Source organism: Apium graveolens, chromosome 9, assembly GCF_009905375.1.
Source record: "Apium graveolens cultivar Ventura chromosome 9, ASM990537v1, whole genome shotgun sequence".
In the NCBI taxonomy this organism is placed as follows: Eukaryota; Viridiplantae; Streptophyta; class Magnoliopsida; order Apiales; family Apiaceae; genus Apium; species Apium graveolens.
Window position 1 is genome coordinate 230791578 of NC_133655.1, and position 72089 is coordinate 230863666.

Sequence of the window (72089 nt, forward strand, 5' to 3'; positions counted from 1 at the left end):
ATTAATGAGGTAATTCAACAGAAATTTGTCCTAGCAAAGAAAACAGAAATGTCAGCCATTCATCACTATCAAGTCAAGAAAATCTCAGTGAATGACATGAGCATGAATTATCTGGAAAGAGGGCAATCATCCTGCATCAAGTCCCCAAAGGCTGAAATAATTCTGAAACCAAGGGTAAACTACTCAAAGTCATCTCTGAAGAACCCTTTGGACACTGTGTTTGAGACACCTAGGCCTGATGAGAAGAAGCTTCTGTCTAGGTCAATTGCTTTCTATAAAGATCCAACTGAGTCAGTGTTGAAAAGAAGAATTGCTAAAATATTCAGAAATGGTAAAGAGATTTGTGTGGTGGCTGGACATCCTCAATTTGCACAAGCAAAGAAAGAAGAGAAGGCCAGATTGAAGAAGGAAAAGAAGCAAGCTGCTATAGAGGCTAAAAAGGATAAACAAAAGAAACAGAAAATTGTCATTTTGACCAAACTGAAATCTTCACAACAAGTTTCTGCACAACCATCTGAAAACATTGAACCTCAAGATCAAGAAATGCAAACTGCACCCCCACAGACAAAGAAGCCAAGGTACAAGCAAAGAAGCAAAAGAAAGTTGGACTTCAGTGATGAGGAGATGGAAGGGTACTTTCCTAAAGAGTCTATATCTGCAACAAATCAAACATCCATGCCCTTTGTGGCACATGAAGAATTCAAGATAGATCCAACCAAGAACTTTCATGGTGAACCTATCATTCCAAAGGATGAGCCAATAGACTGGGAAAATCTACCAATGCCTGAACTCAATCTTCCTCTGTTCATGAAGCCCAAGAAGTCAAAGACAAGAGCAGTCAAGAAAGTGAAGCCACCCAAGCCTCCAACTAAAGCTGAAACCAAGGTCAACAAGGGAGACATATTGTACATCTGTGACATCAAAGAATTTTCTGATCTAAACCTCTACCTAGATGAACTAGATGAAGTGAGAGGGATTGATGCCTACAGGAACCTACCTGAAAGGCTAGTGTTCAAGTACAAAGGAGGAAAGGAGATGACATGGTCACTTCACAGGATTCTTCTAGAAAGCCAATTTGTACTGATAAAGGTTTATTCATCCTTCAAAAAGAACTTTGGATTCAATGTGACAGCAAGTAGACTTGTTCTAAAGAAGATTAAAGAACTAAGGAGCACTAGAGCCAAAGATGCACTTCCAAAGACTCTAACTATTCCTTTCACTGGAAGTAGAGTGCATCTAAGGCCCTACTGGCTGATGGAGTTCAGAGATGAAAAAGGAGTAAGGAGGTTTTTCAGATTAGAAGACCAATTGAGTATTTCTAGCAATGAAACTCTTTTGGAAATGCAAGAAATGTTAGATCTCTCAGAATCTGATGAACTGGAATTCCACGGACAGCTCCAGAATCAAATAGAAGAAAACAACAGAAGGCTTGGGAAGAAATCCAGATCTTCAAGAAAATAAATTAATCTGCTCAGGCTAGAGGAGCACCTTGAAATGACTGTGAGCAAAATTTCAATTGAAGTATTTTTTCAACATTGTCTATTGTCTTTTGAACTTGTATCTTCAGGATGTTTTGTTATCATCAAGTTTCTCTTAATTTATGCCTACAATTCCAGTAGACATAAATTGGGGGAGATTGTTGTGGATATGTTGTGAACTTGATGATTTGTTCAACAAAACACCTTAGTTAATTTTGTTTAGCAAATAATGTAGCACTCGACGGATATGGAAACTAATCCCGACGGATAACACTATATAGTCCCGATGGATAATGTTTTCTATTATCCATCGAGTGAGTAGCTTATGTAATAGTAAGTTTTGTAGCACATTTCTGCATATACCTTTGTTCAAGATTCTGTAATAGTTCACAAGGTATGCTGGTGTCAACTAGATATGCAGAATAGGTTGATTAATTGTACATAAGTGATGTCTTGTAATTCTGCATAAGTGAAGTGAAGTCAAGTACCAAGTGAGTTATCAACGGATGATTAACAAAGCTTCGACGGATGACTAAAACAGCTACCAACGGATAACAAATGTAGCTATCAACGGATAACAAATATAGCTATCAACGGATGTCCAACGTAGCTGTCAACGGATAATCAAAAAGTTGTCGACGGATAATATTGTACTCAACGGATAAGGGATTCAAATATCAGTCGACAGTGACATTGCAGTCATATGCACCAAATGTATGCAACAGAGGTATGGGAGCCCATTGACAGGGTTTTAAGGACAAAAGAAACATTGCCATTTCCGGTATTAAAGTGGAAACGTTGAATACTACTGGAACAGAGCAATGAAGCAACACTGTATAAGACTTAATGAACTTTGTCTTACTTCATTTTGTCTTATTTCATTTAGTCTTATTACTGTGTAACCTTGATGTTATATAAATCAAGGAGTAGCAAATAGAAACAACTAAGAGAGTAGAAACTAAGAAGAGAGAAATCTTTGTAAGCTGCATTTCTAGCATTTCTCCTTGTTTTCTTAGTTGTTCATTTTGTAAGCAGCTGTGAGCTTTCTAGCACACAGAGGTCCTTCGATATATTATAAATATATCTCTGGTGGAAACATTCAATCCACCAGAAAGTTTTTAAAAGCATTCATTTTTAATTACTTGTGTTTTTGATTCACTTAATTTTTATTCCGCATTGTGCTAGTCAAAACACTTATATTTATATATTCGAGTAGAACATTTTTATTTAAAGAAAAAGGTTCAAGAATTCCATTCAACCCCCCTACTGTAATTCTTGTTTCATTGTTAAGGGACTAACAATAAGTCGTTGAGTGGCAATCTCGCAAGATCCCCCCCCCCCCGTTTCGCTGTAAGGAATACATCTCCTGATGATTTGGTCAGCTCCTTGTCGAAAAAGAAACGGCTCATCCCACATATACCACTTCACTTCATGTAGAAACTTCTTATTTTGAGCATAAGATAAGTCAGGAGGCATGATATTACTCACAAGGTAGTTCACAATGTCTGCAAACCACGGTTCTTCTTCTTGCACTCCAAACAGCTGCTCGTCGGAAAAAGACTCATTTATCAATGTCTTATCCAATGAAGTAGCATTGGGATTCTCTAAACGCGAGAGGTGATCAGCGACTTGATTTTCAGTTCCCTTTCTGTCCTTGATCTCTATCTCAAATTCTTGGAGCAAAAGAACCCATCTAATCAATCTAGGCTTCGAGTCCTTCTTTGAGACGAGATATCGAATTACGGCATGATCAGTGAAAACTGTAACCTTAGTCCCAAGTAGATAAGATCGAAATTTCTCAAAACCATAGACAATCACCAAAAGTTCTTTCTCCGTAGTAGTATAATTTAGTTGGGCACCATTTAGGGTTTTACTAGCGTAGTAGACCACATGAAATATATTGTTCTTCCTCTGCCCAAGAACTGTTCCAACTGCATAGTCAATTACATCACACATCATCTCAAAAGGTTCTTTCCAATCAGGTGCAGTTATGACCGGTGCCGTGATTAAACTCTTCTTCAATGTCTCAAAAGCTGCAAGGCACTCATCATTAAACTTGAAAGGAACATCTTTTTCTAACACACTACACAAAGGCTTTGAAATCTTAGAGAAGTCTTTGATGAAACGCCTATAGAATCCCGCATGACCAAGAAAACTGCGAATTCCCTTAACAAAAATAGGTGGAGGAAGATTCTCAATGACCCCCACCTTGGCCTTATCCACCTCAAGACCCTTACTAGAAACTTTGTGCCCGAGAATAATGCCTTGTCGCACCATAAAGTGACATTTCTCTCAATTGAGAACCAGATTGGTCTCAACACACCTCTTAAGAACGTGTCCAAGATTTTGCAAGCAATCATCAAAAGAATCGCCAAAGACTGAGAAGTCATCCATGAACACCTCCATATTATGGCCAATCATGTCAGAAAAGATAGCCATCATACATCTCCGGAATGTGGCTGGTGCACCACACAGACCAAAAGAAACTCGTCTGAAGGCGAACGTACCAAATGGACAAGTGAAGGTAGTTTTCTCCTGATAATCTGGAGCGATACAAATTTGATTGTAACCCGAATAGCCATCCAGAAGACAGTAGTACTCATGCCTAGCCAACCTATCTAGCATCTGATCAATGAAGGGCAAAGGGAAGTGATCATTCCTAGTGGCTTTGTTCAGCTTCTTATAGGCCATGCAAACTCTCCTCCCCGTGACGGTCCTTGTAGGAATAAGTTTATTCTTCTCATTTGCTACCATAATAATACCACCTTTCTTCGGCACACATTGAACCGGGCTTAGCCATGAACTGTCAGAAATAAGGTAGATGATCCCTGCATCTAGCCACTTAAGAATTTCCTTCTTCACTACTTCCTTCATGATAGGATTAAGCCTTCTTTGCTTCTCGACCGTAGGCTTGCTACCTTCCTCTAGCAGAATTTTATGCATGCAATAAGAAGGGTTGATTCCCTTGATATCTGCTATAGTCCATCCAATTGCTGATTTGAACTCTCTCAGAATCCTCAAAAGCTTTTCCTCGTCACTACCTGAAAGGTTAGATGCAATAATAACAGGCAGAGTAGATGCATCACCTAAAAACGCATACCTCAAATTCTTAGGTAAAGGCTTAAGCTCAAGAGTGAGAGCATGCGCAATAGAAGGCTTGAGGCATTTTGGAGCTTTGTTCAATTCCTCCATTCCAAGAGATTCAAAAGGCATATCAATCTTTATTTTCCAGGGAGAAGCATTCAAATATTGCAATTGTTCTTCACCTTCGTCATCTTCAATGTCTGAATTTCCCAATAAGGCTTTCTCTCAGGCATCAGACCTTAGCAATTGATCAAGTTCTGAAGTAACCACATAATCGACCAACTCCACCTTTAAGCACTCCTCATTATCAGTAAGAAATTTCATAGCATTGAACACATTAAAAGTTATATCCTGATCCAGTACTCACATCGTAAGCTCACCCTTCTGCACATCTATCAAAGTTCGTCCAGTTGCCAAGAAAGGTCTTCCCAAGATAATGGGAATCTTCTTATCTTCCTCGAAATCCAGAATAACGAAATCAGCAGGGAAGATGAGTTTATCAACCTTGACCAAGACATCCTCCACTATACCTCGCGGATATGTAATAGAACGGTCGGCCAACTGCAAGGTCATATAAGTCAGTTTTAGATCAGGCAAGTCCAACTGCTTGAAGATTGACAAGGGCATCAAATTGATGTTAGCTCCCAAGTCACATAAGCATCTGTCAAAAGTCACTTTTCCAATAGTGCACGGAATAGTAAAGCTTCCTAGATCTTTAAGCTTCGGAGGCAACTTCTGCTACAGCACAACACTGCATTCCTCCGTGAGAGCGACTGTCTCTAAATCATCTAGCTTCACCTTCTGAGACAGAATACCTTTTATAAACTTTGCATAACTAGGCATCTGCTCAAGAGCCACGGCGAAAGGTATGTTGATATAAAGTTTCTTGAACACCTCCAGAAACTTCTCGAATTGCTTGTCCAGCTTTTTCTTCTGTAGCCGCTTGGGAAAAGGCGGTGGAGGATAGATCTATTTCTCCCCTGTATTACCCTCAGGCGGAGTGTACTCAACAGTAGTCTTCCTTAATTCCACTTCTTTATCCTATTGCTCTACTTCTTTCTCAGCCTCAGCTTCTTCAGTCAACTCTTGAGTTTATTCGGGATTCGCAACCTTTCCAGACCTTAGAGTGATTGCCTTTACCTGTTCTTTAGCTTCTTTCCAACCTGGCACTTCAGTGTCACTAGGTAGTGTATCAGGCTGACGATTAAGCAAAGCATTGGCAATTTGCCCAATTTGATTTTCCAAGGTCTTGATGGAAACAGCTTGACTCTTGCACATAAGCTTCAACTCCTCTAATTCAGATTTTTCATTAGCTTATTACAGCTAGAGTTGCTTTCTAGGTGCATACTGTGGTTGCTGAAAACCAGGGGGTTATACTGCTTAGCTGGGTATTGCTGATAAGGCTGTTGAACCGTATTCTAAGCATTGCTCCAACTGAAATTGGGATGATTGCGGTTGTTGGGATGATAGGTGGCTGGCACTGGTTGCTGCGATCGCTGGAAGTTGCTCACGAACTAAGCTAATTCACTAGAAATTGCACACTAATCAGTCTCATGGGTACCAGCACAAAGTTCACATACACTGGTGATTTGATTAACTCCATAAGTAGCCAAAGAGTCCACCTTCATCATCAAAGCCTTAAGTTGGGAAGCTATAACCGTTGCTGCATCTAACTCCAGAATTCCTGCTACTTTTCCCTGAGTCAGTCTCTGGGAAGGATTCTGATATTCATTCACAACATCAGTTCGATCAGTTCATAAGCTTCATCGTAGCTTTTAGCCCATAGGGCTCCTCCTGATGCTGCATCAAGCATGGGTCTAGACGTAGTACCCAATCCATTGTAGAAACAGTTGATAATCATCCAATCAGGCATGCCATAGTGTGGGCACTTCCTTAACATCTCCTTATATCGATCCCTAGCCTCACACAGAGATTCTCCAGTTTGTTGAGCAAACTGAGTAAGAGCATTCCTGATTGCTGCAGTCTTCGCCATAGGGAAGAATTTATTGAGAAACTTTTGAGCAAGATCTTCCCATTTAGTGATAGACCATGGTGGTAGAGAATATAACCAACACTTAGCTTTGTCCCTAAGAGAGAATGGGAAGAGTTGCAGCTTGATACCATCCTCAGTCACACCGTTAAACTTGAAAGTATCGCAGATCTCGATAAAATCCCTGATGTGCATGTTGGGGTCTTCAGTAGGAGAACCCTCATACTGAACTGAGTTCTGTATCATCTGAATCGTGCCTGCTTTGATATCAAAAGTGTTAGCCGAGATGGCTGGTCTGATGATGCTTGACTGAATGTCATTGATCTTAGGATGAGAATAGTCCATCAAAGCCTTAGGATTTTCTGCTTGATCTCCCATCACTACAACCACTGGTTCTTCAACTTTTTCTTTTTCTTCTACCTTCTCTTCTTCTTCAAAGACTTCTCTTCGAACTACCACAAGTTCTTCCTCGGCTTTATCCAGTGTTCTCTTATGAGTACGCGAACGCGTATGCATATACACTCGCTAGAGCACCTGAAATAAAATAAGGAATAGATAAGTAACAATGTCCGAGTCAATGAACTTTAACGACCACTGATGAAAAGCATATAAACTATCAATTAACACTGTAGTCCCCGGCAGCGGCGCCAAAAACTTGTTAGTCGCTAAACACGCGCTAATAATACACCCAAGTATACGAGTTTGCAAGTAGTATAGAATCTTTTCTAGTTCGTTCCCACAGAGACTGTATCGGTTAACTAATTAATTCACGTACTTAAGCAACAATGTATGGTTATTATTCAATGCTAAGACAATAACAAATTGAGTTTATTTATAACTAAGAATTAAACTAACAATTATAATTAAGAGAATAAGATTAACTGAATTAATATATATGACAGACATGGGATTTTAACTTCATTAGATACTTCATTCAATAGCCTTATTGTTCTCAACCTTAACATGTAATGGCGATGACACTAATCAGACAACACGAAACTGATAAACGCCAACTTTCGTTGCACTAGTACCATACTACCAGACATCCACAAAAGAGATAGAAGCTGAATAGACACCAATTATATTGAGACCCTATATGTCTATAGAATTTGACAACATAACGGTTTAAGCACAAGTTATCTATCTTGATTACATAGGGCAAGTAAAATGGTTAAAATTACCTATGAATCATGCATATCAAATACATGAACCTATGCTAGCATGGCAAGTTCTAAATCCTTAAATTCACTTTCGCTTCATTAAGAATTAACACACTATCTTATAAGTTCGCAACGCTCATAAGACGAATACGCACAACCAATACTAGGATATCATACAATCACCAGATGCTAAGGCATTAAACAATTTAACTATAGAAATCCGCTAGAACCCCGCGATAATGATTAGCCCATAATCGGACTCATCATCAATGTAGGTTCCGATGAAAGCATGGTATATCAAACGTAGTCTTTATAATGAATAATTAAAACCAAGTACAAACAAGAGTATAGGTTCAACAAAACAAGAAACAAGCATCCAAGATTATAACTTAAAACAGAGATTCACAAGAATAAACTAGATTGTCTTCGCCTTTGTTAAATTGTGCTATAGGTCTCTTATCGTCTTCTCCTTGTGCTCTGGTTAGTCTCCTTCTTAAAAAACGATCTTGAGTTATCAATATATAGCAGTCCAATCAACCCAAGAGTCCAAAAAATAGAATTGCAATAGAATCAGGATTTTATTATCCCGACACAGCGCGGTCGTGCGCTTCATCACCACGGGCGCGCTAGCTTGCTGTACTTCGGCGCGGGCGCGCGCTTGATCAGCGCGGGCGCGCTGGGCTTTTGCCAGAAACACCTTCTTTTCTTTTCATTTATCTTGCAGCTTCCAGCCGGCTTTTAACGAGCTTTTATTCCAACACCACCTAGACACCATATTAGCACCAAAACAATGTTAATTCACCTGATTCATAGATTAATGCCTAAAATGCAAAAACACTAGAAAACACTTAAAAACTTGAGTACAAATGCATCAATCCAAAGCTTATTAGAGCATTATAGAGTGTCATAAATGCCACTCAACAGCCAGTCAGGATAAAGTTTCAGTAAGCCAATTTTGCCCTGGGTGTCAATTAGAAATCTGCGGGCAAACCTTTTCAGTGGACCTAATACCCTTTGTGTTAGGAGAATTTGATGTGATTCTTGGAATGGATTGGTTGTCCCAGCATAAAGCAAACATTGATTGTAAGAAAAAGAAAATTTTGATGTATACAGAAGATAATGTCAGGATAACTTACCAAGGACAGAAACAGGAAAAGAAATTTCTCTCGATTCTGAAAGCAAGAAAACTGTTGAGATAAGGATGTGAGGCGTACTTAGCCCATATTGTGGACATTGAGAAAAAGACACCTAGTTTGGATGAGATTCCAATAGTTAGTGAATTTTCTGATGTTTTTCCAGACGAGTTGCCAGGATTACCACCCGATCGTGAGATTGAGTTCTCCATCGACCTAATTCCAGGAGCAGAACCAGTTTCAAAGGCTCCTTATCGCATGGCCCCAGTAGAAATGAAGGAACTAGCTAAACAACTTCAGGAACTTTTGGATAAAGGGGCAATTAGACCAAGTGTATCCCCGTGGGCGCACCAGTGTTATTTGTGAAAAAGAAAGATGGAAGTATGATATTGTGTATTGATTATCGGGAACTAAATAAGTTAATCATTAAGAATAAGTATCCCCTACCCAGGGTTGATGACTTGTTTGATTAACTTAAAGGAGCATGTTGTTTCTCAAAGATTGACTTAAGATCGGGTTATTACCAACTGAAAATTAAGCCTGAAGATATACCGAAGACTACATTTAGAAACATGTATGGCCATTACGAGTTCTTAGTGATATCATTTGGATTGACTAATGCACTAACAGCTTTTATGGATTTAATGAACCGGGTGTATAAGGAGTACTTGGATAAGTTTGTTATTGTATTTATTGATGACATCCTCATCTATTCGAAGACCAAAGACGACCATGCTGAACACCTAAGGATTGCTCTGCAAAGGCTGAGAGAAAAGCAGTTGCACGCTAAGTTTTTGAAATGTGAATTTTGGTTGGATGAAGTTCAGTTTTTGGGTCATATAGTGGGTAAGGATGGTATTAAAGTGGATCCCGGGAAGATTGAAGCCGTATCCAGATGGGAACAGCTGAAGTCTCCGACATAAGTTAAAAGTTTTTTTAGACTAGCAGGCTACTACCGAAGATTTGTGAAGGACGTTGCCAAGATTGCAACTCCATTGACTAAGATGACCAGGAAAAATGAGAGGTTTGTTTGGACCGAGAAATGTGAAGAAAATTTCCAGGAGTTGAAAAAGAGATTATTGATAGCACTTGTGTTAGCATTACCAGATAAAACAAGGAATTTCGTGATCTATAGTGACGCTTCTCTGAAAGGTTTAGGTTGTGTGTTAATGCAACATGATAAAGTTATTGCTTATGCGTCCAGGAAATTAAAACCCCATGAGCAGAAATACCCACTGCATGATTTGGAATTAGCAGCAATAGTATTTGCATTGAAGCTGTGGAGGCATTACTTGTATGGAGAGAAGTGCGACATCTATACGGATCATAAAAGCTTAAAGTATCTATTCACCCAGAAGGACTTAAACATGAAACAACGAAGATGGTTAGAGCTGATCAAGGATTACGATTGTTCCATCAACTATCATTCGGGCAAATCCAATGTGGTAGCAGATGCCTTAAGCAGGAAAGAAAGATTGAATGAGATTAAAGTTTTTGAAGGACTCGCTAGGGAATTGCAAAAGCTGGAAATTGAAGTACAAGGGTTAGAAGGTAACAAAGAGCAATTATATGAAATCACTTTTTAGCCAGAATCGATGGAAAGAATAAGAAAGTATCAAGAGGAAGTTATGAATAAAGGATTGGATAATTTGACGGGAGAAGAAGTTTGTACTCAAAAGGATAACAAATGTATGTTCAGGTTTTCTTCAAGAATATGGATTCCCAATGTGATTGAATTGAAGAATGAGATTTTTGAGAAGCTCATAATTCTAGGTTCTCTATTCACCCGGGGAGTACCAAAATGTATCAAGACTTAAAGAAAAACTTCTGGTGGCCAGGAATGAAGAAGGAGATTGCAAATTGGGTCAACAAATGTTACGTGTGTCAGACGGTAAAGGCAGAACATCAAAGGCCAAGTGGATTGTTACAGCCCTTGGAGATTCCACAGTGGAAATGGGAAGAGATTGCAATGGATTTCGTAGTAGGATTACCAAAGACGAAGTCGAATCATGACACTATTTGGGTAATCATTGACAGATTGATCAAGTCAGCACATTTCCTCCCTATCAACGAGAGATATTCTTTGGAAAAGTTAGTTAAAATGTATCTGGATGAAATAGTAACCAAGCATGGAGTTCCCGTGTCCATCGTATCAGACCGAGACCCAAGATTCAACTCAAGATTTTGGACTAAGTTTCAAGAGTGTTTGGGAACTAAGTTAAACATGAGCACTGCTTATCATCCTCAGATAGATGGCCAAAGTGAGAGAACGATTCAGACAATAGAAGATATGTTAAGGGTTTGTGCTTTGGATTTCAAGAGAAACTGGGATGATCATCTACCATTGATTGAGTTTTCTTATAACAACAGCTATCATGCTAGCATCGGAATGCCACCTTATGAAGCTTTATATGGACGTAAATGCAGATCACCATTGTATTGGGACGAAGTAGGCGAAAAGAGAGTGTTAGGACCTGAGTTAGTGCAACAAACTAAAGATGCAGTAGCATTGATTCGAAAAAGGTTGCAAGCCGCCCAGGATAGACAGAGGAAGTATACAGATTTACATCGGAAGGATATGAATTTTGAGTTAGGGTCATTGGTATTGTTGAAGGTATCGCCTTGGAAAGGGTTAGTTCGATTTGGACAGAAAGGTAAGCTCAGCCCAAGATATATAGGGCCATTTGAAGTTTTGAAGCAAATAGGGAAGGTCGCGTACGAGATAGCGTTACTGCCACAATTGCAGCATAATCATAATGCGTTAGGGCCATTTGAAGTTTTGAAGCAAATAGGTTGTGGGTTTTCAACCTCATGACTGTCAATGAAAGAAAGCCATTGGAGACTGAACCTGTATCACAGAACATATGGCAATATAGAGATAAAATGTACTTAAGATCTATAATGAATGAAAATTATACATTTAATCTTTTGAGAGAAATGATGTACAAAAGTGATTTCAAAAGATTTTAAATGAAATAAGAAATCACTAATGTAGAAAGAAGTTTGAGAGATTTTGTCTTTCAATATGAATGAGTTTTTGTTAAAGCATTGATCACTTAGGGTAAAGTCTAAGTAATTCTCATTCATGTCATAAGCTCACAATTATCTGCAACATAATATTAACAATATATCATTGACCGATACTTGTCAAGTACTTAAAATACCAATAATTATGTTGCATACTATTTAAAATATTAACATAAGATATCAATGAATTAAATACCAATTATCTATCAAAAAGATATCAGCATTCAATTTCATATAACATACAATTGTTAACTCCTAACAACTGTACTAACTCAAACAATATTTACAATTACAGAAAATACAAATAAAAATATATATTAATATAGCAAAAATACAGAAAATATTTACAGGTTCAATGATAACATTACCAGCTTGCAAACAGCCATATCCCTCAGTTATACCTTTGTTGTTATCTCCAAAGGTAATCATTGGGCCAACTTTCTCAACCACATTTGATAGCAGGGCTCTATCTCCGGTCATATATCTTGACGATCCGCTGTCAAGAATCCACACTACCGGTTCCACCTGTTTACTGCCCTGCACTACAAATGGATTAGACCTTCTTCGGAACCCAAGCTTGGTTGGGTCCGACATACTTGTAGAATTGGCCTTTGTCAGGCAAAACAACATTCTTAATTTTTATATTCTCAACTTTCTCAATGACTGGACATTTGACCTTGTATATAGCCTTAACAAATTTCTGTTTAGGCTTAGGCATAAATGTCTCCTTTCTAGCCTTAGAAGGACTAGTAGTCTTAGACCTATGATGCTTCCTATTATTCACATGATGACGAGGAGTAGTCTTATCACTAGAAACATGCTTACCATTAAAATAAGCATACATCAAATTAAAATCACAAGACATACAATCAGGAACACCACATACTTTATGAGAGGGATTAACAACAGGCAAATTATGCATGGTAGACATGAAATTTTTGTTATCCAACTCATGTGTGTCTGAGTTAGTCTCAGTTGCTTTCACAACTTTGACTGGAACTTTCGACACACTTGACTTAAAAACAACCTTCTCATTAGCAAGATCTTCAGCACGTATTTCTTCTTGAATAACAGAGGTCCCATCAAATGGTTCAACAATTGATTTTTTATAGAGGGGTTTATCAACACCCTTAAGCACATGTGGTACTTCCCTACCTTTAAAACAAACATGAGCAGGGGAGTTTATGCCTAATTCTCCAATAGCAACATTGTAATCAAAACATATTCCAGATGTTTGATTAATAGCTTGCTTACTGTAGAACTTTTTAGCCTTCGAACAAGAATTAAAGTAAGCTTTAACCTTAGTCTCAAGACCGGTGATCTTGTCTTTGAGAATAGTTCTGAGTTGTCTATAACAGTTAACTCTATTCTCTAGAAAAGATACTTGTTCTTTTAACTTGTCTTGATTAATGTGCACAAGTCTTAATTCATTGACCTCTTTCTCAAGGTCTTTGATCTGTTGACTTAACAGTTCATTATCACGACGAGCACAATCTAAGGAACCTCCTAGATGATAAACTAAATTCAGCATCAGTAAATTTTACCTCTTTTCTTGACGATGAAGTATTTCCATCAATAGCCATAAGAGCAAGATGCTCATCTTCTTCATCTTCACTATTAGTATCATCTCAGCTTCTTCCCTTTACCAGATAAGCCCTTTCAGAGTTACTCTTCTGATTTGAATCATAAGAGTTCTTCCTGACTTGCTTTGGCTTCCTGCATTCTGTGGAAAACTGTCCCAACTCATTGCAGTTATAGCATCAAATGGTGCTCCAATCAACCATCCCTGTTTTGTATCCACCACTGTTGGTGTTAGAGGATGAAGATCCACCTTTCTGGAATTTTTTGTAGTTGGACTTGTACTTGAACTTGGGATTCCTCTTGAATCTGACATTGGAGAATCTCTTGACAATCTGGGCCATTGACTCATCTTCCAATTGCTCCAGCTCTTCCAAGGAGTAAAAATCATCACCTGATTGATTTGTAGTAGGAGGATCATATTCTGCTACTATCACATTTTCCTCAGCCTTCGAAGACTGTACCATTCTCTCTAACTGTTGAGATTGTTGTTGTTGTTGTTGTTGTTGTTGACCTTCAGCTACTAGAGCAGTAGACGTGCTGACCACTCCACCTTTCCCGTAGACTTCCTTCTGCTGAATCTGCTCCAACTCATAGGTTTTTAACACACCATAGAGCCTCTCCAAAGAAATCTCACTCAGATCTCTTGCTTCTCTTATAGCAGTGATTCTATGTTCAAGATGAGTTGGCAGTGTTAAAAGGAACTTTTTGTTGATCTCCCTGAATGAATAATATTTTCCATTTATGTTCAGGTTGTTGATCAATGCATTGTACCTCTTAAACACTTCAGTAATTCCTTCTCCTGGATTGGATTTAAAATGTTCATACTCAGAGGTTAGGATCTCTAACTTGTTCTCCCTAACTTCCTCTGTGCCTTCATTAATGACCTCAATAGTTTCCCATATGTGTTTGGAATTTTTATAGTTCATCACATGTCTGTTCATCAAGGGATCAAGGGAATCAACTAAAATTAATTGAAGGCTGACATCCAAGGAGGCTTCTTCCTTTTCAGCAAGAGTAAAATCCTCAGGCTCTTTTGAATAGGTTCTAGCTTTGGTAATTACAACACCATCTTCTATAACCTCTGGTTCAATAACTATCGGAATTTTTGGACCATTCTTTAACACATTCAGATATTTGGGATTTGCAACTTGTAAAAACAAAAACATCTTCTTCTTCCACATGATATAATTCTCTTTATCGAATAGTGGAATTTTAACGGTTCCAACTTTTTGTGAAGTCATTATGAATTTTTGAAGAAATAAAAATTCAAGGAATTGAAAAAATCATAAAAATCTAGGATCTTGATTTGTTCGTTAATTAGAAGGCTCTGATACCAATTGTTAGGTCCCAATATGTTTGTAGAAGGGGGGGTTGAATACAAACTATACAGTTTAATCGAATATAATGCAGAATAAAAAAGTGAAACAAAATTCAAGTTAAATAAAAATATTATTAAACTTGAAAGGTGTTACAACAATGGTATCGATTACAAGGGATTAATCTCAAATTGATTATCACAAATTTAGAATAAATTTGACATGAACTTTTTCTATTTTTGTAATAAAAAGATCATATGCTAAAAGCAATTTGAGATTAAGTTCTAGGGATTTTGATCCGCTAAATAGTTACACAAGAACAAGAGAATGATTTCTAGTGGTTTGGATTTAACTTTAATAACTAGAAATTGATGGTCTTGAAGTTGCAGATGAAATGAAAAGTTTTGGGCGGCTGCTTCTGTTCTTGAGTTGTTGAAGATATTCAATTATTAGATGAATGATCTGCTGCTTCTGTCTTTAAATAAATCAACAGAATCCACTTGAACTGGCAAGACAATCGGCAAGACAATTGAATGAACTGGCAAGACTATCGGCAATACAATTGATTGAACTGGCAATACTATCTGCAAGACAATTGATTGAACTAGCATGACAATCTGTTGAACTAGCAAGACAATTCCAAGGCTGGTAGAAATTTCGGTATGACAATCCTTTTGAACTGGCATGACTTTCGGTATGACAATCAGATTGTCATACCAGTTCATTTGATTGTCATGCTGAATTAATATTGAATATAAATTCAAAATCAATTCTGAAAATTCCTAATATTAATTCAGAATTAAATAATTAATTAATTCAATTAATAAATAAATTAATCTTTGCAGATATAATTTATTTTCTTAATTAAATTATATGACTTAATTAATTAATAGAGTATTAATACTACTCTTGAACATCAACCATTCTTCTGAAAATCACTAAAAATTATGAATCAATTCCACCACTTCAATGTTGACACTCGATGTACTGTCTGGTTCATGAGTGACTAACTTCTGTGACGTTTCTTCATGTCTTGACTTTGATAATTGATTTTCTTCAGATTAAATCCCTGTAATTCTTTGATACCCTAACAAGATCTCTGTCACTTGATTAAATCCACAATCTTGATTTATATCACTGAGGCTTGATCAATTTCTTGAGCTTCTTCCAGTGAAGTAATTCCTCAAGTCTGTAGATGAACATTGTTTCTGAATCCTTTGACAGATGTTACTTTGCGAGATCTCTTTGACGGTAGATCCACTATTTACTTGTTACATTCTTATTTGAATTGAGTTGAATCCTCGAATAAACAAATAGGCTATGACATATGCCTTACACACATGCTGCAGTGTAAACAATCAAATCATCTCTCTCTCTGTTTCGTTTCTTCGATTGTCTCTCTCTTTCTCCACCTCCCTCATCTCTCTAATCTCTCCCTCCTCACTCCCATTTCTTCTCCGCTTCTGTTCTCCCATTTTCCCACCATTTCCGGTGAGTTTCCGGCCGGTGATTCCGGCGAGTTTCTTGGTTTTATTGCTGTGCATGCTTATATATATATATGGATTAGTATGCATATGTTCGAGTTGTGTTCAGTGATTTCTTTGTTCCCTGTTTGTGTTGCCTGTTCGATTGTTGATTCTGGTGGCGCGTGACTTACACGCGCGAGTGTGTGTGTATTGTGCAGTCTGTGTTGCCGAATTGATTTACTATTTTTACTAATGTTTAATTCCTTTGATATGCAGAAATTATTTGATTAAGTATTCGTGATATTAACATTTTAGTGCAGGAATTTTATGTAAGCGGTGGAATTCCTATGGAAACCTGAATTTATCGGGCACCGAAGAATTTTACCGCCGTTAACGATGAACTTCGGTGAGTCAACGGTGTACGGTGATGATTTTTATCTGAGTCCTAAATATTTTAAATAAATAAAATGATTCGTATAAATTATTTTCGAAATGTAAATAACTTTTCGCGTGATGAGTCATAGTGGATTATAAATTGTGAATTTGATTTGTTGGGAATTGACGTCGATTGATGTTTCGACTGGTAGGTCTATAAATAGTGGAGTCGTTGTCCAAATTTTCTGAAAATTACTTTTAAATACGAATCGAGTATATCTATCTAAAGAAAATATAAATTGAACCCTAATTGTTACGTGTACAATTATTGTGTGTACAATATTATACGAATATGTACAAGTCGGGAATCATTAAAGTTGGGTAATTGTCTGGAGAGGTTATGTCAAGCGTAACTGGTCGTCTAACCTAGGTTATTTCGATTCCGTAGGTTCAAGTCAAAGGACCCAGTAGTTAAAGTCGGTTTAGAGTCAAGCCAGTGTTAGTGTAAAGCTTCACAAGGCAAGTACCCCTGAACAAATCTCTTACAGTTCAGTATATATGAATAATTGTTGATTTAATTTACGTACTGGAACAGAACGTTTTAAGTTATGTATCCCTTGTGTTTAAATATGTTTTATTAACTTACGTTTTGGGGAAAAAGTGACTTCTGAAAATGCCTATCTCTAAATTGTGATTAAAAATTGGAAAGGTTTTGGAAAGTGTGTTGTGATATAATAGCTTAAAAGATATAGGTATAATTGATTTTGGAAATTGGATAAAACGGATCAGATATTGGATGATTGCGTAAGAGGCCCATAACGACCCAACGGGTTTGCGTAAGAGGCTAAGTCGGTTGCGCGCCCTATTTAAACCGCCTAGTCCAGCGTGACAGAGACCTAGCTAGTCTCTGAGTTCCGGAACAGGTTTATGGTGGGATAGACTGATCAGCTGTCCCTAGGATTCGTCTAATTATATATATCTGATTTTGGTTTAGTGGTTCCCATAACGGAACAGATGATTTTGTGTTTCATGTAATGGAATAGTGGATTTATAAATGAAAATAGCATGCTAAAATTGGACTCTAGTATTCACACAACACACAACTGATGATACGTTTTAATAGAGCATGCTAGTTGTTGATATCCAGTTTATACCTGTTTTACTTGTTTTCGTAAACGAGTTATGATTTCTGTTCCTATATTGTTTTTATATATACTGTTTTACTCGTTATTCATATAGTGGTACTGTTGAGCAATTGACTGCTCATCCTTGCAGCTTGTTTTGTATTTATATATTGCAGATGTCTAGAAGACCAGTCAGACCATGGAAGAATAGGGTGTCAGCCCCCTCCGGTCCCGGCTCCTCTGAGGTAGTTTGTATCATACCATGAGGTCTGATGAGTTGTTGTAATAAGTTAGAGTGTCGGGTTGTGGAATAAACTAGTTGTAATATTGTAACCTAAATAATACTTGAACCTGTATCAGATCTTGGTTTGGACTTGTGTTTATATAATATTGTTTAATAGTAGTTATATTCGTGGTTTGTTATATTTTAGTGACGTTAGCCCCTGACCCCGGGGTTGAGGCTGTCACAGTTTGTGTTAAAGACATCAACAATGTCACCTTACCTTACTTTGATAAATCTTTATTATACCAAGATTGGAGTTTTTGTTTCAATCGATCTTGTACAAATCCAAAAACTTCAACTTTATTGTGACCCATAGACATTGGCATACCTAGGTATTTTCCAGGTTTCTCCACTTCACAAACACCCAGGATATTGCAAATCGTTAATCTACTATCCTCCCTTGTATTTGGACTGAACATTATCTCAGATTTAGTATAATTCACTACCTGACCAGATAAACGCTCATATTTATGCAAAACATCTTTGAGCATTTGTGATTCCATAGTTGATGCACGTATAAAGAAATAACAGTCATCGGCAAATAAAAGATGCAACACAGTAGGAGCATTCTTTGCGATTTTATATCAATGAATCAAACCAGTGATTTCATATCATTTGAGTATACCAGTTAACCCTTCAGCACAAATAATGTACAAATATGGCGATATAGGATCGCCCTGGCGTACTCCTCGTTGTGGTATCATATGTCCAAATATTTGTCCATCTCTGATAAAAGTGTAAGACACTGTATGAACATAGTGCATAACACGAGTAATCCAAACATGAGTAAACACAAATTTCTGCAACATCCACCAAATATACACCCACTCCAATATGTCATATGTTTTCGAAACATCAACTTTAAATCCAACCACTCCCACAATCCCTTGTGTTTTCCTTTGAATGTAATGATTGAGTTCAAAGGCTATCAACGCATTGTCAGTAAGAATTTTTCCCTCAATGAAAGCACTCTGATTCACCGAGATGATAGAATTTAATGTTGATTTCATTCTATTAGCCATGATCTTCGAGAGAATTCTCATAAATACATTACATAAAGAAATTGGCCTCAAGTCATAAACAATTTTTGGTTGCTTTACCTTCGGAATTAAACAAACAAGAGTTCGATTAATATTGTCTGGTAGTTCCCCCGTATCAAAATAGTTTTAACAAAATTTGATAACATTCCACCCAACTATATCCTAATATGACTGGTAAAAAGCAGGATTTTACCCATCGATACTTGGAGATTTGTTAGGGTGCATGGAGAAAACAACAGATTTGACTTCCTCTTCTGTAATATAACTCATTAGAGTAGTGCTTTGTTATTCTGGTATTAAAATTAATTCGCTCAAGCATTCTTTTATCTCCATTTTGGCTAAGAAATAAATCCTCGAAATACCGAGTAATAATCTGTTGAATATCTACCTCACTCTCTCACCAAACATCATTTTCATCCTTCAGTCGTCTAATACGATTATGCTCTTTTCTTGTGGAGGCAAACTTATGAAAGAATCTCGTATTTTTATCTCCATCACACAACCAAAACTGTTTAGCCCGATGTCTCCAAAAGATCTCCTTTTTTCAAGAAGTTTAAGAAAATGCCATCGAGCCTCAGCATATAATCGTACCCCAGTAGGATCTTTTCGTTATCTATATTTTCGCATATCCTTACGATAATTTGCAATTTTCATCTTCAAATCCTTTAACAATCCACCTCTCCATTCCTCCAAAGAAGCACAACAACGCCTTATTTTCATCATCAAGTCAGACCTATACTAATTACTCCAACAGTTTTGAATAATACTCCTGCACTGTTGTTCAGAAATCCACATATTTTCAAATCGGAATCGTCCCTGTATCGGAATATATACTTGTTTATTTAATTGTAAAACCAGTGGTTTATGATCTGATGTGGAGACTTCCATAATTTTTACTTCAGCCTGGGGAAACATCTCTATCCAATCAACCGTAGCCAAACCTCTATCAAGTCATTCCTGAACCCACCGATTTGTACCACGAGCTCTCTCCCACGTGAAACATTCTCGAGTATAACCCAAATCAACCAACCCACAATCTCTAATGGCCTCTGTAAAACCTTCAATTAATCGCCTTGGTTGACAAATTCCACCTCATTTTTTCTTCCACTGTTGTCATGTCATTAAAATTGCCAATAAGACACCATGATACCTGATACATCCCTTCCAATTCTCACATCATATTCCATGAATTGAATCGCTTTTCTCGTTCTGAAAATCCATAATATCCTGTGTATCTCCAACATCCCAACTGCTCATGAACAACCTGAAAATATATGTAATTTCTACAACTACCGAGTATAGTTATGCCCCCCTCATTCCTCAACATCAAAGCAACTCCTCCCCCATGACCTTGAGAATCCACAACAAAACATCCACAAAGACCTAATTTCATTCAAATTTTTTCCACCTTTTCTTTTTTTACTAACGTCTCAATAAGGAAAATAGCACCCGACCGATATTGATTATTGATTTCATTCAGAAATCTAACTGTTCGTGGTTTGGTCAGCCCACGACAGTTCTATACTATAAGACTCATGGTTCTTGGCAGGCCTGGATTCCAGGACCCACCATTTGCTCATTTTTTGAAAGATCTCCTTGGTGACCAACTATTCATTGCGCCTGTGCCATGACAAAAGTATCATCTTGTAGAGGCTCATCAACACGTTTCCGTTTCGGATCAATCACAACATTTTGATTATTATCAGTAATTTTATCTTCACTCACATGTACTAATGATGTACTTACCATGTTTCGTCCTATGTCCCCAAGATGCATATATCCAGATTCACGTGATTTGATTCTTATCTCTGGATTATCATAAACAATGGGGAAATCCCTTTCGGAATGTCCTATAATTCCACACACAAAATAAAAAGTTCACAGCCTCTCATATTTTAAATTTAACCAACTTTATGAATACCCTTCTCGCTTTATTTTGAGCCTCCGTTTTAATGGTTGTTCTACATTTATCGCCACTCGAATACGAACATATTGTTTCCACCCACCTTCAAATGTAATTGGATCTGATGTAACATATCGACCAACAACATTACCAACGCTTCGTAATATAATTTCTGATAAGAAATCTTGGGGTATATCATAAATTTGCATCCATATCTCAACATCTTGAAGTTTAACAAGTGGGTCTTCACCAAATTCAATCTTTTTTATCAATAACATTGCTTGTTCACTAACATTGCTTTCTCGATTAGATGATGCATATTTTGTGTGCATGAAATCACCTCAAATTTTAGTTATAAAAATGGTTAATTGGCAATATGACATATCATGAACTTTCCTGTGATGAGAACTGACCACATCTCTTAAAATAAATTTAAACTCTTAGAATTTTGCACATAATCTTTATATCAAGATCCCCGTTATCTAATTTTTATGTACATTCCGCTTTTCACATGTTCAACTTTTTGAACTTTTTTCTTCCACTATAAGAAATTTGATCTTTACTTACCAATAAATTACCTACCAATATACATTAGTAGTTAAATACAACTTTTCCCCAATTGATAATTAATGGTAAAAGTGTATTGGTTGGTAAAACTTATTATTATAATTATGTATCATTTACTCATTATGAGTATAGAATTTTTACTAGATGAAAAATTTCTTACCATTTGGCGCTCAAGTATTTTGTTTCAAGGGTATACATTTTTTTAAGTTCTTACGTACATCTATTTGCTGACATGTCAAATTATATATGCCAAACTAAGTGCCACATTTAATCACATAAAAAACTTTTAACGTCAAAAATTAGTGACTGCAGTCACAAAATAAGAACAAGAATGCCCATAAACAAAAAGAGTAGTCGATTTTATTTTAAAAAAAAATTGAGTAATTATTTCACAAAATAGAATACTAACATTTAACCTTTTTTATAAATTAAAACATTCTTGGCAAATTTGCAAACATATGTAAAATTATATATAATTTAAATTAAATGTATTTTTTATTTTTTAAATAAAATATTTTGGTTGCATTTTCTTATAAAAATTGTTTTTAAATTAAAATATAGATCTAACTAGTTGTATCATGTATATGGACGGTTTTAAAAACAACTACTTTATAATAATACTCGTAATATCTAGTTTTTAGAAAAATCAAGTAATATAAACATAAACGGTTTATATAGAAAAAAAATACTTTATCTTGGTTAAAGAAAATAATTTTTTAACAGGTAGAAAAATACAAAAAGCTTAAGCGGAAAATATAAAGTATATTTGTTATAGATAATGTTTATAAGATAGATATAGAGTTGTTTCAATAAAAAAAATATCAATCCAGAATGTAACTACTTAGTAATGTGTACAATTAGTGCCATCATATTTTGATAAAATTACTAATTAAAGTACATTATTAAGGCGTTAGGGGCGTGAAGTTAGGAAAATAGTTTTTTTCTTTTTAATAAGAACCCCTTATAATTCATAATCAAATATATCTCCCACCTGCTTTGTGCTTATATCAATATTAGTTCATACTGCGTCATAAGATCTACAGATCCATAACACTCATCTTCATTTTCAAGGTATTTGTCACTCATCTACTCATTTTAACTTTTAAGGTATTTGCATTTTCTTATTCTCTTTTATTGCCTTTTTTTAATTTTCTATTGTATACAGGTACCAAATTAGATGATTTAGGTAATTCTCTTAAGATTATGATAAGAAAATATCATCTGCTTCTTATTTTCATGAGTGCATAATTGGAGGAGGAAAAATAAGAAAATTGCAATTGGACATTGTACAAGGTTATTAAACTAATCCTTAAAATATCCTAATGGTACGTGTTCATTTTCTTATTACTTGAAAGTAAATTTTTATTGATCTTATCATAATTCATAAAGTGTATAGACTTTAAACTAAATTTATCGCTGGCAATTGCTTGTGATGGTGACTTATACCAATTTCTCATATTTTACAGGAAACTTGTGATATCAAAATTTGTTATTCGATGATTGAAAGATGAATAAATTTAGGAGACAAGTATTGAGGATGGAGAAATGTCCAATTCAATTCAAAGAAAATGGCAAAATAAAGTGCATGCCTGGAAGAATGAAGTCCGTTGAAGATACTAAGAATATTTGAAAATTTGGCATTGGCTAGACGCATCATATCGCTGCTGATGTATAAATTAGACTTTGTACTGTATCATTTAGAGGATAATTTCTACCTTTGTAATATATGTTTTAAATCAACAAGCTGAGTACATAAATTTTGTATCGGTATCATTTTAATAAAATAATTTTGATTTATTTGAAAAGTTCAATTCCTTGAGTAAATAATATATTTAAAATTTATATTAATATTCATATTTATTTAAATTAAAATAATGTGATAAAAAGGGCCAAGTAACACATTCGGGATTCACTTAAAAGAGGCCTACGTGGAATTTCTGGGCGCATGTATAATGACACATCAACTGATGACTCATTATTTATGATTGATTAATGTGAGACCTACATTTATATTTACCTACCATTATAAATATGTGTAGGTAGCGAGTCTTTTTCCACCATCTTTTACCTGCCAATCGCTACCAATTTTATATTGGTAGGTGAAATTCTTCTCATATCAATTGATCACTTTTACCTACAATTAAAGTTGGCGGTAAAGATCAAATTTCTTGTAGTGTTTTTTCCTTCACATGTTCATATGTTTACTCGTCATAAAATTTATTATCTTATAACTTATATTAGTAAATATTGCCACTATTATTGAATTTATCATCAAGTGTTCGATTCTTTATTCAAATGTTATACATTGCTCACACAACCCAAATTATGTATTTTTTGATCACATATAGTCATTATTATTAATTATTGTTACATATATATATACTTGTACTGAAATTTTGGTTGATCACATCCACGATCACTATACTCTTTATTATTAATTAAATGAATTTTGGCTATTCTAGAATTTGGATAAGGGCATTAATAATGAAAAATTTCATAATTTTTTTCACAGTCTAGGAATTTTCTCTAATGACATCTTATGACCGACCCTGCTGATCTATCAAAGCGTTTCGTTCAACACGAAGATTAGGATGTTGTAGAGAGAGCTATGGTGCACTTCAATGGCAAGACATTAGGGAATCTAGAAGTGCGTGTAATCCATAAATGAATGAGGCAAAATGAACACACACACACATAGTCAAATTCTATGAAAATCATATTTTTGTTGAAAACAACGGAGACCACTTAAGTTCTGCAACTAAAATATGACATAAAAACATTGTAAAACGTATTATTTTATGATTTATGATCTACAAATATCATTATTTAATTCAAAATCTTAAACATCATACATGTACCGCATGTAGAATATTATAAAATATTTTATACTACGAAAAATGTTTAGTTTGCTGAACATTTGTTCAAATTGCAGAATATACACATTATACTTGTTAAATTTAAATGATCTTCAACAATTTTAATGAATTATTGATATTCGTAAAACATACTTCACAAAATAATATATTTGATAGTGTTTTGATTGCAGAACATAGATGGTCTCCTAGGTTTCCAATGAAATTGTGGTCTACACATAAACTCTCTCTCTCTGTGTGTATATATATATATATATATATATATATATATAAATATCAGTAACCATTTCTTTTCCATATTAGTTTAAACCCGTATCAAGTTTTTATTATAAATATATACACATCTATATAGATAAGTTATGCGGGATTCATCTGGAGTGAACAAAAGATATGGATTTGTTGATTTCTTATATGAAAGAGGCTTCAAGAGCTGTAAGTCTTTTTGTGCATGTGATAATATATATTAGTTAATGTTATGTATTTCATAGTAATTAATATATATTATAAAATGATAGTGAATTGATGAATAAGTTTCACACTGTTGGGGTTAAACCCAATAGGTAATATGAGTTTGGTGATAGACAATTATTATCATAATGAGAATGAATAATAATTGTATGGGTAGATAAATAATTGTCATAATCGGATTGGATAATAATTTTATGTTTTGATTAGTAATACAAGTTGAGACGTGGGTTTTCCATGTCAAATATATTATTGTGTGTATACTATTTATTAGTAGAATTGAATTTCGAATAAATATGTGTGTTTTCTCCTGACACACACTTTATTATTTAAACTCCAACTCATATTTTTCAAGACATGGAAATTACGTAAACATCTATAGTATGTAAGAAGAAATTAATAAAAAAGTAAAGATAATTATGATAAAAAAATCATGATTGGAGTTTAAATTGTAAAAGTTGGAGCTTATTAATTAATTTTCAAATGATAATAAATAAATTTTAATAAAAGATCATATGGTAAATCATCTACATGATCTTGAAATTTTAAACTACTATAGATAATATCATTCGAGAAAAATAATTTTTTCATCACCTAAATTTAGCTTACTATTATTTTATATCATTTTGGCTAACCAATTTAGCTAACACTGTTGGAGATATTCATATCCAATATTAACCAATAAAATATTATACATAAATTATTTTCAATGTTATTATATCAATAGATTAGAGATTATAGCTTTTAAACAATATAATACCATTGTGAATATTCAAATTAATTTGTTCAAAATTTGTGCAAAACACGAGATTGCATGTTAAAAAAAATTCTAAATGTTTTTTTACGTCAATGTTATATAAAATTCGAAACGGATGCAAATCTCTCACTGAGACAAAATAGAAATAAGTAGTTTACAGGGAGGAGTTCGATCCATTAGGTTCTTCGATTTGTTCACCCACTTAAAGCAGATGGAGATTCCCGGACGGGGAAAAGCGGCACTCGGCATCTTTTCACATTCTTTATTTTTATCATCATCAGTATCATATCAATACTCACCCTTAGTTAAACAACTTTTCCCTTAATTATAGTTCAATTTGTTTTATTTTTCCTTCCTTGTTTAAGTGTTTGTATTTTGAGATAAACTTTCTTAAATCATTATAATGTATCAACTAATCTAAAATCTATACATCTTTCTTATCTTGCAACCACCATTGCTTATACACTTATACTATTACCGACTTTTGAAATAAATACCTAGCTTGGAATATGATTGTGCATCTTTCATTCGAAAGATTTGTTTATCTGGAATCTTAAGTCAGAGAATTTCTTAGTGATATATGTCATTGTTGAATTTTCCACACTTTCTAAGTAGTCATCATCTTTCATATCCTTGATATCTAAATTTATCTTTTATTCTTTTTCAAAAACTTCTTCAACTATTATGGACGACTGTTACGGTATATAAGTGGTTAGTTGCATCTACTATATTTGTTATACTTTATAAACATGCATTATGTAAACTATCAAAACGCTTAAAATATTTATCATTTTTCCTTTTCGACCTGGTTCAATGACTCTTTTCTGTAACAACTTTTGCTCAAAATTTTTTAACATCATAAAGTGTTACAAATAAAACAATATCTATATTTCTCCCTTCTTTAATAACTTAACCTCATGTTAACTGTCGTTCTTTTATTAATACTTTCAATAAACTTATTTAACTTCTCAACTTATCGAACCTTTCAAAATTTATCTTAATATATCATTTGATTTTGTCATTAAGACTCACAAATGGAGAAACCTCCACATATTCTAACCACGCACTATCTTTTATTTCTCATCATATGAAAAATGATAATACAATTTAAATTCTGAAACGAATAACATTCGTATAAATATGACTATTACTAATTAGGAAATTACTTGGCGACATGAGTAATTCGTGTATGTGGCTTGCAATTAATCAGTGTGAATAAACTAGTTAATACGAAAAGACATCGTACAACTTAAGTTATGTTCCTTTGATTCATTCGCTTAGAAAGATAAGGTCCGGAGTTTCTCATGACACAAAATTTTAAAATTCATATACATTAATTTAGAAATATCATAAAAACATACTGAGTTTTAAAAATCGGCGTATATTTTGACTAATTTTAAAAAAATATGTAAAAGATAAATAACTTATTCTCGAACTAACTGAAAAAACTACTCTAATATCAAATCTCATGTAATGAAAAATGACAAAAACCAATTATAAAAAATGCAGAGGTCTAATTTGATTGATGAGAAAACTTTACTCATGAAATAAATGAGACTTTGCGGGAATTAATATTTTTATTATATGAGTTTAATATTGCTAAATATGTACTCATCAAAATTTCGTGAATATAAATAAATTTTTAATGTGTATGCAGAGGTATGTTTATAATTATAAAATTTAATTGAAAATTATAAATTTATTATTAAAAATACAATATATACTTATATAACTCATCTAAGTACGTATTTAGGGACATTTTTCTCTTATTATATTTAGTTTAGGTTTGGTTCTACATTTTTTTAAACCAAAAATATCAGTTTGCCTCTAATTATAATTTTTGATAAATTAATTATGATGTAATTATATAATTATAAATAAATAATTTTGTACAGTATGATTTTATTTTTTTCCCAAGTCCACGACATTTTTTTTACATCACAGTCAAATAAATTGTTAAACGGATATCGGATCCGGGTGGATCGGTAGGTATTTATGCCCACCCATTGAAATATAGGAGACCAGATATACAAGTTTAAAAACCCTAGTTTGCTCAGCCGCTAAGCTGCTGGATAAGAAGGAGCACAAATTATTCCTGTGGTAACTTTTTCTCTTAAACTCTTTATCTCATATTCAGATCTGTATGTAATCTTGTATTTATCGATTTTCCAGTCCTCTATGTTAAATTATTCTCAGTTTTTTAGTTAATTTACTCACTTTTTGAAGTCCTGTTGAATTTAAGTTGACTATAGCTGTTTTTGTGCTGTTTGTGTGTATAATTCAACTTTGTTACCTTGTGTTTGCTTATTATAGCGAATCAGATCTGATTTTACATCTTATTAAACTGTGAGTTTAGCTTTTTAGTTGCTGAGATCTGTCTAAAGTTGTAATTGTAAGCGGTGGGATAGTTCAGTGTATCGATAATACTTATTAAGCTGTTTACACGATTATTCGATGAGATACGATTGCTTTGTTGAATCTCATATGGAGTAGTGTTCTAATTTAGTGCTGATATTAGTTTCATAGTTGTTGATATCAAGTTTAATGTTGTTGATACGGAGTATGTTACGTGCATCGGTGCATGTAGATATGTGTTAGTTGTTTTAGGATTATAGCACGTGTGTATTGTATTTTTAATATGTTTTCATTGTTTTGTTGGATAAATTGTAGGTTCAAAGTATGTATTTATTTGTGGTATATGTGTTTGTTTAGGTTTCTCATGTATTTATTTGCAGCCTTTGCTCTGCCTGCTTCGTAATTAACTTCCGTACTTCTCCAAATAAATTTCTGCATAATAGTTGGCATTGAACTTTGATTTTTGTTTTTATGCCATGCTGTACTGATGTTGAATCTCAGTTAATTGTAAATATGATGAACTTTGGAGGATTTATTTTCTAGGTGTGATTATCTGCTCTCAATTTAAAGATCTGTTTCATGCTTGTTAATAAGTTGACTATCACGCATTCACATTATGCATCTACTATCTAGCTTGTATATGAGGAGCATCAGTTATTGGTGTGGGACCTCACAAATCTGGAAAGTAGTCGCAGTACTTGCTCTTTTATTTGATTTTGTCGTATCTAGGAGTCTTTTTTTGTCCTTCAAACTTTTACTTGGAAAAATTGTAGGTTTTGAAACAACTGAAACTTACTAAATTTGTGGCGATAAAAAAACACTTACTAAATTTGTCTTTTTTATTTCTTTTTAATGTGCGTAAACGGATTTGTAAAATTTTACCCTTTTGTGTTTGTTAAATTGCTCTCACTGTTACAATCAGGATTTTCCATTTCTTCAAAATCTCAGTTACAAAGTAAGAACATAGGTGGTTTGTTTGCAGGTAAATCTGTTACAATTCCAGCGGTGCTTACTTTCTCAAAATGTCGGACAGTCAAGAAACTGATAAGAACATTGAAATATGGAAAATCAAAAAGCTTATCAAGGCTCTTGAAGCTGCCCGCGGAAATGGAACTAGCATGATATCTTTAATAATGCCTCCTCGTGATCAAGTATCTCGAGTTACAAAGATGCTTGGGGATGAATTTGGCACTGCCTCAAACATAAAAAGTAGGGTAAATCGCCAATCTGTTTTGGGTGCAATTACTTCTGCTCAGCAAAGGCTAAAGCTGTACAATAGAGTTCCTCCGAATGGACTTGTGCTATACACCGGGACCATTGTAACTGATGAAGGAAAAGAAAAGAAAGTTACCTTTGATTTTGAGCCCTTCAGGCCCATTAATGCCTCGCTTTATCTCTGTGACAACAAGTTCCATACTGAACCCCTAAATGAGCTTTTAGAGTCTGATGACAAGTTTGGCTTTATTGTTATGGATGGAAATGGGACTCTTTTCGGAACATTGAGTGGAAACACCAGAGAGGTTCTTCATAAATTCACTGTTGATCTTCCAAAGAAACATGGGAGAGGAGGGCAGTCAGCTCTCCGTTTTGCCCGTCTTCGAATGGAGAAGCGCCACAATTATGTAAGGAAGACAGCAGAGCTTGCCACACAGCATTATATCAATCCTGCCACCAGCCAGCCTAATGTTGCAGGTCTAATACTTGCTGGATCTGCAGACTTCAAAACTGAACTGAGTCAGTCTGATATGTTTGATCCCCGTCTTCAGGCAAAAATTTTGAATGTTGTGGATGTTTCCTATGGGGGAGAAAATGGTTTCAATCAAGCAATTGAACTGTCATCAGAGATTCTTTCTAATGTGAAGTTTATACAGGAAAAGCGTTTAATAAATAAATACTTTGATGAAATTAGTCAGGATACTGGGAAGTATGTGTTTAGTGTGGAAGATACTTTAAAGGCTCTGGAGATGGGTGCTGTTGAGATTCTTATTGTGTGGGAAAATCTGGATATTAATCGATATGTCCTTAAGCACAGCACTACAAGTGAAATAATTATCAAACACATGAACAAAGATCAAGAGGCTGATCAAAGTAATTTCCGTGATGCAGAAAGCAATGCTGAGCTAGAGGTTCAGGACAAGATGTCACTACTCGAGTGGTTTGCTAGTGAATATAAAAAATTTGGTTGCACACTTGAGTTTGTTACAAACAAATCACAAGAGGGATCTCAGTTTTGCCGAGGTTTTGGAGGGATTGGAGGAATCCTCCGCTACCAGCTTGATATACGTTCTTTTGACGATCTTTCTGACGATGAAGTTTATGATGATTCTGACTAGCAATCAATGAACTATTCTCATACTGGTGCAGGGACAGAGGGTCTGCACCAGGGCACACGTTCTCGTGCTGCTGCTATCCCTGTGTAGTTCCAAGATTTGTGAAAGAGTATTAAGGTAAATCTGCCATTTATGTTAGTTAATTTTACCTACTACTCGTTAATGGCACCATATAAATTTCATAGCCACACATATGCATGTAAATATATACTCCCTCGGTCCCACTGAATTGTTTACATTACTTTTCGGCACGCTTTTCAATACTCATTTAAAGTATACTTCCATAATATTTTTAAAAATAAAAAAAATTCTGAAAAAAAGTTTCATGTTTAAACTTTTATTCAAAAAAAAAAAATTTAAAAAATATTATGAAACTATACCTTATTGAAGCCTTGAAATACGTGCAAAAAGTGTACGTAAACATCTCAGCGGGACGGAGGGAGTAATACTTTACACACTGCTAATTTCCTTGATATCTTTCTCGTCCCTATCATGCCCTCTGTCATAAAGTCTAACTTGATGATTTATCTGTCTGTATTGGTGACCAGTTTGGATGAATTATCTGGATGATAGTCTTACTAAAGCCCATATCTGCGAGGAGCCTCATGATGCCTTGTTTTTCTTCTTATTGTCTTCAACAAGTTGAAGTTTATCTGGAACACAAACTTATAGGCACATCTATATAAAGCATTTTCCAGAGTTTAAAAATATGGTGGAGAAATGTGGAAACTTACATCTTCTGCTAAGAGAATTTCTTTTTCTCAAGTCAACTTAATACTTGTTTATCATGTACTGAAAGTTTTTTCAGCTGAGAACTGAATTTTCATAACTGTTGATTATGACATCATAATATGCTGATGGGAGTGCCTTTTGAAAGTTATTATTTGTATTTTGTTGATATATTCATGCCTTCTTTTCGTTGACATTCTGACTAATGCAGAGTGCCCCCTCTATCTGATGAGATGGGCAGTTAAAATAAACTGTACTTGGTTTATATTTGTTGATAAGAGTGTGGTATAGAACGCAGGCTCAACAAACATGTTAGATGATTATAATTTATACTTCACACGGATCGAAAAGCCTCTTTGGTTATGCACTTGTTAGTTTTTGCTAAAATAATTATGGTAGCAGTTCATAAAAAAGCATGGTGTGCGAAAGACCCAGATTTTGCGGATTTCGTTTTCAGGGTTCATTCATGGTGTGCAATTGCTGCCTACAATTTCTGGAGGTATGCAACTATATGTTGTGCGCCATGACTTCATATACATAACTCCGTTGGTGGGTCATCGTAAGTCCACATTATTTGTTTTGGCATTTGATAGAAGTAGGTTTGGAACAATTACGCAGCTCGTGTCGATATGAACAAGAGTATCCAATTAACTTTATACAAGTTCTTAAATTCAAAAAAATAAAATAAAGATGTATAAGATTTCAACTCCAAGAGAATTTAGGAGCCATCTTATTTATATTATATTTAAGAATGAGCTAGAGTCTCTCGGATGTTCTAATGTTGTATTCCTATGAAGGTTTTCCGGTGACGATTTGTTGAGTTCGTCTTGCAGATTTTATTGGTCCAGAATGTAAGAATCACGAGAAGGAATTCTTTTGGGTCTATCTAAACTCTTCCTCCGTAGGCCCTATTATCTCTTGCAACAACGTCTTCAACACCGAGATGAATTGCAGCTGTTGCGAACAATTGTGTCCCGCTCAATATTATGAGCAATGTCTCTAAAGCCCGCTGCAGAATGGAACCAAGAATAGGTTACTGCCCACCTGTGCAAACACGTTTCTTAAATTTATCACACTGTGGGGGTTTCGAATTTGATTTAACCTACCAAGTTGGAATCCACCCAACCAATGTCGATCTCTTTGCATGCCAACCTTGGATATACAACTAAACAGATTATAATCATTATCTTTGTAAATGATCAATATAAATCAAAGTTTAGAAAAGAATTTATCACCCCATCGCCAGTAGTGTTAAAGTCCAAGTTGCCAGGGATGAAGCAGCAGCTGTATGCAAGTTAGGAGTATCCCATTGCATAACATTGTTCATTCCTAACAATGAGGTGACCAAGCCGACGAGCCCGGCTATGAGTGAAAATATGACTAGAAATCCAGTCGCCATGTTCCCCAAAGGGAAGAAAATAGGGAATATTCGAGCTGGGACTGTAAGGACAGAAGCTGCAACAATTTAAAACTGAATCAAAATCGCAAGTAAAACCCTTTTTTTTAATGCTATGTGCTTATATTAGTTGACAATTAAGACATGCCTGTTTCGTGAGTTTTTTCGATGGCATGATTGATGGACCAAGCCGCGATTACAATGACAATGAAATAGAGTAGGACATTGATGAGTAAGAAGATGAATGCTGCTGATTTGCCTGCTCCAGAAGCCATGGCTCTGTCAAACCCTGGGGACAGGAAGAAATTAGCTAATGCAAACTTTACAATATTTTATCCCAATATAAAATTGTAGGTATATAGAAACCCGGAAGAGGAAAGAGTGGATTCTTTAAACAAGTATCAATTCTTCTTTTTGCCGAGTTGTTTTTGCTTTTTTATCAAGTATGCTCTGATTTGGGATATGTGAAGTGTGAGATGCATGCATACTTTCTGTAATTTTACTTTTAAAGGTATGCATTTCTATTGCGGGAGCTTTGTGCAGTGGATTACATCGGATTACGTTCTTTTAAGATACACAATGAAATGTCAACAAGCAATATGTCTCCTTTCTTCAGGTAAAAATTCTAGTTTACCATAAAACATAATTATGTATACTTTGAGACATAAATAATACGGCATGTCAACTGTTTTATGAAGTACTGGCGGATTGTAGCTTCACTTGTAGCTGTTAAGTACTAGTTTCCTAATTAGTCTTAGTTTAAAGGAACTTGAGGGTTTGGGCCTCGAGAGAGCAATGTATAAACAGTTTGAGGTAGAAATTTTCATTTTCCAGAACGAAATGTTGAAGAAATCTTACCTCAAGGAGGCATCCCACACACCAGGTATGGTCTCCAGCTTGAAACCAACACTAGGACCCCATTTGCAATACTAGTGCTCCATACAGTTGGATGAACAACATGGGGGGCATAAGCAGTTGTTGGGACTTCAGTTTCTATATGTCCGGGAAAGAGGCTGCATGTAGAACAGACCTGTCCACTGTATAACCTCTCCATTGGTGCCACAAGTTACAATTCCACCATATATGCAAGCCTTGTAGTGACCATCTGAAATTTTATCTACCACCTAACATAAATTTTTCGAGACAGCAGCTTTGTATGGACCCTATAATTGAGAGCACATGATGAGTGCAAATTCATACAGTTATATACTTCTTTTTGAAAATTTTTTATCAGTACATCCTAATTCCTAACTACAGAATTGTTGGTATTAAGAATGGAAGATTTCCACAGGTCCTATAGAGTTATTTCCAAAGAAAATTTTGTTGATGAATAATAAGATTTGCTAAAATTACTATAGCCTCCAATTAGCCAACCCCGACTCTCCAAGTAGCTCCTGCAGAAAAAAAGATGTGGACGAAGTTCCATCCAACACTACACGATGATCTACGAAAGTTACACTTAGACTTAGACTTCAGCTGCAACTAGTATTTTTGATCACTGAAAATGTGAGCAGTCTCGTGACTGTTTGTAAGGATTGGAATCCTGGATCGCCTTGTGGAGTGTATTGTGTACCTATCAGTGATCACAATGACAGTTGAACCATCCGAAAGATATGAAAACTCTTTACTTCATGCAATTTTCTTCTTTTCTTTTGGATGGTGACTTGACAAAAAAATTCAAAATATGCTGTTATCAGGGTGCTCAGAACTCGGTCAACAAGATGTTGTTGCCACCACGAAAAGGGTCCCTTAAATATTGCCCGAGGGCTAATCACTTATGGAGATAATACCATCAATATGATCCAATGAAAGAAAGAAATGGAAATATTGATCACATTGTCACATTTACAGAATAACAGAGTCATACTGGTAATGGTGCCACTAACTATCAGAATATATTGAGTGCTCAATACTTAATATTTGGCAAAAAAAAAAAAAAATCAAGTTTCTACTGAAGTAATTGTAAGACTCATTTGCCAATTGCAGAGGCAGTTTGGCATTTTGTGGCCAGAAATACCAAAGCAACATCAAAGTTACTATACATACGCACATATTGCTCCTATCTCCCCATCTGTCTTAGAACATCTCCAAGAAACCTAACCTATGAAAGCAATACGAAAGCAACACAACTTGACAATAACAGATTCCTTCAAAACAAAAAATAAAAGATTCAGATCTGCTATATGAATTCATATATAAATGTAATTATCATGTGGCTAACTAATGCCTATACTGTTTGCTCGTTTCCTTTATATCATAACTTGGACTATTCTGATAACGTCTTGTCAATTCATTTCAAATATGCATAAAATTTAAATTATCTACAGACCCAACAGGTGCACTTATTAGTATAATTAAATCTTCTAAATTCATCGGCATCCATGTATTATTTGAAAAGGAGCGTGTCGAATTATAAGAAGTTGCAACAGAAAGTGGATACTGATGATGCATGTGATCTGTCTACCTTACCATTGCTCTAACCCCCTTTAATAATGCATGCAACAAGAAATAAACCTACCACCATACACAATATAATGATTTTTTTCTACTTATTATCATCTGAAAAAGTGCAGAATCCACTTTGAAAAGGTCATCAAACCAGAAGAGCCTAAAACACAGATTTAAATTATTCATGCAATTTGGTCATTGAGTTGAAAAAAAAGTCATAAACTGACACATATATCACATAGTCATTGTACATCCTACATATACACACCAACTAGTGGAATCTGTGATGGCCCGATTCAGTAGCAGTGTGGCGGATTCTACCCAGAAAGCCTATTGGTAAAAACATTAAAAATTCTTTCAAAAAGCACCAAAAGTTTTAGTCTTTTGAGGATTCTAATCATCAGATTCTTGTTTTCTTTTAATGTAAGCAGGACTAACAAGTTAAATCAAGAAAAGTACCAAGGCACCGTTGAAGCTTGGGTTAAAGACCACCCAGAAAATGGTCTGGCTTAATCTTGAGAGCTAAAGAGAACAGGTTAATAAATGGCTATCCAAAGTTAAACAATTGTGGTTGAATATCATAAACTTATAAAAAGAATGAACTTGCTATTAAATTCTAGCTGCAATTCTTTGGTAAGAAATTCTGCATATTTCCTCCTTTTTGTTAAAACAAATCAAATGCCATGGTCTAGTTTCTTTTAACATCTTGCAATAATTTGGTGTTATGAGGAGATACCAATGTTCCTGGTCAAGATTCCTTTGCCACAGTTTTTCAAGAAAATACTAATGTAATACTAGTACTACTACTATTTAAGATGAAATTGAAGAACCTTCTATGCAACTATTAGTGTACTTCTAATTAGCAAAAAAAAAAAAAAAAACTATTAGTGTACTTGAATACCAACTAACTTATTGTCTCATTCTAAAAATAGAAAATTTGTTCTAAATTTATTATTCTTTGAGATTAACTTACAAATCACAAACTAAAATTGCTCATGTATCTTAACTAAATTTTATTTGCAGTTTCGGTTGTTCCCTAGGGCGCTATTTACATCAAGGGATTGTATTATTCGGGGATAAAAGGCTATTGACCTTGAAAGATAATTTTATAATTTTGTAGGGCCTAGATGTATAATTACAATACTAAGGGGATTAGCTGTTTGTTAATGACTGAACCTGCATGTTTTGAGTGTTTGTACGAAACTAGCTAGCGACCATAGTGGTACATGTGCTTGCTCCACTTTTGGCCAGATCGCATTTTACAAACAAAGTGGCATATGTGGCTGATATAACAGACAATATGTACAGCATAGTGTCACCATTTTAGAAGAAATAAATTTTATTCTGGAATTAAAGAGTACTACACCTACACCAGAGTGTTGTCAAAATATACAACATGGGTAATAATAAATATAAACATGCTGGCAGTGAATACCTTGTTTCACTACTAAAGATCATCGTTTATTTGCAGTGTACTGATATAAAGCCAAAGTCCATCGTTTACTGCTTTATCTTTTTTAACCTTCTTCGCAGTTCTAAATACACAATATTTTTAAAATTTATCTTATAACTAATTATTACATTTGATTTTTTATTTTATTTAAAGCGAGCTTTTCACAATCACCAGAGGGTAAAAGACTCTTCCATCATCTCCCTTTTGACGCTTTTGTTTTCAATGTTTTATTGAGAACTTCTCAGTTTTTTTATTGACAATGTCTTTGTTTATTTTCCGATTGTATTCCATTTTAAATGCAATAATGAGAATGATATTCAATTTTTGAAATGAGCAAGGAAGTTCAAAAACAGCTCGGAAAATTGATATAGTACTATATATTTTGAGGACCATTTCCATAAACTATTTAAATAATATACAGTTAGAACTCGATAAATGAATATTTATGGGATCGAAATATTTTATTCATTAATCGAGATTATTCATTTATCAAGTTCAAAATTACATTGTCTCTATAATGTTGTGACCGAAAAATATATATTCATTTGACGAGATTATTTGTTTATCAAATGTTCATTTATCAAGGTTATACTGTATCGAGGATATCCAAATTCTTAAAATACTACTCCCTCCGTCCCGCTGGATAGTTTACGTACACTGTTTGCACGTATTTCGAGGTTTCAATAAAGTATAGTTCCATAATGTTTTTTCTTAAAAAAAATTTTTGAATAAAAGTTTAAACATGAAACTTTTTTTGACAATTTTTTTTTAAAAAAAAATATTATGGAAGTATAGTTTAAACGATCATTGAAAAGCGTGCCGAAAAGTAACGTAAACAATCCAGTGGGACGGAGAGAGTATATTTTATAAGTAATTTGATTAGTAAAAATGATATTTTGCATCACTATTAATTAAAAAAAAATGGAAGTCACGAATCTATACTATATTATAATAACCGGAATGGAGTATAATTTGGTATACCTTTTTTTTGGTTGGTATATCTTTTTTTGGTTGGTTTGGTTATCCTCATTTATGATCGTCAGATCTTTTAAATTAAATGATTAGGACCGTTAGATTCAAATACTTATATTATTATTTATACACTACCCAAGATTCAGGTTCGAATCCTACCAACAACAAATATTTATATTATTATTTATATATATACTAATAACGTAACGATCCAAAAAGAAATTTATTATAAATTTAAATCTATATCTATACTATCTATATCTATATTATCTATCTATAGTATAATAACCGGAATGAGCTATAATTTGGTATACCTTTTTTTTGGTTGATATGTTTTTTTTTGGTTGGTTTGGTTATCCTCATTTATGACCGTCAGATCTTTTAAATTAAATGATCAGGACCGTTAGATTCAAATACTAAAAGAGTATACACTACTCAAACTCCCAAGTTCGAACCCCGCCAACAACAAATATTTATATTATTATTTATACATTACTAAAACTCTCAGGTTCGAACCTCACCAACGTCAAATATTTATATTATTATTTATACACTACCCAAGATTCAAGTTCGAATCCTACCAACAACAAATATTTATATTATTATTTATAAATATACTAATAACGTAACGATCCAAAAAAAAAATTATTATAAATTTAAATAATATAAAAATATAATGAACACGGGTTGTAAAGCTAGTGAAAATATAATAACCGGTTCAGCACTCCCACGTGCTTAAGGTGAAATTATCCTTCAATTCAAATATTTTGTATGATTTTCTGATATTTCTCTGTTTTATTTAAATCTGCTTTTAGGATTTTTCCCTTAAGTAATCCTAGAATGTTAATTTTCTCTTCTATGAAAATATTTAGATTCTCGTGTTGTTACTGTTTTAGGAGGACGTGATTCTATATATAAAATTATTTTTTTATGTCAAAAAAACATGAGTCGAGTTCACAATTCAATGAGGTCAATATTATCTATCTTAATTTATTTTCTCTATTGGAGATATTTTATTTGACTAAACTATAGAGATAACTTAATATAAAACTTTGCATGAATACTTTATTTTAAATTTGAAATGCCATGTTTATAAAAATTACTAAACAAAAGTAATGCAAATTTTAAAAAATAAAAACAAAAGTAATGACATGTTTATAAAAAATTATAACCAAAAGTAATGCAAATTCAAAAATAAAAAAAAGTAATGACTCCTCATCTGTGCGTGTTTAATTAATTAGTAAAAAAATTAAAAACAAAGCGAGATACCAAATATGGCTTTTTTGAAACATTATTCAAGTCCAGAAATAATTTTGCAAAAATACTACTCCCTCCGTCCCGGTGGGTTGTTTACATTGGGGGAGGGGGGATCGGCACGCATTTTAAGACTCCCGTAAAACATGGTTTTCTAAATAATTTTAAATATTTTTTTTCTTTTAAATAAAAATATAATGTTTAAACTTTTATACATAAAAAGAAAATTTTAAAAAAAATTATAGAACTATATTTTATAGTAGCCTTAAAGTGCGTGCCAAGTATGAGACAAAATTATGTAAAAAATTCAGTGGAACGGAGGGAGTATCATTTAAAGAAAAATGACAAAACACTTTTTTATTTGCAAGAATAATATTTTTCAAATATTATTTGAAGAAATGAACAAAATACCTCTTTTTAGATGTCATTTTACCCAAAATACTCATTCTGAAATAAGGTGCGCTAAATAATCAACAGTATTCCACTGATACTCAAGTATCCATATGCCACATTCAACAATAAAGTATGATACTCCACCGTCATTGGAGTGTTATATTTTTTTTGAAAATTTAAATATTTATTCAATATTTTATTTTTTTAAACATGTACCATATTTTAAAATTTTAAAATTTTATGGTTTAACAATTTTCTATATGGGGTTTAAAAATATTTAAAAAATGAATAAAATTAAAATTAAATAATTTTAAAAGTTTGGATGATACGTCACCGACAAAGGAGTATATGCGTTGATACTCCACTGACAAAGGAGTATCATGCATGATACTTCACTCGGAAATGAGTATCATCCTGATACTCGTATGTCACGGGACTATCAAGCTGATACTTCACTGAAAATGGAGTATCTGGTGGGTATTTTGGGTAGCTCAAAATTCTGATGGGTATTTTGGATGATTGTTATTTAAAAATGGTTATTTAGGTTTTTCATCCATATTATTTGCAACAAAAATACGATTTTCTACCACTCACTAGCATTTTCGACGAGTTTCTGCAACTTCATGCAATCTCAAATGCAAGAAAAAAAACTCGATAAAACTATTTGCATATCTGATTAATTTTGGTTGTATCGTATTTTTATAAATATTTTTTAAAAAATAGTAAAATCGTAAAAAAAGTTAAAATGATAATAAAATCGAAAAAAAAATAAAAAAGTTATAAATATGATAAATTTTTATTGAGAATATAAAATTAATTTCATTTGGAGGTCTTCAAATTGATGAGATGGGGGGGGGGGGGGGTCCCACGTGCGAGGGAACGATGGGCATAGATAAGCATACGAGATACGACAGTGAGAAGAAACAAGACAACCCACCTGGCTGCTGCCTTTTTCATATTGTGTATTAATAAATAAAAACAACTTACTCACCCCTTCATTAAAAATAAAAAATCAAACAAAGAAATTATAATCTTTTATTACAGTTTTTGCAAGTAACGAAACGTAGATTACATACAATTACAAACAAACTCCTCTTTTCCCTATTTTTACAGATTCATTCTCCATCTTTCTCATTTTATATTTATTACTCACTTTGATTTTACACACAAACATTCATTATAATCAACTACTGGGTTGTTGTTTCTATGGAGCAATTTGTCAACTTCATCATTCGCCCACCAAGGTATGTATATGTATAATTACCCCATTTCATAATTATTTATATTTACGTATGTATGTATGTATGTATATGTATTTTTTGTATGTTACATGAACATGTTTAACTGTGTTTCTTGAAACATCATCATGGGTTTGACTTCAAATCTGTTCTTGTCTTTTCTGTTGCTTTTTTAAATCTATTTCTGCGCTTTTATTGAATTTTCTTGATTAGGGGTTTTGAATTTCAAGTGGTTTTTTTTTTTTATTTTTATGTATTTGATATGGGTTTTGGCTTAATTGTATCAATTTTCGATTTTGGAGTTTGGGTGTTTACATATGAATAGAGGGTGCATTTTGTGCTTTAAAAGTGGGAACTTTGAATTTGGATAGTTTGATCAAGCTGTGTACTCTAGATCTTATTGTTGAATTAGTAAATTAAGAGTATGTGACGTAACTAGTGGCTTTCGTGCAGCTGTTTACGAAAGAATTAGCATTTTGAAGTTTTTTTCTAAGTTGATTCATCCAGTGTTTGCATAGTTGAAGACTAGCTATAAAGTAAATAGACCAAGATTAGTTCTTGGTTAGGTTTCGCGGGGATCTGAACTAGGTTCCCAGAAATACTTAGCATATTAATAAAGGAAATAGCAATTGTGTTCTGAATATATTAGAAGCTTCTCTTTTAGAGTAAATTGCTAAAATAAATGCACAATGACAACCAGAATTTGGATTTTATTATTACTTGTTATTAGTCTAAATTTAATTATAGGTGGTGACACACCCACTTGTTTTCCTACAGAGCGGAATACGACCCGAAGAATGATCTGTTAGATCAAGAATTCATGCTTAAAGGAAAATTGTTTCACAGAAAGGATTTGGAGGTAAGGTGTAGTGCCTTAGTTGGATGGAGATTTAAAATTTTACTTTGCACTAAAGTTGTTGGGCTGCTGAGCTGTTTGTGAAAACTATACACTTAAATAATATGCATCGTTTTACTACTTTTACTAATTGATCCTTATTATTCCGTTGCATCTGGACAACTTTAAAACTAGAATATTTGTTAGTATATTGGTTGTACAACTTCTATTATCAATATCCTCTTCAGTAGATTTTAGTGATAGTACTAGTCCTTTATAAGAGAGTCAAGTTTTGTCTTACCATCTAAGAAAAGTGAATCATGCTTATATTGAAAAAGCACTGTTGTAGAAGGTGTGAATCATGCCCATATTGAAAAAGCACTGTTGTAGAAGGTTTAAGGCGTTGAACGGGAACTCTAATATCTTTACTGGTCAAGTTTCTACATTTGTGTAGGAAAGATGCCTATTAGATCAAAGGTCCTCTGCAAATCCTTGCTATATTTACAAATATTACATTCTAATATTTTGATGATCATATCTTATACCCAAAATTATTGTTTGTTGAACTGGTCCTTGTATTTTTTCAGATAAAGAACGGTCGAGGAGATGTTCTCCAGTGTAGTCATTACATACCTATCGTCCCACCAGAAGAAAAAGCTTTACCCTGTGTTATATACTGCCATGGAAACAGGTGAGGGATCTAGATTTTGTCCTCAAGTGCTGTCACTGCGGATCATCATCCCATATAATAAACAGTTCAGATTTGAGTTCTGTACTATGATCATAGTACTTGATTGACTCTGGTCTTTAGGTGTAAGTGTGTAACTGAAGGTATGAGTTGAATGATGCGAGTTTAAAAATGTAAAAATTGTAGTGGAAGTGAATAGATGCTGACGTATTAAGTCAATTTACTGAATATTTGATTCCGGTATATAATTTGTTGCATGTTATAGTCATTTTTGCTTCATGCGCATGGAATAAGAACGTCAGTGAATACTATTGTATGATGATAAAAGTTCGTACAAACTTCGTACGAAATTTCACCATTATCTTGTAACAAGAAGTTGATGTTAGTAATTTTTAGGGAGACCTCTTGGAATACGAGTGAGTTAGGAAATTAATAAAATAATCTCCCAAAGAGTTTTAATGACAATTAAAATTGGAGCATTAAAATTAGAACAAGCTCTTTTATCTTTCGTAGTAGAGTATATAATGTTTTTGTTCAGTTGAATATTTTAAGAAGGGCCTAGATACTTTTTGAATCTTGTGAAATGTTAGTTTTTTGAAATCTTCCTGTGTCATCCTTTAAGGAGCCCTGAGAAGTTTTTAAGAGCTGATTTGTTTGATACTTGGCAAAGCATGGAATAAATTCTTCCATCCTAGGATTCCTAGTTTCTCTGTCTATGTTCTTTTAATAAAAAAATGTATCACCAATGATCACATATGTCCTTGTTTTTACTTTCGTAGTATTAGAACTGGTATGAGTTGGACTGCTCTAGTCTCAACTACGGTCATATTGGTCTGTGTATTTGTTTTTAAATTTGTTTTTTAAAGAACTTTTTGTCTTGATTCCATGCCAGTGGGTGCAGAGCAGATGCTAGTGAAGCAGCTATAATATTACTGCCTTCAAACATTACAGTTTTTACACTTGATTTCTCTGGATCTGGAATATCAGGAGGAGACCATGTCACCCTCGGATGGAATGAAGTAAGCACCCATTTTATCAAATTTACCATTATTATAGAGATTACCAACTGTTTTCCCATCCGGTTGACCACCTATTTTCAGCTGATATCCACAACACATCATATCAAATCCCTATTTCAAGAAAATAGGTATCTCAAATATTGAATCCCATTCTAGGAATCCAGAAACCATATCAATCACTTTCTTACCTCTTAGGTGCTTCATGAGGATTAAAACTAGAAACTTTGAAGCAGCACTTAGATAACATAATTTTACGCTTGTATGAAATAAAATGGGTGACCTTATTAACAGTATTAAATTTTTATATTCATTTATGCCCATAAAATGTAATCTTCAACTTGTGATTTTTTCTATTCGCTAATGTGCTAATTCACCAGGTAATCTTTCTTAAGAAGCATGTAAGAGTATATTGTAAGGTCATTGTTTCTGTTTTCCAAGATTCAGTGCAATCTGTTCAATCTTAAAAGATAAATTTTTGAACATGTGTTCCTCGTTGTTCGATATCAAGTGACCATTTACACTTGTATATGTAGTTTAGGACTCTTCCTACAATAAATGATTGATGAATGAAACGGTATTTGGGAGTACTTTATCTTCAAATTATTGACACAAGGGTTGTGTTGCTTCCACTCTTGGGTTTTGGACGTCATACAGTGGCGGTTCAGCACATAATAAGACGAAATAGTGATGATACTTCCCCCAAGAACCATACCTGCACCACCTAAGTTTGCACGCGACACAGAAAAGACGTGCAACAATATAGAGAAGGAATTTGAGACAACTCTTTTAAAAAAAAATCAATTGTCGGAGATGCGGTCACCAAAGCTATAAAGCAGAATAGAAAAAGAAAGTGTAAAAACGTAAAACCTAGGCTATTTGTGCCTGTTTTATGATTTTAAGTGCAATATCCTTTTTACAGATTTGGGCTTGTTCAATTAATTATTTCCGACTATTATATTGACAAATAATAAAGAAGTTACCTTTACCTTTTTTGTGCTATTAAAAAGAGTACTTTTCTTCTTCTATTAGACTCATTTGAATAGAATATTTATGTTACTTGGACTCTTCATTTTACCTTTGAGTATCCGTGTCGGACACTCAGACTTGGACACTTATTTTAGGCTAAAAACATGCATATTTTAAAAAATGTTGTCACACCCGATACTTGGACACATATCCATATCGGACACTTCTAGCCGAGTCCGAGTAACGTATCAATATTATGCTTATGTATGTTATCTTAATTTTGTAAACATTTAATTATTTAAAAACTATGGACATGTCTCCATACCTCTGTCCAAAATAAAGACAAGGTCACCGTGTCATAGAAATTTTAAGTCCAATACTTATATCTTTTTCGAGTTCAATATCCCACTCGAGTCAGAGCAACTCGACACAAGAAAGTAGTTGGATAATATATATTTACGTGTGTGTGTATTGTAAGTCAATGGAGGAATTCAAATTTCATAGTAGTGGAATATTCCTTCCTATGAGCTACCTTAAAATTTCAAAGAATGAACAATTGTACGTCAATGGAGGTATTTAAATATGTTGCCTTTGGCAATTTCTGTTTTCTTTCTCCACATACATGCATGCATGCACCATATACAAAATTGGAGTTAAAAGTTAATGTTCTATCAGTGTAAATTACTAGTATATCTGAAAGTTTGCACAATTTGTGGGTGGTGTTCCCAAATTTAATCATATTGCGTCTCATTTCTCTTACTAAGAGCTTGTATTGTGGCATGTATGTTTTTATATGCACTAGATAATTAATAACTTTTATGGTAAACTAAACTAGAATTGTTTTACTTTCCCAGAAGGATGACTTGCGAGCTGTTGTAAACTATTTACGTGAAGATGGAAACGTCTCTTTGATTGGCTTGTGGGGCCGCTCAATGGGAGCTGTGACTAGGTATATATATCACGTGTTCCTTTTTGGTTGTATTATGTGGAATTATTTACTGGGACCTTGTCGTCTATCGTACTATTGTGAAGTTTTATTGTGATGTGCCACTAGCTTTAAACTTTTCATTCCTGAATATGTAAAGCAGACATAACCTATTAAAGATCTCCTTATGAAATAGTTCTCCCTTCAATATTTTGACCATTGCACTTGCTTGAAGGCATAAAAAAGGATATTTCGTCGTTTTTTTGTCACATTTAAGTATTGGGTTAAATTTACGGTGTGTGTGTGTGTGTATAAACACCTGTTTCTGATGTCTAAAAGTGTGTACAAACAGTTGGGCTTCACAAAAATAGTGACAGAGGAGTATGGTTTTTGTTATTTAATATATACACTGTTCCATAATAGATGAGGGGAAACAAGTCATCAAGTATGGGACTGAAAGTATAAACTTTAGGAGATCTCCTTAGTAGTCGTATATTCATTTACGGCCCATTTGTTTACAAGTGAATGATGTTGAATGGACTTAGGATAAATCGTTCATTTGTTTAGATTGTTTAGTTACTTATGTTTTTGGGATGATGAAACAAAACCTATAGAAACCAAGAAGTGCATGAACGTACTTCACTCCAGTAAATGTTTATTTCTGCTGAGAAATATAGTATAGCAATTGCCAAACCTAGCTTTTGGGATAGTTTTCTACTTCTATCTTACTTTGTATGTTTACGGGGGACAATCTTCTCTAGCTAGTTCAGTAATATAAAGTAAATCACAAAATGAGATGTATAGTACTGATCTTAAATATTTGCTCGTGCCAGCTTGATGTATGGAGCTGAGGATCCTTCCATTGCAGGAATGGTTCTCGACAGCCCTTTTTCAGATTTGGTTGATTTGATGATGGAGCTTGTGGATACCTACAAAATCCGCCTCCCCAAGTTTACTGTGAGTAGATCATATGAGGAATGATGTCTCACAAGCTGTGTGTGTGTCCTTGTACATTTTAGCCCATTTACTTGGGGTTTTCAAACATCCGACACCAAAAAGCTTATAGACTAGGAATCAAATATTGAAACGTAAAAGTTGAATATTTTGGCACGTATTAATATAAAAAATTCACACGATATAAATTGATTTAGTGGCATAGTTTATATTATTACACTGGTTTTGTTTTGGTATTTCTTGTTTATATTTATCGTTTACTTTTGTTGCAGTTGTGTGATTCTTTCTTATTCGTTGTGCGTCCCAGATATTTTTCCCCCTGAAGCTTTGGTACAATTTTTTATTATCTAGTAAATGTTATGGATGCTAAATGTTTAAACATTCTGAACACTAGGGTTAAAGTGTAGAGACACATTTGTTCCTTCAGTTCAACTATTCCTCCGTTGGGATAGAATGAAAATGTTTAGTATTCTAAAAGATATAAACATATTGGTGCTAGATGTATTTTTATAATGTTTTGGTGCTAGATGTTTGGAGATGCTGAAAATATGGGTCAGTGTCGATGATCCTTTTGATTATCTTTCAAGGGACATAATTGGTAATAAACTTTTAGTAATTGCTCCCCTAATCTATAGTATTGTAATGTTCTTTTTGTTCCTTTTCTTGTCCCAAATAGATCAAGTTTGCTATCCAGTACATGCGAAGAGCAATTCTGAAAAAGGCAAAATTTGACATAGAGGAACTGAACACCATCAAGGTTTTCATCTACTGTTATATAAAACCTTCTTCTAAATTAAATCCTTAAGCAGGATGAACTGACTTGTAGTCTCGATTATAATTCTTGTCTGTGTACCTAATATTGATATTGGTAGATTGTTTTGACTGATAGCATAGATTTCTTCTTGTAGGTTGCAAAGTCTTCTTTTGTTCCAGTTTTATTTGGACATGCTATTGATGACGATTTCATACATCCACACCATTCTGATCGAATATTTGATGCATATGTGGTAAACATATTTAAATAACCTTATTGGTATTCTTTGTCCGCGGTTATATTTTACTGGCACCTCCCTTATTTGTCATGTTGCATGTCTAACAGTGTGCATTAAATTAGGTGTATACTTATAATATATTACAATCAAATGTAAAGACCGTGCAATGCAGGATCTTGGATATAAATATTTATTGTTTAATTACTGTTGTTTAATTTAAATTTGATGAAGTTATATATAATTTAAAATTTTAATGTCCAAAATTATAACTTTAATGGGATTTTAATGTAAATAATGAATCATATTTCTAAAAGAATTCTGTTAGAAATAGTAGATTGCAATTCTAATTGTATATTACATAAAAATATGTCAAAACATGAATTGAAAGAACATTCCATGCCGTCACACCCAAAGTATTGACCGACATATTATCTGTACTTCTGATTTTATAGTATGAAATAGATAAAACAGATATAGGTTGCATTTCATATACCTAAAATATCATATATATAATCAAATATAGGCAAACATGCATACTTTCACCTGTCCAGTTGATGAATTAATAGGACTATTTTTATTCTTTTACTTATTACTAACTTCTTTTATAATCTCTACTATAATATTTTATATAACTTGTCATTAATTATTATTATTTGATTAAAGAAATATTTCTGAACTATAAGGTGGTATTTGCCTATTTGTTTTCGTTTTTTTGCTTTCAAAGTTGTCTTTTTGAAAACAAAAAACTCTATTTTGTAGTTAAAATTAATAATTATTTATTTAGCAAAAAATTATACTTGGCAAATGTCTTCGGTAAACAAGAAACATCATGATTGATTCGACCAAAAATATTATGATGCGAAGTAGTTGAATTGTCTTGATAGTGGAGAGGGGTTAAACAGTTGTATCTAGAGAATATTAGAACTAGAAAATAATTATATATTTTTCTCTAAACAACATTTTCATGTTTGCATTTTTCACTGTTTTTAACTTTGTTTATAGAAAAATGTTTTTATAAAAGAAGACCAAACGCCTCAGTTTTCTTCTAGAAATACAAATTGTTATTATTAAAACAAAAAAAAAATAGTTTTTTAGCATTTGAGGGAGTTTCCACTTGTTTTTCTACTGGAACTTGTTCTGAACACATATTTGTCAGGGAGACAAGAACATCATCAAATTTGATGGTGATCACAACTCACCTCGTCCCCAGTTTTATTTTGACTCTGTCAATATATTTTTCCACAATATATTACAACCTCCAGAGGATGAAGTTGGAGCCGCCTTTTCCTATACATCTGATGATTACTTTGGCAAGGTAGTGAAAGCTAAAAGTTTCTCTTATTTTGTTTCCATTTCTAGCAGAAATGCCAACTATATCTTTAACCTAGGAGTGTAATAGTTGGCTGCTCCTTGTACAGGGTAGCTGGAGTGCCATTCATGATTTAGACTATGCGCATGACTTTTTATCTGTACCCCCAGGTATGAAATAAGGACTCTTATCCATATCTTAATTTAGTTACATCGTATCATTAGAAGAAGATTGTAGTTATTGTTCTATTTTTGTTTGCAGCTTCTGTAGCAAGTAGTACCGAAGATGCCATTAGTCAACTAAGAACGAAAAGACCAATGAGTAAAATGGAGGTAGTATTGATTGCCTTTCAGTGTTTAAAAACCCCAAAATTTAAATCATACGCTTATGATACTTTGATCAAACAAGTTCATTATGTGTTGACAAGCAAGAAAGTTATATTTATGAGATAGATAATGGCGGACCATTTCGGTATTAAAAAAAAGGTTTTGAACTTTCGCACCGGAGAACCTGTTTGATCCATCCCTTTTTCTAAAGTTCTCTATTTATCTTTGGAAAACTTTGTATAGACGTTGGTGGTTGTTTAATACTTGTTACTTGTTACTTGTTAGATATTAAACTTTTTGTTTTGTTATCTCCTTGAATTTCTTCAGGTCCCATGTGATATCTCATCCAAAGATAAACAATCTGCAGCTCAGGTATCCCCTTGTATTATTCTGTTTCATCTCAATACTTTAGTTCTTTCTTTTCTTATTCTCTTTGCAGTTCATTTCAGTTTGAGATCCATTTAGCTGTTTTAAAGTGTATTAATATTTCTCCTGTAGTTCATTGAATTGTTTATACTTTATAATAAAACGTAATGTAATATTACATGATCTTTATTCCTTCAGCCTTGTTATGGCACGCCGCTACAATTATAGTACTTGTTAAGATTATTTAGTAATTTTTTTTGGGTGCATTTAAGGAAATCAAGAAAAGTTAGGGTTTATATTAATTTGGCGAATTGTAATTACAATTTACAACACTACTTGGCAAAAATATAGGTACTCCTCCACGTCTCCTTCGTTGCACACGTGCACAAACACACACACACACACACATATATATATATGTATATTTTTTACCCCGTCAAAAATGTCCGCTACTAGTCAGCATTTACTGTATATCATTTCTCGGTGTCTTCAAGACAGCTGATTCTCCATTGGTTCTAAAATATAATTGATTCCCTGTTGAACTTCTCATCTTGCGGTCCTCCCACGGCTTGCTCAAGGAATTATATTGTGCTCCCTGTTGAACTGTATCACTCTTGCTCTCTTATTTTTGAATATAGTATTGAGCTGTAATTATATCTGGGTGGAATAATTATATATGCTAGGGGAGATTCACTAGCATTCTATCCCTAATGCAGGAAGAAGGATCTGGAACTCAGCCTAGCTCAACATCCTCTAAAATGATTAATTTTGAACTCTCAAATGGTCACCTTAATGGCCCCCATGTCCCAGTTTCAGTAGATGACGATGATTACCTCGAATACTCATTTGATGATATGCCGGATATCCCAAGCAACGTGGATGAAGAAGAAAGGGTACCGTTTCTGCCTAATTTGATCAATTGAATTTTAAGAATTTCAAACATTTATCTGTACGAGTACCTGTTATTGACTTTCCCATCTTACGGAACTCCAGATGTTCATGGAAGCGATAATTGAGTCTTTAAAAGACCTAGAGATGAGAAATCCTCAGAATGAAGTACAACAATCTAGTGTCAGCAACAAACCATCCGTACCGTCTTGGAGGGATGGCCCAGGTGATGCTTCTAGCATGGAGCATAGGATGTTCCCAACTGCAGAAACTCCCTTGGCCAACACTTCGTCATCCCCTGTCAATGATATGACATCCGCACTTCAATCTCCTGATTCCAGCTCATCATCCTATCAAACTCCAGTAAACCACGAGTCAATGGAATCAGGAAGTACAGGAGGTTCTACTCACAGTGATAAGTTGATGAACGTCCAAAGCTCTTCCGAGACTGAAGTAGCTGATGGAACAAAAGCAACTGTGACGGTCGTTAAAAACCCAGCAAACAATATCATGGATGGCTTGTTACGTCGTTGGGATCTCAATTTCTTCAAAAGCAGATGACAGCAAATGGTGTTGATATTATTCTTTCAAATGTAAAGGTTGTCTTTACTCTATACCTGTAATGAAGAGGTTTCAGGTATGTAGTGTCATGGTATAGTTTGCGGGGTAAAAGAAAAGGGAAGAAAACAAGAAAATTGTTGTATATTTCTGTTGAAGTGGGTATCTTAACCATATTAAAATGATTCACGGGTCAAAAAATTTTGAAAAACTGTAACGTGTAGACCATGTGTTCAGTTATAGTTTTAATACTTACGCTTGTGGGGGAGATAGAAAGTGAAAATCTGGAGGTTAGAAGTGTTTACTGTAAATTACATTGGTTGTTAGTGTGTTCAGTTTAAAAGCTATGTAAAGTGTGAACAGTATGCGTTCATGTATTCACAATTTGGTCTATTTGGGTATATTGGGTCTCCAATTGATTTTACTAACTTATGTTTAAAATTGCATAATATATACTATTAGATGTACAAGTACAGCTGAGTGGTTGGGTCTAGAATCTAGATGATGAGAGTTTGAGTAGTTTGTTGTTTTCACACTGAAGGTCCACTCTGGTATTAATTATTTGTCAACTCAAAAATTTATCAAGCATATAAGGAAGACTTATTTAAAGATAATTCGATTTGAACTTCGCAAAGTAGTATTTGTCTTGATGAACCAATTATGGCTCTATTTGGGATTGCTGTTAAAAATTGTTGTGCTGTTAGAAAAACTGCTGTGGGAAAAATCAGATGACTGTTTGGTAATATTTTTAATATGTATATGTTTTGATGTAAAAAATTTAAAAAATAATGTTTTTGACGAGGTTTGATGTTGAAATAAGCATCTGCTTGCGGCAAAACGTAAAAATTGATAAACAGCTTTTTGGAAAAGCATATGGGGGCTTTGAGAAAAACAGTTTTTGAATTTTATCAAACAGTATTTTATATTTTATATAATTAGTGTAAGACACTTAAAATGATACGGTTAGATGGTTTGGTTTGTCTAGCAATCCATTTCACAACAGCGCTCTTGAGTTGTAAATAAGTTCAAAATACAGAAAAACTACTCAATTTTTTTTTTTAAAAATATTTTTTCTAATAAACTCATATAATAAAAATATAGTTTGTTAAATAAAATTCATTATAATCATTTATAATATGAAATTATTTTAGATAAAAACTTTACACAAATATATAAAAACTATACAACAAAATGAACAAATAAAAAAACAAAAACATAAACAAGAAAATACATTACATTAATTAATTAATACATCAGATATTACCACTAATAAACATTTAATTAAAAATTAAAAAAAACAAAAAATAAAATCAATTAAAAAAATTATACTAGATATGAAAACACTATAGCAAAGTTTTATATTATTTACAAATAATTAAAAAAACTAATATATAAAACATATTATAAGACATGTTGAAATATATTTTGCAGAATGTTTGTATTAATATGAAACTAAGTTACGTGTTATGAAAAATATATTCTATTATACTATTATAATAGTTAATAATTTGTATAACAAACACAATATATAAGTAATTAAGAAATTGAACTATAAATATATATTTTTAAATGATATAAAATAATAATAAAACTATTATATTACATATATATGTGTGTGTGTATAATACAAGTAATAATTATCTTGATAAAAATAAATATAAGTAACGACTAAGAAATTATTTGTTAATCGAGTTAAAATAATATCATATTTTTACAAAAAATTGAAATGTGCAAGTTTGATTTTTAATATTTTTAAAAAATCTAATAAAATGCATTATATATTATATTTATTTCATTTATTCTAATATTCCATTTTAATACTTAATAATCTGTATAACAAACACAATAGGTAATTAATTAAGAAATTAAACTATTATTACACATTCGTAAACGATATAAAATAATATTAAAAATATTATTATATGAGTAAGGGGGTTTGAATATTATGGTTTGGTGTGGGTTGCAGTGCAGCTGTGTTGCACGTGTTAAAGTATAGTACAATAAAGACTATATTTATTTATTTATTATATTATTCTACTATACTATCTAATAATATGTATAACAAACATAATAGATAATTAATTAAAAAATTGAACTATAATTATATATTGATATAAATAATACTAAAAGTTTTATATTATATATAATACAAGCAACAATTATCTTAATAAAAATTAATATAAGTAACAAATAACAAATCATTTATAATCGGTTTAAAGTAGTATCATTTTTTTAAAAAAATATTGAAATGGGTAAATTTGATTTAAAATATTTTTGACTGAATAATTTTCATTCATTTCTTATAAAATAAGGAAAATATTTAGATTATATTTAAGTACAAATATTATATTTTTTTCTGTTTCATTTTGTAAAAGGGAAAATTACGGATTGTCTTCTAAAACATTTAAAGCACATGACTCCTATAAAACATTAAAATGAGGAATAAATATAATGATAATAAAATATATAACAATTCAAAATTAAAATATACTTCTAATAAAATATATTATACATTATATTTATTTCATTTATTCTATTATTCTATTGTAATATTTAATAATTTGTATAACAAGCACAATAGCTAATTAATTAAGAAATTGAACTACAATTATATATTCTTATATGATATAAAATAATGTTAAAAGTGTTATATATATAATATAAGCAAAAATTATCTTAATAAAAAATAAATATAAGTAACAATCAACAAATCAATTGTAATTGTTAATTAGGTTTGACAGGGAATAAAAATAACCCTAATTGCGGAGTTAATGTCGCATTAATTAGAATTGATTTGGTCAAAGGGGAATGCCCATGAGGCCCAAAACCCTAACTATTTATTAAATTCGTAATTAATAAAGGGGCTAATTAAACAACCCAATAAATGTGTTCAAATAAGTAACTACTTCTACAAGAAGTAGCCTCCAAGCAACCCAAATTCAGAAGGAAACTAATTCCTGATTTTTAGGACTCCAAAGTCCAATCTGAGGTGGAGACTTGCCCATCAAGTCACCCAATTCTACCCTAATTCCTAGACTCTCAACGTCTATATAAAGGGTCTTACCCCTTCAACTTCAGCAAAACGTTTTGGACAAAAGCTCCATACGTCACCACCATGAAACCACGTCCTAGAGCACAACTCTAAGCATCACAAAGCCGTGAAGGCATCCTACAAGCCACGAGGCCATTACCTGGAACGACGTTTTAGACATAGTCCTTAGAGGACATGAAAGTCATTACGTCCTTGGCGAGCTCTCGCTGTCATAGCCCCGAGGGCAAGCATCACCAAGAACTACGTTTTGGCTTGATCCTTGGCATACGCCAAGGTACGTAGGCATCTTGTGAGGGCAGATTCAAGCCACGAAACACAAGCGCATCCATTAAAACTCGAAGCTTATCAAACGCTGACATTAAATACCCGCATTAAAGAAATACATGTTTTTTTATCCATAACAAGGTTAAAGTTGTATAACTTTTAAAAAAAAAAAATTGAAATGGGTATTTTTGATTTAAAATAATTTTTAATAGATAATTTTAATTTTTATCTTATAAAATAAGAAACACATTTAGATTGTATTTAGGGATACATATTATATATGTTTTGTTTCATTTTATAAAATAAGAAAACTATGTATTGACTTTTAAATAATTTAGAGTATATGAATCCTATAAAACATAAAAACTAGGAAAAAATATAATAATAATAATAATAATAATAATAATAATAATAAAATATAACAATTCAAAATTGAAATACAAATGTAAAAAAATATATTTAAAAGTACTATGATAATTAAATGTAGTATTTTTTTCAAAATCACTACACAAATATTCCCAATATTTATGCTAAAAAAATTAAACACAAATCAACAAATATAATGTAAAATTATACAAATATTAGATATTTAGATTTATTGAATTTAATATTTTATAAAAATATAGTTGTAAATAAGTTAAAAAAAATAATTTCATTAAAATAAACAATAAAATCATTGTATACAACATAACAATGATACTAAGAAAGAAAATAAACTACAAATTTTGTTAATTTCAAAATTACAAAAACATAAAAATACATCAAATTTACATTCTAAAATTAAACAAAATTATATATATATATATATATATATATATAGGATAATGGTCAAATAAAATAAAAATTAGAAACCCATCATAACCATTCATTACATTCTTCTAACTTCAAATTTGGGCCACTCATTTATTTTTAATAAAAAATATAAAAGACAGAGATTCTGTTCACTAAATTTCATAACCGATTTTTAGTTTCTCTCTCTTCGTCTCTCTCTCTCTTGTTCTTCCGTTTCTTTCTCCATCTCTCCCCAGTTTTAATCCATTAAACATTGTTCATCTAGCTTCGGCAAATAATTAGCATCGGAAACTTTGTTGAAAACACATATTTAGTGATTGTTGATTTGTCAAGAGATCATCTGCTTGTCAATTGGTTGTTTGAAGATGATTATAGCTGATTTGGATAAAATTAGAGTTAATCAAGGTAAATTATCTTGTTTTATATGTTTTGATATGTTGAAAAGTTCATTTTTTTGATTTATTGAGGCTTTTCTGTATCTTTTTGTGATTTTAAGTTCTATAAAGAATAGTTTGAGCTTAATTTTTTAATTATATATGCGATTAATGTTAGTTGTGATTTATTTATGTGATTATATGCTCATCTATTAGTGATTATATATGTTATCTATTAGTGATTGTTTGCGTTTTACATATTTCAGTATTAGTTAATTATGTATTAGTGATTGTTTGTGTCTGATATACAGAGAAATAAACAAGTAGAGATTGATATAATATTTGAATAGAGAAAAGAACTATAAATATAATCAGTTAGCGAGATAAAAAGATTAACAGAATTTTTAGAGATAAAAATAAAATTTGTTAGTTTGTTGTAATCGTATTCGTAATGTCTTATTTATTATTAAATTGCATTATAATAATGTATCTGTGATTTTTTATAATTACATTATAATAATTGCATTGATTATACAATTTGTCAGTTATTTTTGTTATATGTATTCAGTTTTTATTTTATATTTTATATTTTTTAGATTCGTTTTGCGGAGATTCTTCTAAGAGTGGCAGTGATGTTGGTATCAGTGTTGTTACTGATGTTTCTTCAACAGAAAGTGAAAGTAGTTCGAGAAATTATACTATATCTCCTGGTGGTAATAGGTATTATATACCTAGTTGTGTTGTTGAGAATGGCGTGCCTTACACTAATCAGGTTTTTGAGAGTGTAGATCAAGGTTATCAGTTTTATAATACTTATGCTCGTTTAGGTGATTTTAGCGTTCGCAAAACAACTGAAAAGCTAGATGATGCCGGTACTGTTTTGTTGAAACATTTTGTCTGTAGTTGTGAAGGGTTCAATAATCCTAAGGATGATCCAAAAGTTTTGAAGAAGAGATGTTCTGTTACTCGTAGGTGTGGATGTAAAGCAAAGATGGTTTTGAAGTATATGGTTCCGAATAAATATTTTGTGTACTGCTTTGTTGCGTATCACAATCATCCTTTGACATGTGAAAAATGTCGTCATTTTTTGCGATCTAGTCGTGAGATGACTACTAGTTTGAGAAATATATGTTATAATGGTGCAAATGTGAATATTGGTGTTAGTAAGTCATTTAGTTTTGCCAAAGAAATGTATGGTGGATATGCTAATGTTGGTGCTTCGCTGCAAGATTTTCAGAACTTCAATAGGGATTTGAAATTGTTTATTGGTGATAAGGATGTGCAGATGATGATTGACAAATTCAAACGTATTCAGGATAAATCTAAATCCTTCTATTATGCTTATGATGTTGATTCTGATGGTCGTCTCACAAAGCTATTTTGGGCTGATTCTATTGGTCGTAGGAATTTTGAATTGTATGGCGATGCAATATCATTTGATGCAATATTTGATACAAATAGGTACTTGACATCTATTTACTCTAATTGTATATTGAGTTTTTTTTTTATTTTTCTTATTTAGTTTTAACTCTTTTCTGTTTTTTAATATTTATTTTTACAGGTATAATTTGATTTTTGCACCATTTATTGGCGTTGACAAACACGACAGATGTGTAACTTTTGCATCATGTCTTCTTTCACATGAGAGTGTTGCTGATTACAGTTGGGCTTTTGGTCATCTTGTAAAGGCAATGGGAAGGAATCCTGTTTTGATTATTACTGATCAATGTCCTGCTATGAAGGTGTCTGTGCGTGATGTATTTTCTGATTTTAATGGTCTTGTTCGTAGTAAGCATCGTTTATGCATATGGCATATTATGGAGAAATTCCCAGTTAAGGTATTATAGTGATATTTATAAGTGATTAGGAAAATAATGTTTAGTTATTAATTTGATATTTATTACTGATTAAAATTAATGTTTTAGTGAATTTTTATATTCGCTTGTGTTTTTCCATGTATCGTTGTTCTTCCTTGTTATTAATAAATGAGATATTTATTAATGATTAAAATAATTGTTTCTTGTGTTTTTTATTGTGTTTTATTTTTTTTTTGTTTTTTTAAACAACTTGGTAATCGATTATGCAAGGAGACAGACTTCATGGAGAAAATGAAAACTTATATCTGGTCATCTATTATTGAAACTGAATAGTTTGAGAGCGGATGGGAGAGAGTTATAAAGGAATTTAATTTACAAAATAATAAGTGGTTGCAAGATATGTATGCTCTAAAGGCTTCATGGATTCCTGCATTTTTTAGAAATGAGCCAATGTTTGGGTTGCTAAGAACTACTTAAGATCTGAGAGTGAAAACTCATTTTTTGGGCAGTTTCATAAATAAGGAGATACGTTATGTGAATTTTGGTTGCGTTTTGAGAGTGCAATGGACAAGCAAAGGAATGAGACAGTTAGACTGGATCATGAGTCAAAGTCAAGTCTTCCTACGACATTGTCAAAGTGGTTTATAGAAGATGATGCAACCACTTTGTATACACGTACTATTTTTTATAAAATTCAGGAAGAAATCCTCGCTTCTTGTTTGGAAATGCAAATTAAGCGTATGAGTGAAGAAGTTGATGGTGTTACTCATTTTGAAATCAGGGATGTGAGGGTAAAAGACAAACTCTTTAAGGTTAATCTCTTTTACTATTATGTTTCTTTTCATCTTTTATTAGTGATTTTTTTATGTTTTAGTGATTGGATGTGTTTTTTAGTGATTTTTAGTTGTATAATTAGTGATTATAATGTGTTCATTATATTTTATGCAGGTTTTTGTTAGTATGGACCATGCTGTGTGTTCTTGCAAGAAATTTGTGATGTGTGGTATTGTTTGCAGACATGCATTTTGTGGTTTGAAACAAATTGGGGTTACCAAATTTCCAAGAAGCCTTGTCCTTAATCGTTGGATGCAAACTGCTGATAGTGGAACTTTATCGAATTTAGATGTGGTAACCAGTGATTATTTTAAGATGGAACAAGTATCTTTAAAATTGGCCATAATTTGGTTTGATTTTTGCCAAGCAGTTGACAAGGCTGGGGTAGAAATGGATAGACTTGAGCATGTACACAACACTATAAAGAAGTTAAATACAGAGTTGGATGCTTATGATGGATCTATTGTCGGTTTTACAAAAAAGGATCATATTGCTGCAATGGTCGGTCAGCAACCTGAAGGAGAAGTGAACATTCTTCCACCTAATATTTGTAAGAACAAAGGAAACTACTTTAAGTGGCTGATGAGTGATAGGGAAAAAGCAATTAACAAATCGAAGAAAAGAAGTCGGAAGTGTGCACTATGTCGCGCAACAACTCATGATGCAACAAGATGTATAAAAAGGAAGAAAGCCAGTGTTGAATAAAATTGATTGTGAACTTCTGTTTAGGCAATTTAAAATTTTGATATATAGATTGTTGAACGTTTTATGGGACGAGTTTACATTTTGATATATAGATCGTGTACTTGTATATGTTTGTGACTTTCATTATGATATGATATGCTGTATATTGTTATTAAATTTTTAGTATTAGAAGAATGGAAAAAGGCAAACTTTTTAAGATTAATCTATTCTACTAGGCTGTTACTTTTCACTTTTATAAGTGATTAATTGTAATATTTTAGTGATTGAGTTTGTTTTGTTTAGTGATTTTTGGTTGAATAATTAGTGATTATAGTGTGTTTCACTATATTTTGTGCAGGTTTCTGTTAGAAAACATACTTTATGTTCTTGCAAGAGATTTTGGAGTGCTATTTAGACAATTTAAATTTTTTACTTATATAGATTATTTAATTTTTACGGGACAAACTTATATTTTTTATTGTTATAAAATATGTTTGAGTCTTTTATTATGATATGATATACTTTTACATCATTTTTTCATTATATTTATAGGAATAGCATGACTTTATATTAATATAGAATTTATATCATTTTTATTTGTTATAAAATTTATGTATTATACAGATAATATTTAATCAAAACATTATCCAGCAACTCTTTTCCAAAAAAACATTATTCACACAGAGAATAATTGTAACAAATATATCATATAAATTTTAAATTGTAACAATGTATTTACAGAAATATTCATAATATTTGTAATTTGAATCATACCGTCATTCTTCAGTTTCCGAAATTGAAAGTACTAAAACATTAACACTGCTTCTACTTAAACGTTAATATCACACAGAGATTCCAAATATTTAAATTTACATTTTCCAAGGATAGAACATAATAGAACTAGTCTTTTACAGATTTGTTCTTTGCAGCTTCATCAAATGTACTTGTCAAGTTTTTCGCAAAAGTCACATTTTTTATTTTTTTGTAGACTGCTCTTCTCTGTCTTCTTGATTATTGATCATTCTTTGCTCCTGAGATTGTTGAGAGGATTCAATCACTAAGTTCATTATCTTATTTGAGGCAACTTTGATATAAAGTTCCTTTCCTTCCTTGATGATTTCCTGTCTTGCAGAATTGAGCTGTGATGATAGTATAACACTGTTATACTTGATTCGAAGCCTGTTGAGCTGATTTTTCTGCCCATTCTGAAAGGACATCTTCGATTATTTATTTATTTTGGTATTTGCATAATTTAACATAGAATTTAAAATACGTATATCCTCTCCAAACTGACATGAATTTAATTGACATAATCAAAAGTGAAAAGCCATATCTAGCAAAATATTTTCAAAAATGTTTTTCAAAATGTATTTATATTTTAAATATATATACAAGAGATATTCCAATTTGCTGAAAATCAAAAAATATATTTTTAAAGGAATATACTCCAAAGCAATGAGATCGTAAAAGAATTATCAGAAATATGATCTTTCTTAGACTCACTTGCAATATTAATAAGGCAACAAGTTTGAAAAAGGAATATCAGAACTTGGATATTCTTTAAAAGGCTCGTGCTAAATTTATTTCAAAAACAAATGTTTTTAAAAGGGATAAAATATATATCTTTCACTCCATAAATATTTATAAATCCAAAGATCTATTTTTACACTCTTAGAATTTAATATTTGATAAAGGAATATTAATATCTCATTTGATCCCTCTCCTCATATTTTTCCAAATCATTTTCTCTCGTATCTCAAATATATTATTTATCGGAGAAAATACTTTTAAATACTTAAAAATATTTCCCACACTCTCAAAATATTTTATATTTAAGGAAATATATTCTAAGTATTTATTTTAGCCCAAACTGAGCCAACAAGGTCTATCTGCTTTCATAAAAGATCGTTCATATTTTATTTGGAACCGAACCCTGATTTAATCGTTTTAAATCCAAATAAAATACTTCCACTTGCTAGAAAATCTTGAAACTTAAGATTTGTCACTTAAATGGTATTTTCTATGCATGGTTAAAGTTTCATAATTTTTGAGAAATTTTGTCCGGGTGTGATTTTTCTGGGTGTTGACCAAGACTTTGACCGAGCGTTTGATCAAGCTACCTTTGACTAAAATTGAGCAAAACTTGCAGATCATCATTTTATGATATTTAGGTAATTATCATATTTTTGGTTGTATTTATTAAAGGGTTTTCAAAGTCGTTATATTTAATGGTGCTAATTACTTAATTAACTAAGTAATTAATTATTAATTGAAAAAGCTAAAAATCATTATTATATAATTAATAGTTGCTGAGATTTTTCTTGTTTGTCCTATATGCAAGTTGCAAACAAACACACCTTATCCTCCATGTCATCAATCCACACCACTCTCTTCATCCACCATTCAATTTAACTCAATCTCAACCACTCCCTTCTATAAATAAACACCCACCCCCACCATTTTTTTAAAGAAGCTAAGAGCTAAATAATTGTTGGGCATTTTCAAGAAGTATTCTCTCTACACACTCTCTAATATCCAAACCCAAATACTTCATCTCAAAAACCTCTCTCTTATAAATATATATCATATATTCAAAGTTTTTGATCTTCAAGCTTAGTTCCACCAACCAAGCTCTATCATCCCAAGCAAAACTCATCCACACCACTTTCTTGCCTCTCGAAGGGCTGCCCAAGTTCGACCAACAAGCCAAAATCCGGCCGAACCTCCGGCGAATTTTTCCGGCAAACTTTTCTGTTCATCTCTTAAAAGTGGTAAACCTCTTAGCTTCCATCCGAGTCTTAACCGACCACTCTTAATATTCATATAAGAAGCTTAGTAGCACCTTCTCTTCATCTCTACAAGCTCTTATATTGAATAACTCAAAGAAAAACAAATCCGTACAAGGATTGTTTTCTATAAATTATACACTTCTAAGCACGAAGTGATAATTTGATACAACACTTGGTTTATATTCCTAACTAGCACCTTTAGTGTTTCATGGGAATTAAATTACAAAGCTAGCATTTTATTCTTTAAACTTAAACGCACTTATTTTGGCCATATATTGATATATTTGTTATAATTGTTTAACAAGACTTAAGCGACTTCCCTTACTAACACCTCTAGTGTTCCGTGGGAAAAACTTAAGGCTTATATTATATATATCTATATATACATATTTATTATATTTAGTTAAAATATTTAAGTGAATTCCCTTACCAGCACCTCTAGTGTTTCGTGGGAAAATCTTAAAGCTTTTAAGTAAATATAAGTATATATATAATCCTATAAGAATTAAGCGACTTCCCTTACTAGCACCTTCAGTATTTCATGGGAAAACCTAAAAGCTTATATTGTATTATATATACACATATAAACTGTGCTAATATAATTTAAACTCTGCTCTTATATTGTTTTGATATATTGTGTTTAAATTACGCACCTTTTATTCTCTCGGCCAAATATTTTATAAGTGCAAATAGTTAAAGAATAAGTTTAACGTTCTCGATTTATAAAAGTCTACACACGACTATATTAAATGAGAAATTATTTTATCAAAGATCCGAAAGCTATAACGCTTCACCAAGGACTTGATATATTTATTACTTCGGAAATAAGATATATATTTTTCAAAACGAAGTAAAACCAAGTATACTTAACATTAACTTTATCTAAAGAAAAGTATACATTAATATTCTTTTAAGAATATTTGTTTGTCATCCGGTCTAGTTAAGTGTATTACTAGTCCAAACTCTTTTTATCTATAACGGGTATTGTTTCGTAGATATTATCTTCTTCGTTTTGCAACGAGGTGAAGTATAGTGAGGTGATTCTCGTTCTAAGACCCAAGTCCTAGACGTACTAACGGGGAGTTAGTAGTCTTCGCACCGTGAGGAAGAGGAAAGACCCAAGGCCAAATACTGAGATCCAAAACCGGCAAAAGCTTAGAAGGACAAAGACTACACCAAGGGTTCTACATCAACTTTGAAGAAATAATAGGGTGTTATTGTCTAAGATAGGCTGTGTAGGTTTGCACATTTATTTTGAGGTGGTAACCCGGAGTTACGCACCAAGACAGATATTTATGGGGTTGTAAAGGCTTCTCCGCCTACGTAAGGAGCAAGGTTATTTTAAGGAAAAAATTCGGGTCCTAGAGAGGAGCTCGGGGACTGGACGTAGTGGTGAGCGAATCTATTAGAGGTTGCGCCATCGCAAACCAGGATAAATCTCTCGTGTGGTATTTTCTTCCTTGTCTTTTATTTCCGCATATATAATCTGCATCGGTAAAATATTTAAAACGGGATAAATATTTTTAAAACGCCATAATAATTTGTAAATTGGTAATTAAGCTATTCAACCCCCCTTCTAGCTTAAAATAGCCCTTTTACGGGACCTAACAATAAAAAAATTATAAGACTATAGTGATTAGTTGTTAAAAATTTTGTAATTATTTGTGTGTTGTTAGTGAATATTTTGGAAGTTTTTGTATACCTGTTCTTCTTTCAACCCTGTTTGCCAGTTCTTTGCATCTCCTTTATAAGTCTCCATGTGCCTTATTATGAATATGACACAATCAATTGAATTGTTTAATGTCTGTCATGACATTTTCAAATAATTTGGCTTCAAGCTTTTTATCCGATTTGCTGCCATGACATGTCCCTTTGCTTTCATGTACTTGACAAAGTGTGAATGCTGAAATAAATTAAAAAAATTTAGTTACATGAATTTACTGAATAAATTGAAAAAACTAAGTGTTGATATTTTTATACCAGAGTTTTTGGTTTTTGTCCATAGCAGATTTTTGGATCATTATTCCTTCTTATATTGTCAATTATTTCCCATGTTGGATTCTTGATATTGTAGCAAATCAAATAGAAATACTCATAAGCAATAATTGGGAAAAACACCTGCAATAAATTTGGTATTAGATTCGTAAATATGGCAATAATGTTGTAGCAAATTGAATAGAAATGCTCATATAGTAATTTTGAATTTTACCATGTCCATACTATCAAGCCTTGTCCTCTTGAATTTTTCAAGCATCCTGTCCATATTCTCAGCAAATATCGGATATGTTGCAGTAACGCTCTTGTCAGTATCCAAACTTGGATGCTATTAAATATGTATATTTTGAAATTAGAACTGGACATTGATAAATAATTTATAATATTTATGAATATTCATGAATAGATTGATTACCACACAATCAATAGTACATAATATACGCAATGGAGATTCCTCTGCCTTGTACTTTTCATTATCATTCAGAATAATTGTGTATGTGTCGATTACTGCACTTGCTAAGTTATTGTTGATTTTCAGAGTTTGCATATCTTCCCTTATGCAAAAGAAATCATCCATGCTAACCATCATCTCCCTGTCAATAGTTAATTGGTTATTGTACAACTTTAATTATATACTGCAGTGTATAATTGAATACAACAAATATGGAGTACTTACATTAAATCTCTTTTTTTGTAGTGTAAATCTCCATAATCCAACCTTCTGACTTGTAAAATTTGATTCAATGTTTACCATTCTCTCAACATATGGTGATTTGCCAAATCTACCCAACTTTTGGACACGTGTGCTTCTCTCTCTGATTGTTGGCTTAGGAGTAATGCAATCAGTACTCTCTTCACCATATATATCTTCATCAATTCCAAGAGAAAAAGATGGAATTCTATCATCGTCTTCCTCTGGACCAAAGTTGGAAAGATTTCCTTGTGTAGCTCTCACATATTCAACAAGATCAACATCTGCCAATTCTTCATCAAATTCTTCATCTCCCAATTCAACATCTGCTTCATCTGTTTGCTGTTGCCTTTTCTGATTTGATTGCTTATTTTTCTTTGCAGAAGTATCGTCTTGACTTTTTGGAATAAATACTTCATTGATCAAATCTTTAATCATCAATAAGTTCTGATTTTTTGGATCTTTTTCTAATGCACACTTCAGATCCGTATCAAACAGAATCTTTGATTCAATTAAATCATTTGTTCTCTCTCGCAATTTTTCAATTTCATCCTGTATATGCAATATATTTTAGGAGACATTATATAAGATAGAATACAAGTTGTAATTAGTGATTAATAAGCAAAAACTGGTGATTAAACTGTCAAGTATTAATGATTTTATAGTAGTAAATTAGTGATTAAAGTTCAAGAAGTAGTGATGATACCTTTTCCTCATGTGTTTTTCCTGAATCACTCTGCGTAATTTTCATTTCTTTTTCAGCATCTTTTTCACCCTGTATTTTTTTTAATTGTTAGTAGTAATTTTTTATGTAATACAGTATTAAGATCAATGATTTTTTAAATTACCCGATTTTGATCTTTCACAATATCATCTTTCTTTCGTCCATCCTGACTCTGTTCCCAGCCATCATTACCAGCTCCAAATCCAGTATATTCATTGTTATCCAAGTTCTTTTGCTTGGAATTTAAAACATAAAGAATTAATCAGTTTAACAAAGTATTGAAAAAAAATGCACAGATGTTTAATGGTTTTAAATTTTACCTTTTGGGATATATTTTCCTTCTATGATTGTTGTTCCAAATATTCCCTCAATGGTGGCAAAACATCACCAACACCAAAAACTCTGTTGAACACTTCAAGTGCCTGTCTTTGTTTCAACAGTTCCTCATGCCAACCTTTGTAAGACGGAAAGTGCCTCTCAACAAAGTTGATTCCTCTATGGCGTACTCGGTCTACATAGAATAACTACATAACAACATATTTATAAATACATTTATTTCTAAAAAAATAACAATTTACATAATACAAATAAATACAATTTTTACCATCAAAAAGACCATTGATCCCCTGAAGAAAACCGAATTGTTTTTGTTCCAACTATCAGTTGCTTTGACGAGGTAGGAAATTAGGTACTCTGCCCAATTAAACTTGCACAAATCATCAAGATCGCTATCCAACTTAAGAAGTTGTTTGTCAATGTATGCATGTGTTGGTGTTCCAAACATGACATTTGACAAAATTATAACAAAATTCAGTTTGAAATTTTCATTCAGCCCTTGACCATTCATTAGATCGACCACCATTCCAGTTTTAATTTATTCCCTTTTGTCAGCAGGAAATTGTTCTAACCACTGTTCAGTCCTCTTCTGGCACTTGTTATGCAAGATTTGATGGCAACAATTCCAAACAGAAATCAACTAGATGCTCGAATCCAGAATCTCTAACCCATTCCTTTTGTTCTTCTGAGAGGTAGTATACCATTTGGCTGAAAAGTCTTGGAGAATTCCTGATTTTTAAATCTACTTTTTGTTTATTGATATGCACAACACCTTCAATCTGATTGATATTTTTTAAAATAAAAAAATGTTAGATACTATAAAAGGAAGCATAAGAATTTACTTTTATTATCCATATGATTTACCTCAGTGTCCAGTTTTACAGCTTTCTTTTTCAGAATTCTCAAATTTGCCCTTTTTCTCTTTATCTCTTTATCTTCACCTTCAATGTTATCCTATTTATAAAATTGCAACTTTAATAGTGATACAATATAGTGATTAGAATGTGTAATTTATTGATTACTATGGACAGTTTAGTGAATAACCAGTTTAATATAATGATTTTTTTTTACCTTTTTCTCTGTCCTCTTCTTCCACTTGTTCATTTTCGGTTTCTTGCTTGCTTCTTGGTCTTGAACTTGATCTTGGCTGTCTTGTGTTTCAGTTTCTTCAAATTCCACTTCTTCTTCAACATTGCTTTGAATAGTCTGTTTTGTCTAGTTACAAAAATTAATAATTCAATATCTAGCAATTTCGGTCTATAATTTAAAATTTAACTAAATTTAACAGTTTTTAATTTTTTAGGGTTCACCAACTCCTTAAATAGGTTTTAAAAATATTTACCTCTTTTTTTACTAAATAGAAACTAGGATAGATATTACATCTATTTAGGGTTTGGGGTTTAGGGGCCCTAAACCCTAGACGACCCTAAATCCTAGAAACCAGATTGTATAAATAATGATTACTATCTAAAATTTAAAATTTAACTAAATTTAACAGTTTTTAATTTTTTAGGGTTCACCAACTCCTTAAATAGGTTTTAAAAATATTTATCTCTTTTTTTACTAAATAGAAACTAGGATAGATATTACATCTATTTAGACCCTAAACCCTAATTTTTGCTAGGATTTAGGGTCGTTAGGCCCTAAATCCTAGAAACCAGATTGTATAAATAATGATTACTATCTAAAATTTAAAATTTAACTAAATTTAACAGTTTTTATTTTTTTAGGGTTCACCAACTCCTTAAATAGGTTTTAAAAATATTTACCTCTTTTTTTACTAAATAGAAACTAGGATAAATATTGCTAAAAATGGCTTTCATCAATGTCGTAACATGTTTATACAATACCTTTACTCGATTGAACTCATCCTGAACTTGTTGCACTTCACCCTTCTTTTTTAACTGTGATGATGTTATTCCTAGAAGACTAACAATGAGATTTACAGAAGGGGGGTTGAATGTAAATCTCAAAACTTTTTCAAGTTTTGAGCAGTTTATAAAGTTGTGTGTTCAAGAAGAACAAGTGTGTGAATTGCTTTAAGCTAATACAGACAGATATATATTCAAGCACAAATGTAAAGAACACAACAGACCTTAAAAACTTTTCTGGTGGATTTGTTGTTCCACCAGAGATGGTATATTAGAAAATCTGTGTTCAACAATGTTGATCACAGCTGCATCCTAGTACAAACTAGATGAATTTTCTCTCAAGATATTTCTTAACAGCTCTGGAAAAATCTCTCTAATTACTAGCTTCTTCTTGGTTCATATATATTACCAAGTGTACAAGTGAAAAACAATATAAAATTACAATAGTAAAATAAGTTCTTCACTTGCTTCTTTTCCTGTTCACTCAAGTACTTTGTTGACTATTGCAACTTTGTACAAAAGAAGAACGGCTGCTTTTTCTGTTGATCCTGAAATTCGGCTACCACATCTCAGTTTTCTCTGTCAACCCACGTGCCTCTGCTTGTAGGTACAACTACCACTTATCAACGGCTGATTAGCAGAACATCCGTTGAAGCTTTCATCCGTTGATGACTTCATCCGTTGAAGGATGTTATCCGTTGAAGCTTTCATCCGTTGATGCTCTCATCCGTTGAAGGATGTTATCCGTTGAAGCTTTCATCCGTTGATGCTCTTATCCGTTGAAGGATGTTATCCGTTGAAGCTTTAGAGACATCCGTTGAAGCTTAGCTTCTCATCCGTTGAAGGTCTTTTAAGTCATCCGTTGATACCACTTCATTTATACAAAATTACAAGGCATGAAATATTTACAATTGGCCTTCCTATCTGCATATCATCTAGTAGTCAACATGACTCATAGTTTCTCTCAACTTCTAAGAATTACAATTTTAAATACAGAGACTGAAATATGCTACAATACTAGACTTATTTCTAAGTAAAGCTACACCATCAACGGATAGCCAAAGTGGTCTTATCCGTTGAGGCTACAGACACTAAATTTCTACTTAAGTGTTTTGTTAAACATATCATCAAACTAATGCACATATATTCCTAACAATCTCCCCCTATTTATGTCTATAAGAACTGTAGGCATAAATTCAGAGTTAACTTGATGATAACAAAACACTTAACAAATATTTGAATTGAAACTAAGTAGAAATATAAAAAGTGCTGCAAAAGTGTATGTACTAGGAGGTAATTGAAGATTTACAGTATTTCCAAGGGTGCTCCTCTAGCCTGAGCAAAACATCATTTTCTTCTTTGTTCCCTGGTTTTCTTTCCTAGCCCTTTGTCATTTCCCTCAATTTGGAGTTGGAGTTTTCTGAAGAATTCAGCTTCATCTTCATCACTGATATCCAACTTAGATTGCATTTCCTTGAGAGTTTCATTGCTGGCAATCTTGAGTTGGTCTTCAAGTCTGAAAAATCTTCTGACTCCTCTGTCATCTCTAAATTCCATCAACCAATGAGGTGATTTGTGAATTTTAGTTCCCCTTTCTTGTATGAGTAAGGTTCTGGGCAAAGCATTTGGTTCCCTCCAAGTCTTCCTTATGTTGGCAATCTTGTTGAGAATTTCAGTCTTGGCTGTTCTGGTAAAGCCAGAATCCTTTTTGATGGCTGAAAAGACTCTGATCAAGGTAGAGTAGCCTTCATTTAGAATCCTGTGGAGAGGCCATGTTCTTTCCCCAGCTCCTTTATATCTGAACACTAATCTTTCTGGTAACTGTCTGTAGGCAGCTATTCCCCTTACATCCTCCAGCTCATCCAGATAGAGTTCAATGTCTGAAATTTCTTTTATGTCACAGATGTGAACATAATCATCTTTAGAAATGGGTGACTTAGGTTTAGGTTTTTGTTTTTGAGTGAATTTCTTAGAGGTTGTGGGAGGTGTAGATTTTGGTTTTCTTTTCTGTTTCTTTGGTGGTGGAAGAGTGGTTAGAAAGGTAGGCAATGTGATGTTGTCCCAATCAATAGGTTCCTCTTTTGGAATGATTGGTTCACCATGGATATTTATAGAGGGATCAGTAACAAAAGGTTCAGGTATGGAAGGTAGTGGTTTAGATGTAGATTTGGTATCTTCAGGGTTATCTTCACTCCTTCTGTGTGCCTTGGCCTTTCTTCTGTTTCCCTTCTGCCATTCCTCTCTTTCCTCCATATTTTCACCAAATATGCTCCCAAGAACCTCATCTAAGTTAGCAATCTTTTCTTCACCCCTGACTTCAATTCCTTTCATTTCTTCAACTTGGCTTGACTTTAGCTGTTTTTCAAGCTTTGCTTGTGCTCTTTTGTCAGCCTTTAATTGCTTGGCTTCTTCTTTCTTAGCTATTGAGAATTTGGGATGTCCTTGCATCACACATATGCTCTTTCCCTCTCTAATGATAATAGCTCTATTTCTCCTTACAGCCTCATCCATGGACTTTTTGAGATAGGCAATACTCCTGCCTAAGATCTTGTTCTCATCATCTTTTGAAGGAGGAAAGTCCACTTCTTTTAAAGGATTCTTTGTTGAGTCCTTATTGGATCTTTCATTGGGCTTGAGGATTATAGCTTGTAGCTCTTTGGAAGAAGCTTCTCCATCCTTAAGACTCCCTACTGGCATGAGCTCCATGTTGATTGGTTCAATCTTTGTGCTAAATTTCACAGATGTTGATTTGTTTTGTGTAGAACCAAACACCAATTGCAACCTTTCATCAATTCTCCTCCATTGTTCTTTCATTTGTATTTCAGCTGCTGCTAGCTGAATCAAATCAATTCCATCAGATTTTCCCTTGATTTGAATGATTGGAGAGGTAGTGATGGCAGGAACTAGCACTTTAGATATCTGAATCTTTGTAGAGGGCTCTCCTTCCCCTTCCCTGTTATTCTCCCCCTTTTTGTTATCATCAAGGAGAGGGGTCAAGCCTTGTGCTTTTGCCAGCTGCATTAGGAGATTGGTTTGAGATTGTTGGTTGAGAAGAAGGGTGGCCACAGAATCTTCAATTCCTTGAACTCTGTCTTCCAACTTGGCCAGCCTTTGTTCAGTAACTGATTCCTTTTTCAATCTCGAAACCAAGTCCTGCAAAGTACCATAGGGCATGACTGAATCCAATTTTTCTGAAGTGAAGGATTTCAAGTCAGCAATATCTTTCCTGAGATCATTTAGACTCATATCTTGCTTTACTTTCTGCAACTTCATGAGATGCAGTGAGTCCAGGTGAGCTTGGAGGATAGCCTTGATATTTGCATTTGAAGTGTTCTGAATGGCCTGTTGAATAGTGATGATTTGTTTGACCAGGTGGACATTGAATTCACCTGTTCTATGCTCCTTAGTCAGGGCCCATTCAGGTAGATTAGAAATGGAACTAGGGTCTTCATCTCCCCCTATGTTCATGCTTCCATCAGAAGAAATAGAGTCATCATCATCAGAATTTACTCCAAATTCCTCAGATGGCTCACCAGCTGTAGAAGGCATCCTGTTAATAGCAGCTTTATCCCTTTGAAGAGATTCTGTTGAGTGCACTAGATGTAGTGTCCTCTCTGCCTCCTCATTGCCCTGAGCAGCCAACAGTTGATAGGCTGTCACAGGATGAGTAAAAGTGTCAGCATCCAAGGAAATGTTATCAATTACAGCTTTGTAATGTTGCTGAAATTGTCTTTCCTTTTCAGCATCATCCACAATCATTGACTCATGAGCAATGGCTGGTTCCACCCTTGTATCAACTGTACCTGCTTTTCTCTCTTTTTCTCTATGTTCTTGCATCAGGGGCTCCCCCTGGCTCACACATCTCACTCCCTCACCTTCACCTTCTAAGGTGGTACTCCACTCACTGACTTTTGCCATGCTGGAAGAAATAGCATGCATTTTTGTGCTCTCAATCTCTCCTTTTGCCTGGGAGCAACCCAGCCTCTCACTCAAATTTTCACTCCCTGCCCTCAATCCTAAAAGTGATTGCACAGTATTCATGTCTTCTACACTTGGAATCATTTCAGTTGTTTGTGTAGAGACTATCAACGGATGTGGAATATCCGTTGAAGTTGAAACTGTTGTTATCAACGGATAACTGCTGTTAAGCTTATCCGTTGAAGAGCAACCACTTGTCAACGGATGAGTGATATCCATTGAAGAAGGAAAAGAAGATGAAATTGAAAGTGATATAACTGTTGAATCTGTATAGATTGATTTGATATGTGTTGATACAGATCCTTCAATTATATCTGAAAGAATTTGCGGGTGATCCAACAAATCATCTAAAAGATGATGATCACCTGTATTTGAGTGGGGCTCCTCCCTGAGTTGTAAAGAGGGAGAATCAGGAATTGATGGGAATAGCATATCCACATCCAGAGATGGTGAAGAAGCATTTGGTGATTGATGTGTAGTTATTGTGAGAGAATGGGGCTGTGACTCCACATTTATTGGAGTCACATCAAACTGAGTTTGAGAAGGCACAGAGACAGATGGATGTTTCTGTGCAGTGTGTGCACCCTGTGTAGAAGATTGGGTTCTAGCCTTCTTTCTTCTAATAAAGGCTTTTGTAGGTGAGTGTTTGGCTTTAGTGTCCCTCCCTCTTTTGTTCTGTGTTCCTGGATGGGAACTCTTTTCAATAGTAACATCCTTTTGGGAGGATGCTACTAGGGATGTGCTAGAGACCTTTTCAACCACCACAGCTTTTTGAGAAACTGGGGCTTGGCTAGCTTGGGAAGCACTCAACTCTCCTTCCTTATCCTGGGGGTTTCTTTGATGTTCACCCCTCCCCTCACCACTCACACCCTGATCACTTCCCTCAGGGTTAATGGTTGTTGTTACAACTGTTGTCTTTTGAGAAACAACAGAGGTGGTTTTCTTTGTCTTGGATTTTGAAAGTTTGGATTTGGTGACTTTGGTAGAAATCTGTTGGGGCATTGACACAGATTTCATGGCCACACTAGAAGATAAAGAAATAGAGGGGTTGGAAGAAGTAGGAGTTGTAGAAGCAATTACCTCACCTACCTGGGGTGCATTCATGATTGGTAAATATACCAATTGCACACTGCTGTTAAGATCCATTCTCTTCAAGTCTGCAAGAACTCTTTTCTCTTGTGCCCAGCACTTGAGTTTATTATTCTCATTGATTATGACTAAACCTTCAGCAACATGGTTAGCCAATAACATAAAGAATCTAGCATAATAGATGTTATTAGGTCTATTAGCTTTGTTACCTAATCTAGTACCTAATTCTAGCATCACATAGTTGCTAAAGTTAAAGTACCTATCAGAAACAAGCATATAGAACATGTTAACAAGAGATGAAGTTATGGCATCAAAATTACTAATTTTCCCAGAGAAAACCTTTATGAAGGCATCCCCAAGAAAACTCCATTCTTTCCTAAGGCCTTTTCGTCTAATACCCCCTAAATTAGCAGAGTTAAGAGAGTAACCTATGGAATCTAACATGCTGGATACATCACTATCAGTGTGTGGTGTCATGGCATTGTTCTCAGGTAATTTAAAACATGCTTGTAAGTCATCACAGTTTATACAGTGATTTTTACCTTTGAGAGTGAAGGAGATAGTCATATCCATGGAGTTGAACTCAGCAGTTGTCCAAATCTCCTCAACTACTTCACAGAAAATCGTTGGGGCTTCCAGCATTGCATAGCTAAGTTTACAGTTTTTGATGAAGTCCATCATTTTGTGATAATCTGAGTGGGCTTCATTCTTCTCTACCAGAGCTATGAAATTATTCTTCTCGTAGATGAACCCAGATTGAGACATAATCTTCACGACTGGTGC

General features: G+C 33.3%; 5 protein-coding genes and 1 non-coding gene across 6 annotated transcripts; 5 read left to right on the plus strand and 1 right to left on the minus strand.

Moving 5' to 3' along the window:
* Positions 1–6433: 6433 nt before the first annotated feature.
* Positions 6434–6540, plus strand: LOC141688663 (small nucleolar RNA R71). The gene has a single exon (XR_012562096.1). It is a non-coding gene; the product is annotated as a small nucleolar RNA R71 (small nucleolar RNA).
* A 21058-nt stretch (positions 6541–27598) lies between these two features.
* Positions 27599–31207, plus strand: LOC141683335 (eukaryotic peptide chain release factor subunit 1-3-like). Its single transcript, XM_074488032.1, has 3 exons — positions 27599–27722; positions 28960–30424; positions 30856–31207. The coding sequence occupies exon 2, from the start codon at positions 29000–29002 to the stop codon at positions 30308–30310; it is 1311 nt and encodes a 436-aa protein (XP_074344133.1). The 5' UTR covers positions 27599–27722; positions 28960–28999; the 3' UTR covers positions 30311–30424; positions 30856–31207.
* Positions 31208–31667: 460 nt separating this feature from the next.
* On the minus strand, positions 31668–33944 carry LOC141684550 (membrane protein PM19L-like). Its single transcript, XM_074489577.1, has 5 exons — positions 33291–33944; positions 32581–32721; positions 32272–32491; positions 32143–32188; positions 31668–32045 (listed from the first exon to the last, which is right to left on the minus strand). The coding sequence occupies exons 2-5, from the start codon at positions 32705–32707 to the stop codon at positions 31923–31925; spliced, it is 516 nt and encodes a 171-aa protein (XP_074345678.1). The 5' UTR covers positions 32708–32721; positions 33291–33944; the 3' UTR covers positions 31668–31922.
* A 5986-nt stretch (positions 33945–39930) lies between these two features.
* Positions 39931–50444, plus strand: LOC141683532 (uncharacterized). Its single transcript, XM_074488269.1, has 14 exons — positions 39931–40196; positions 40968–41049; positions 41613–41716; positions 42606–42732; positions 44553–44647; positions 45457–45580; positions 46254–46334; positions 46486–46584; positions 47726–47884; positions 47988–48048; positions 48140–48210; positions 48532–48576; positions 49287–49463; positions 49564–50444. Exons 1-14 carry the CDS (start codon positions 40159–40161, stop codon positions 50017–50019), a joined length of 1719 nt encoding a protein of 572 aa, XP_074344370.1. The 5' UTR covers positions 39931–40158; the 3' UTR covers positions 50020–50444.
* Positions 50445–54489: 4045 nt separating this feature from the next.
* On the plus strand, positions 54490–55818 carry LOC141686021 (protein FAR1-RELATED SEQUENCE 5-like). Its single transcript, XM_074491088.1, has 3 exons — positions 54490–54529; positions 55095–55766; positions 55814–55818. Exons 1-3 carry the CDS (start codon positions 54490–54492, stop codon positions 55816–55818), a joined length of 717 nt encoding a protein of 238 aa, XP_074347189.1.
* Positions 55819–56878: 1060 nt separating this feature from the next.
* LOC141686022 (protein FAR1-RELATED SEQUENCE 7-like) lies at positions 56879–57854 on the plus strand. Its single transcript, XM_074491089.1, has 2 exons — positions 56879–57127; positions 57264–57854. The coding sequence occupies exons 1-2, from the start codon at positions 56879–56881 to the stop codon at positions 57852–57854; spliced, it is 840 nt and encodes a 279-aa protein (XP_074347190.1).
* Positions 57855–72089: the final 14235 nt, after the last annotated feature.

What these genes read in the sequence shown, in the direction of transcription:
- LOC141683335 (XM_074488032.1), top strand. Translation starts at nt 29,000, where the DNA reads ATGTCGGACAGTCAAGAAACTGATAAGAACATTGAAATATGGAAAATC.
- LOC141686021 (XM_074491088.1), top strand. Translation starts at nt 54,490, where the DNA reads ATGATTATAGCTGATTTGGATAAAATTAGAGTTAATCAAG. An exon ending in TAAAATTAGAGTTAATCAAG is followed by an intron (nt 54,530 to 55,094) that starts GTAAATTATCTT and finishes TATATTTTTTAG; the next exon opens with ATTCGTTTTGCGGAGATTCT.
- LOC141684550 (XM_074489577.1), bottom strand. Translation starts at nt 32,707, where the DNA reads ATGGCTTCTGGAGCAGGCAAATCAGCAGCATTCATCTTCTTACTCATC. An exon ending in CGAAAAAACTCACGAAACAG is followed by an intron (nt 32,492 to 32,580) that starts GCATGTCTTAAT and finishes AAATTGTTGCAG; the next exon opens with CTTCTGTCCTTACAGTCCCA. An exon ending in GTTGGGTGGATTCCAACTTG is followed by an intron (nt 32,046 to 32,142) that starts GTAGGTTAAATC and finishes TCCATTCTGCAG; the next exon opens with CGGGCTTTAGAGACATTGCT.
- LOC141686022 (XM_074491089.1), top strand. Translation starts at nt 56,879, where the DNA reads ATGGACAAGCAAAGGAATGAGACAGTTAGACTGGATCATGAGTCAAAG. An exon ending in TAAAAGACAAACTCTTTAAG is followed by an intron (nt 57,128 to 57,263) that starts GTTAATCTCTTT and finishes TATTTTATGCAG; the next exon opens with GTTTTTGTTAGTATGGACCA.
- LOC141683532 (XM_074488269.1), top strand. Translation starts at nt 40,159, where the DNA reads ATGGAGCAATTTGTCAACTTCATCATTCGCCCACCAAG. An exon ending in TTCACAGAAAGGATTTGGAG is followed by an intron (nt 41,050 to 41,612) that starts GTAAGGTGTAGT and finishes GTATTTTTTCAG; the next exon opens with ATAAAGAACGGTCGAGGAGA. An exon ending in ATATACTGCCATGGAAACAG is followed by an intron (nt 41,717 to 42,605) that starts GTGAGGGATCTA and finishes ATTCCATGCCAG; the next exon opens with TGGGTGCAGAGCAGATGCTA.